Here is a 72,089-nt window from a genome sequence, read left to right as displayed (position 1 = left end):
TGTGAGAAAATAACCTAGGAGTTGCCAAGAAGTCGTCATTACTTATGCCACTGTTTGACAATTGTAACTCCATCTGCTTAATAACAAACTAGAGTCCCCTTTCAAAACTTCCATCATAGGCTAGAATTTTCACACCTCATATTGGTTATAGATACAACAGGCCAAGATTTTTCTATCCTGACATCTTTGGAATTAAACAATGTAATATGTTCTCCAAAACAAATCATCATTAGTCAGAGAGGTTGGTAACACCTGGATTCAGAAAAAAGAAATTGTGTTTTGTCCACTCTTGTGACTTAACCCTGACATTCCTGAAGGCAGAATTACCAGCCAAAGTTTGCAGGGAGTAAGTAGGATATGTGCTTCAGGTCCACAGTGATGTAAGACACTATTCCAGCTGCTTTTGATTGCTACATAAAGGTCATGCTGACACTGTCTCACACCTGCTTCTGGTGTGATTGCATTATGGGTTACAGGTTAGAAAGCATGAATGACAAAATGCGGCATAGGTAGAAAGGACCACCCAATCTAATATTTTATCACTCAAGCAATTGGAATTGCTGGCAATAACTGTTGGATTTAGTGATTTTTTTTACCTACTATGTGTTTATTAAGCGCCTACTGGGCTTGAGGCCAGAGCGAGGTCCTAGTGCGATGCCAGGTTTATTGAGACACTTCAAAGGGATCATTCCAAGGTTTAAATATTTTTTAAAGAAAAAATGTAATTAAAAGGCTAAATAATGGAACACAAGCATACATATATACATATATAAATAAGAAATTGCTACGGTAATTAAGAGGCACTTGTCTATTGGATGTTACTGTTTTGGTAATTCAGTGAATAAATAATTTCTTTAGAAAACTTTCCAGGAAAAACTCAAACTATTAAAAACAAAATTACATTTTAAAATCCATTACTAATGACACACAGCATGATTTCATTTACATGAAACTCTAGAACAGGAGAAATGAAGAGCAGAGCATAAACACTGGAGACAAACTGCTTGGGTTCAAATCCCATTCCTGCCACCATTTATTCATTGTTCCCCTTTGTCTGTTATTTGACCTCCCTCCATCTCATTTTCTTATATGTAAAACATGTTTCATAATAGTACATCAGAGGATTGCCATCAGGTTTAAATAAGCCAACATGTGTGAGCTGTTCAGCACCATGCCCAGCATTACAGATATATCATATTTAGTACATTTTAAGGAATTCCTTCTATGCTGCTTCAAGTGGTGAATAAAGGACCATAATACATGAATAAAAATTTATGGAGAGCACACACAAATAGAATTTACTATTTTAATCACAAAAAACCAGGTTAACTTGATATATAGAGAGATTATTATGCAGCACAATCACATACCATGATTACTCTCAACTGTAAGCACCTCACCTATGTTTAGAATTCCTTCGCATCCTGAACCCACTTTACAATTTTGCTCATCTAATTTCAATTAAATTCTGATACTCCATGTTTATTATCATCTTCATTACAAATATACATTTCAGCCCTGGCTGGCGTAGCTCAGTGGATTGAGTGCGGGCTGCGAACCAAAGCATCGCAGGTTCAATTCCCAGTCAGGGCACATGCCTGGGTTGCAGGCCATGGCCCCCAGCAACCGCACATTGATGTTTCTCTCTCTCTCTTTCTCCTTCCCTTCCCTCTCTCAAAATAAATAAATAAAATCTTTTAAAAAATACACATTTCAAACACCACATAGACTATAATCTAAGAGCTAGAATTCCCAAGCTTTTGATACTTTCGCCACCTTCCTCTTCGTTTAGTTGCCTTGGACCCTCTTCTGCATTCCTATCTAGTGAGTCTCATTGGACGCACTCTCCTCAGGATTCTGGAGCATTTGCCCTCTACTCTGCCTCCTCCTGACAATGTCAGTTCTGAAAATAAAAGGGCAAGGAGGTGACTGAAGTTCTTATATGCAAAATGGTCATTGCAATGCAATAGTTTTTTACTTCCATGGGCTGGAGGTGACGATTAATGTGCTCAATGCATTTTAGCTTTTACTATTGGTAAGAAAAACATTGAGATGTTGTAAATTATAGTATTGCCATACTATACTATAGTATGCTGGAGAGTGAGTGGCTGGAGTGTGAGAAAGTCAAGAATAATTAACTAGTCAATAGCTGTGGGCTAATTAACAAAAGACTGCCCACATCCTTGAATGCATGTTGGAGCTATAAATCAATCTCTAGGCTTCTATTAGTCAATCACTAGACCTACTGCATCCTGCATAGGAAGGAAGGTTCAGGACTGTTGCACCAGTCAAAAGTAGTAAATATTTATTCCTTACAGACTGTGTTCTTATCATAGAACTGCCCCCATAGAATTCTTCATTTAAAATAATTTTAGGACTCTATAAAATGTAACTACTCCTTAACTGTTAAGGAGCTGAAATTATATTCGGCCCTTTGAAGGCAACCACAAGGCTGATGTGGCCCCCCAGTTGAAATGAGTTTGACAGCCCTGCTTTATGAGCCATAAAGCAGTTTGAGATGGCTGCTACTTGTGCTGGGCTTGGACATTCCAAGCTTCACAAAGCCGTGAATCTAGGCTGGTTGCTGCTAGTGCCAGTCCTGGGGCCACTTAAAAAGGTGTACAGGAGCTGGGGGCTCACTGATGCTGGCTGTGGCTTGTTTGAAAGGGTTTAGAAAGTTGTGAAGTATGAGCCAAAACCAGCCACTCATATGGAAAAGTCACAGTTAACAGTTTGGGTGGTAAGTTTGGTGGGAAAGAGTCTCAGGGGATCTCCAGGGTGGGGAAAACAGTGTTAGCCATGTGGATAGAGTCTCAGATAAGACACTGGCCTGCTGGCTCTGTGGCTCTGTGGCTCTTTGGGGGGAGCGCCCAGAAAAGGACAATGTCCTCTGCCTTTCTGTCTGAGCCAACGCTGTTCCCCAGCTCTCACCTTGATGCCAGACACTTTAGTTCTTCCCTGTTTGCCACTGATGCCTTTCAAGCTGCTACCCAGTGCTGGACTCAGAGAGAGTGAGTCTGAGTGTGTATATGTTTGGGTTCTTTAAGGAGAACTGCTTGAGACCTCAGAAGTTTCTTCTACCAACTCAATTCCCATTGGATTTTGCAGCCAGAAGTTTTGGGGATTTACCTTCCTGGGACTGGAACCCCGGGCTAGGGAGCTGGTGTGGGGCTGGGACTCCTTGTTTCCGAGATAACCCTCCCAAATTTTTATCCACCACACGTGGATGTGGGACCAGCCCTTTCTGTGTTCACCCTCCTACCAGTCTGGGTGGATGTGGTTGTTTTAATTTTGTAGTTGTCGGGCTTCCATTCAACTCGATTTCTGACAGTTCTGAGTGATGGGTGCTCTATATTCCATTTGTAATTTTGATGTGGTTGTGTGAGGTGGCAAGCCATGTTTACCTATGCTGCCATCTTAACTAGAAGCCTAGAGCTAGGGATTTAAACATTGAACTTGAAGAAACAAATTTTATAACTTCCAACTAGCCAGTAATGTTTTCAGTAGTTGGTATATTACCAGTCCTAGGTGATCACTATATGGACTGTAACCAGCACAGACACCCAAGCAGCATAGCACACTGCCATTCACAACAGCCAGAGCCAAGCTTGGTCAGCCTCAGCTTCCCACTCAAGCAATGTAGTTGTGTCTAAGGATCTAAATGTGAAAACCACAGCCTGACCAAAGAAACCAGATGCACTCTCCTGCTGTCCAGTTAGCAGTACAGTTTAAAGTGCCCTTTTCAGGGTCTTGACTCTAAATAATCATTAAAGTGACTTCAACTTTCAAACTTAGCTATTTCTGAGAAGTAGTTACTTTTACATCTAGATTTTTATTTTATTTTGATCTTCTGTGTTTCTTATTCCCATAGACACTGTCCAAGCCATAAACCTGCAATTGCCTTTTTCCTTTTTCACCTGCCCCAGTTAACGTGACTGCTTTATTGACTTACCTCTTAGCTATTGAATCCATTCTCTTCTCCATCCTGAGTCCACTGTCATATGGGATAATAAGGGTTAAGCCCTTATTATCTCACTCCAGCCTTTAACAATCTATTTGCTTATGCCCACTTTTTCTCAAAGAATGAAAGAAATATTTTAAAGTACAGATAGTGAGCAGATTATATCTTTATCCTGCTTTAAATCTTTTAATGATCCTCAGCTGGTGGCAGGAAAAGAACCAACCCCCTAGCATGCTGTACACACTCTTTAGCATCTGGCTCTTACTCCGAATCCCAGCTTGTGCTACTGCTGTGTCCCTACCAGCTTTCAGGAGATAGGCACTGTCTTATTATTTTTGTATTTCACCACTTACCCCACTCCTGGATTTGATAAATGTTTGCATAATGAAAGAATGCCTACATGTGTAATGACAAGCATGAATTTTATTTTTAAAAAAACAGTTTTCAGTTCTAGGTTTTCTATGAATGGTTCAAATTTATTTTTGATTGTGAGAGTGAAACTTCAAAGTCCAGCCAAAGCTCAATTTGGACACTTAGAAACAGATCATATTTTATAATATATGTGTATACATATATTTGCATATACATGTGTATATATGTATACACAGAGACATTTGTAAAATATAAATACTTTTATTTTTTAAAAATGGGAATATTTTAGTACAGTAAACACATTGATGTTTGTATCTTTTTGCCAGATAAAAAATGGTGTGTTTTTATTAAATAGTGACAATTAAATTAACATTTAAAGCAGGCATATACTTTGAGATAAGGTACACTTAGGATAATTGAGAATAAAGAGGATCAAAGTAAGACCAAAAAGAAAAACAAGTAGCTGTTGTGACTGGTAGTTGAAGCAGTAGAGATCAGGCCGAAGGAAGGCACGCCTGGGCAAGGTGTGTGGCTGTGACCTGGCAGAATGTCTTGTGACCTAATGATGGGGCAATGCATTGGACATCATTTCACCCAGTTGCACTGATTTTCATAGTTAACCTAAGTACCTCTTATGTGGCAAGCTCTATACTAGGCCACAGGAAGGCTATGATGATTATGCAAGAGATCTTGACTTAAGGAGTTGACAATCTAGCAGGAGAGACAAATAAATAAACCATTCATTATTATAATATGGTGGTATACTCAAAATGTTATGAATCAGAGAAAGAGCTCCTGCTTGAGTAATGGAACCAATAGGAAGTCCAAATCAAGGGAAGTTTTTTAAGGGATGTAACATAAACTGGACCTTTAAGGAGAAATAGTAAGGAGGACCCAGTGTGAGTATCAGCAAGGAAGTTTGTGAATTGTGGCATGTGAGGTGCCAGGTGGGAATTGGAGGGTAATGAAGAAAAGGAAGCCAGACAACTAGGTTGAAGACAGATGACCCAGTGTGAACGGAAATGTAAATAAATAATGGATGACAAAGGTCACAAACCCATTATCCTAATCTGATGCTCATAAACCAGCCCACTCCAGCACTGGCTGGTGTGGCTCAGTGGATTGAGTGCTGGCCTGCGAACCAAAGGGTTGCTGATTTGATTTCCAGTTAAGGGCACATGCCTGGGTTGTGGGCCAGGTCCCCATTAGGGAGTGCTCAAGAAGCAACCACACATTGATGTTTTCTCTCCCTCTCTTTCTCCTTCCCCCTCCCCTCTCTCTAAAAATAAATAAGTAATATCTAAAAGAAAAAAGAAACCAGACAACTCCAGAGTGGGTGATTTCATTGGATGGCCATTCTCTATCCTTAAAACTATAGGTAATATTGAGCTAGGGTCATTTTGATTTGTTAAGTTTAAAAACCTAGAATCATGCTTTTTATTCAATGTTGTAGTGCTGTATTCTTATTAACTATAGTTTTCAAAATGCTAATGAAATAATATTGGGTTGGCAAAAAAGCTTGCATGTCTTTATCTATAAAATAAAAGACACATTGTTTATTTTCACCAATAACTTTGTTGCTTTGGATATTTTGAGTATGTCAGCTATCTCCTGCATGGTATAACATTGATTGTTTTCAATTAATGTCTCAATTTTATTGCTATCAACCTCAACTGCTCTACCTGACCATGGAGCATCATCCAAAGAGAAATCTCCAGCACAAAAGTTCACAAAACACTTCTGACATGTTTGATCAGCCACAGAGCCTTCTCCACACACCACACAAATCTTTTTCAGCATTTCAGTTGCATTTTTACCTTTCTTGAAATAATAAATCATAGTATGCTGAAAACATTGCTCGTTTTCTTCCATCTTCAATATTAAAATGGCTACACAAAATTTCACCATTTTGATGTGTTCTTTTAAAGATTTTATTTATTTATTTTAGAGAGATGGGGAAGGGAGGGAGAAAGAAAGGGAGTGAAACATCAATGTGTGGTTGCCTCTAGCACACCCCATACTGGGAATATGCCTGCAACCAGGCATGTGCCCTGACTGGGAATCAAACCGGTGATGCTTTGGTTCACAGGCCTGTGCTCAATCCACTGAGCTACACCAGCCAGGGCTCATTTTGATGTTTTTACAATACACTCTGATATGACAGCTGTCATAATACAATCTAACAAAACTGTTTGAATGAAGTTAATGACAACTAAGTGCCACTACAGCCATCTTACTTCCCTATCTCCCCCTTGGTGTACAACCAGATTGCCTCCAATTCCTTGCCCATAATGTGTTGTCATAAACATTACTGGATGTTACTCTGTGAATATTTACTCTGTGAATAAATACTCAGTATTTAGCTTCATAAGCCTTAACAATAGTAATTATAGTTATAAGGGAACAATTTAAATGAGAAAATCTCCTTGTAAAAGAATAATGAGCAATGATCTCCACTAAGACAAGAAGAAAGAGAAAAGAAAAATTTAGAATGGTACACCAAAACTATATAATTTTATTAACTTATGTCACCCCAATAAAGTCAATAAAAAAGTTAGATAAATTAAAGAATTTAAATTGTTGAGTTTAAAATGAAAAAAATGTTTTTAAAAAGGAAGATAATAGAAGAATCATCAATATAGATTTGAGCCCAGAGAATACAAGACAGGAAAGAGTATGGGCAAAACTGGCTGAATTATAGTAATACCCATTTTTCTTTTGGTATTTCTGAAGTATGGGTAGATGAAAGGTTGGTAACACCTATGATTGACTTATGAAATTGATTTCTTAACAAGTATAAATACTGTTTCATTTTGTCATGTACTTGGCTCACCCACACGATTGTGCATCACTTGCAATTAGGTACATCAACTGCCAAGACTCCTACTTCTGCTCTGGGAACCCAAGGCCTAGTTGCACTTCCCTTTCCTTCCCCACTCTAGCAATGATTGGCCTCAGGACATAATGCTCATACCATAATTTCTGAGTTTGGGAACATATTCCCCATCCAGGGACATCTACTGCACTAAATATGAGACAAACATAACTAAAATCTAAGCATTGTTTCCTTGGCATTTCCTGCTATACCTGGATTGCAAAAGAGGTGTGAGTGCTCCTCTGAGCAAATTTCAATAGTTTGATGAATTTGAGCAAGTCAAGAGTCCTGTGGGATTCTGGTGTTTCATTTAAGGTTAACTTAGTGGTGACGAAGGCGTTGTACATTCTTAGGTTCCTTGCTTCCACAGCTTCTCTCCCACTTATGATTTTTTAAATCATAAGGAGAAAATGTGATTTAGTGAGCAAAGCCATTTACAGATGAGGAAAATAAGATTAATTTAATTGCTGAGGTTATAGCATCTACCCTAGTGTCAAAATTGGAATAGAGACAATCCCCATTTCCCTTAGTCTTTGTTTTGGTTAATAGTTCACATTCCCAATATCATGTTGTATCTCTCGAGTAGGGCAATGTGAAATTTGGGTTGGTCTTGAAGATATTTCACATTGACATCTCCCTCTATCACTTGATCCAAATCTTAGTGTGAGCAAAAGGAAAAAAATGAGGGAATAGATGTATCCTAGTTATCAAAATCACTTTTTTGGGGATTAAAAGCTCATTTGTGTACATTAAAATGCATCGAAGACAGTAAAGCTATGGGTCAGTCTTTCTTAGAACATTTCTGGGCTTCCATTTTCTCATTTGTTACAATAAGAATATTAGTGACATAGTGTCTAAATATCTTCTACTTCGTTTTAAAAAAGATTTTGTTTATTTATTTTTAGAGAAAGGAAGGGAGGGAGGGAGAAAGAGAGGGAGAGAAATGTCAATGTGTGGTTGCTTCTCACGTGCCCCAAACTGGGGACCAGGCCCACAACCTGAGCATGTGCCCTAGACTGGGAATTGAACCAGTGACCCTTTGGTTCTCAGGCCAGCACTCAATCCACTGAGCAACACCAACCAGGGTGAAATATCAAATATCTTCTACTTCTTTACTTCTTCCACTGGCCACTGCTGACTGTCCTCTTTGTATGAATTTTTTTTTCCTCAGAAATCCCAAATAAATTCAAGAAAAATTGGATATCTAGACACATATAGATAGCTATTATACATAATGCCATTGCTTCATTTAATCTTTAAAATAATGTAGCAAGGTGTTACTACCATATTTTACATAAGAGAAAACAGAAATTGAGAGAGGTTAAGCAAGTTGCATAAAACCTGCAGTTAGTAAGTAAGCTGGCCAGCCCCCAAATTCACACTCTTTACATTAAAACATACTGCCACTCAGGCATTTGCATATAAACCAATGTGCAGTGTAAAAGGCCAAGATTGTTCTCTCTCCCTCCCCACCAGTACCACTGAGGTTTGTGTTTCTCAGGTGATGTGCAAAAAATTGGGATTGCCAAAAGTTATCATAGGATCTTGCATTTACAAAAAGAGGCGTGAAGCGACAGAGGGGGAAGGGGGTAGCGAGAAAGAGAAAGAGATGTCAAAACTGAGTGGATAAATTAGTTCAGAGGAGATGATTCTAATTTTGAGCTGGGACTTTCTGGGTAGCTTCACAGAGGTCGTAGGACTTGAAGGTATGAGGCCTAGAGAGATGTCTTTGTCTGAGCAGAATGAGGACTTGAATATTATTTAGGGTGCTTCCATCTGTGTTTAATAGATGATATACAGCTCAGTTTGGCTTAAAATTAAGGAAATTTTCATTATCTCGTATAACATAAGTTCCGGAGGTAAGATGGCTTCAGGATTAACCTTAGGCTCTAGAACATCACCAGTGACCAATGGTTAGTTCATCTCTATTGCCCACTGTCCTACCCCTAGTTTACTTCATGGTTGCAGGAAAGCTACTGCAGTTCATGATATTAAATGCAGACATAAAGACATCCAGAAGAATCGATACTACTTCTTTCCATTAATTTATATTTAAGAACAAGAATACATTTCCCAGAGACCGCCAGCAGACTTCTCTTCATGTTTCATTTGCCAGAATTAAGGATATTTGCCCAGGCCTAAACCAATCACTGGCCATAATGAGACCACCACACTGGGCTTGGGCCAGTCAGGATGGACTGTCAGAGCTGGGAATGGAGCCGCTCTTCTCTGCATCCCTAGAGGAGGGTGAACACCTGTGTAAAACCAGAGCCCTGGGTGCAGGCAGAATCTGAGAAGGGCTGCAAGCAGAGCAGGCAGTTATGGTGGTTCCAGTGCACAGACGTGTCGGGAGGCGGCGGTGCTCTGGAAACTTGACACATGGAGCATTGACGCCGGCAGGGTCGGATCAATGGGTAAATACACCGGCCTGAGGATTTTTAGAACTGCTGGGTGAAAAGGAACAAATAAAAGAATTCATCTTTGGCTAAGCAGAAAGATACTTTATCATTTCTTTTTTATACCAGGAAAATTGAGCTAATTTCAAGGGATTTTAGCATAGTTTCTATTCTCATTAAGTCATTTTTAAAATATTCTTTTAAATTTTCTCTTTTTTCACTTCCAGAATTGCTCTAACCATCTAATATAGTACCAGCACTCTTCTTGTTTCTTCACTATTGATCATTTCTTTCATGCAAAATCAATTAGCTTCTGACTATTGGGTAAAGGGCTACTCCAGCTTTAAGAAGAAGAAAGGAAAGCATGAGATGACCGACTTGGAGGTATAGGCCATTAGGTGCGAACTCTGACACAGAACTAGACAAAAAGGGAAGTCCAGCCTTGCCAAAAGGAAGGGATGTCCTCAAAGTCAGAAAAAAATCTCAAGACCAATAAATACAGACAGAAATGTGTTACTATATAAAACTAATATTCATGTTGTGCTGAGCACTGTACTAAGCACTTTTCGTGTATTACCTCACTTATTCCCCACAATAACCCTGCAAATTAGGTAGAGGGTCTTTATCTGTGATATCGGCAGAAGAGCTGAGGCATGAAATCATTAAATAACATTTCTAGGATCCCAAGGTTCAAACTTAAGTAGTTGACTGAGATACCACTCTCTTTCCATTAACTGCCCCTTTAGGAGAAGGGACAGATCAGACTACAGTTTTCCTGCAAATCAACAATAAAAATAACTCATATTCATTAAGCATTTACTAAATGTCTAGTACTGTGCTAAACACTTTGAAGCACCATTACATTAACTCTTTAGAGTGCTCATGCAGGGTATTATTGTTCCCATTGTGTGGGTAGAGAAACCGAGGCTTGGAGAGATTAAACAATTATGAACAAAGTCACACAGTGTATGGGAGAGCCAAGAGTTAAATTCAGATCTGAATAACTCCAAAGCCAATCCCCTTAACTATGCAAACAATCAAAACGCATGAACTTCCAGGCCAGGATTTGAATTACAATTCAAAGACTAGAGGAATAGGCAGGCATTAAAGGCCAGCTGCATGCCAGTTATTGAGACAGTTGCTTTCACATCATTAATTCAGTTCATCTCAGGGTTCAACATTTTTTAAGGATTAGATCTCACTTCTGAAAATTTAGGATCAAGTTAGGTATTCATTATTCTTGTCTAGGTAAAATGGAGATTCATAAGATAGAGACTCTCACAAATTAATATAATTATTTGTTTAAGAAGTTTGGATGATTGAGTCAGATGACCTAGATCCTTGTTTCTGCTCTGAAAATAAAAACAATACAAGGTTGGGCAAGGTGTTCACCTTCTGGGCTCAGTTTGTTCATCTAGAAAGTGACACAGATTGGCCTGAATGATATTCTAAACAAGACCGTTTTCTTAGGGACTCCTGGAATGTATGTTGAGGTAGAAAGCAATTCCTGCCTTCTGGTGGTTCACAAATGTGAAAATCACTCAGCTCACAGAATGAAACACAATAAAAGGAACTTAAAAAAAAATCCTCAACTGAGGACATGTCTGTTGATTTTAGAGAAAGAGATGGGGAGGGAGAAAAACAGAGAGAAACATCGATGTGAGAGAGAAACATGAATCAGTTACCTCACGTACACACCCCAGCTGGGGGATGGAACCTGCAATCAGGTATGTGCCCTGACTAGGAATGAAACCCCCAAACTTTTGGTGCATGGGACAACATTCCTACCAACTGAGCCACCTGGCCAGAGCAAGGAACTTTTATTTTATCATCACCTCCCTTTTATTCTTGCTCACATGCCCACCTTACTACTTGGAGTCTACTAACTAGCTGGCACTGGAGTTTCATGTGTCCTCCTCCCAGGAGCAGCAGGGTGTCATTTAAATCTTTCTGTCCACTTGCACAGTTTTTCTGATGTTCCCCTTGCTGGTATCTCCTGGTATCTGACCTTCATTTGCCTTCCTTGATTGTTCCTTCCCAACTCCCCCTCAGACTCAGGCATTCAGCAAGTACTTACCATGTTCTCACAGGGCATGTCTCACAGAGACTCTCCCTTTCTTGTTTGTTCTTTTTAAAAATATATTATTTATTTACTTATTTTTAGAGAGAGGGGAAGGAAAGGAGAGAGAGAAGGAGAGAAGCATCAATGTGTGGTTGCCCTTGTGTGCCCCTTACTGGGGACCTGGCCTGCAACCCAGGCATGTGCCCTGACTGGGAATTGAACCGGCGACCCTTTGTTTTGCAGGCTGGTGCTCAGTGTCTGTTTCTTTTAATCAAGCAAAATAGACAAACAAAACAAAATTAAAACGGACACAAAAGGTGAACTGGTGGTTGTCAGAGGGGAGGAGGGTTGGGGGATTGGGTGAAAGTGAAGGGATTAAGAATATTGTTAACAATATTGCAATAACCATGTATGGTGCCAGGTGGGTATGGGAAATATTGGCGGGAACACTTTGTAAAGTACGCAATTGTCTAACCACCATGCTGTACACTTGAAACCAACACAAAATAATATTGAATGTAGCTTCTATTTGGGAAATAAAAATTTAAAAAACACAATAAAAAGTCAGTTGTTTTTTTTTAAATCTATGTTTGAAGACTTATTGTTTGTAGCTACTTCCCAAACATGCTTAATAATGGAAAACACTTGGTATCCATTCAAACTGTGGGTCCTCAGGACCCTGCCCTGAAGATTCCAGTTTAGAAGGTCTACAATGGGGCTTCCAGATTCCTTTTAAAAAATTTTTTCACAAATGTAATAGATGTTCTTATTATCAGGCCAGTTTTGAACAGACTGAGTAAAGCATAAGAAATCAGGTATTGTGAATATGAAGCTAAGATAAGAGGTTTAATCTCATAAAACCTTAAGGTGGCAAACACAAGGCCCACGGGCTGAATCCGGCCCTCCACCTTGTTTTATCCGGCCCAGCACCTTGTTTCTACCCTGAGGCAGCGCAGAGCTCCTTGCCTTTAGTTAAGAAGTAGTTACATTCATACAGTCCTAAAATTACATTCGGCCTTTTGAAGGCAACCGCAAGGCTGACGCGGCCTCTGGTGAAGATGAGTTTGACAGCCCTGCCTTAAGAAGTTTATAATCTATTTGGGGAAAACTAGACCCACGTGTGTAAAATAATGTCTGTCAATACAAGGTGGGATAATAAGTGCAAAGTGAGTGCATTAGATCACGTCAGTGCCTAAGAGCAGATTAAGTTGAGGAGGAGAAAACTCTGGCTAGACTCAGGGATAACACTTGAGCTGTGCAGCTGAAGACACAAAGGATATGAGTAAGGGTGGAGAGCGTGGGGAGGGGAGTGGCATGGAATGGCAAAAACGTCAGAAAGCAGGGAGTCCAAGTGGAGCAAAGGTAATCCGAAAGAGTAGAAGTTGATAAGATCAAACTCAGTTTTGTAAGGAATGGGGAGCCATTCCAGATGTCTGAGCTGAAGAGGCAATTGGTGAAACAATGTTTTCAGCTGGTGACCCTGGTTATGACATTCATCAGAGGCTCAGAGGCTCTCACCTGGAGGGTTTGGTAAACCACAATCATGAGGACCCATCCGAAGTTTCTGGTCCAGAAGATCTGGGAAGGAGCTGGAGAATTTGCATTTCTAACAAGTTCCCAAGTGATGATGCTGGTACTGCTAGTCCAGGAACCACACTTTGAGAGGCAGTGCTGCACACGATGAGCTGGACACCATAAAGGGGGAGGTGGGAATGGCTGGGTGTTGTGGTGATGGTTTAAAACTGGGAGTCAAAGAGTAGGAAGGAATCATGAAAGTAGTTGTTATGTGGTAGGTAGGAATAGGTATGGGAAAAGAAGGAAACAGGGAGACAGAATTATTGAGGTCAAACCTGTGGACCACGGTGGCAAGGAAAGAAGGAGAATGCTGCATGTACAGCTATCTTAATTATAGGAAGATGAAAATCTCAGTCTTCATCATAATGAGTTGCTGCCTGAGTTGAATCCTTTCTGCTTCGTTCCATGTCGCCTTCAGTCATAGAAGGCTAAGCAGCAAGGACAAGCCAGTGAGGACAAAATGAATGCTGAGATTTGCATTCGTGTGAGGAAGGTGCTCTAAGCACTCACCGGATAGATGGGGCAGTGACTGACAATGTCTTCCAACCTGTTCCTGGCTGAGCCCTGTAGCTTTATTTCACATCACTCATTCATACAGACTGACACCCAAACCAGAAATGCCTGCTTAAAACTGGAACCAGAGCTATTGTCACTACCACTGTACACACACCTGGGAACAGTGAACGTTGACTCACAAGGCTACCAGCTGCCAAACTTGTGAGACAGGCAACACCCTCACCCTGTGGAGAATTTGGGCAAGCCTGAGAGTGGAGGGGAAGAAGACTCTACTCCAGGCCATGGTGGGAGAATATCTGGTTATGACAGTCAGCCCGTGGGGAATCCCCACCAGAGAAGGGAGCCAGGGATGCCTCTGGGAGACAGCAACAGCCTCCCAAAGTTGTGGGTATATGTGCTGCTTGTCCCTCCTGTCTTGCCAACACTTCCATGCATTTGCTCTGCTACACATGGTGTCAGCAAGAACTAGAAAGTCAATGCCAAGACACCTGGGCTACAGCCAAAAAAGTGAAAAAATCTCCCTCGTAACATAGGAAGAGAAGAAATGGAAATAAGCACCCGGAGGGCAGGTGCTTCGGTTTACTTCATTATTTGAGCATAGAAACACTTTACTTAGGATGTGTGGTGCCTCTTCACCTAGTATGATGTTGTGCCTCTGTAGAAAGGCAAATCCCTAATTCTGTATGTGATCCTCCCTGTCAGTTAAGGGCATGTCTGGAAAAAGGGTCTGCCTCTATGAACTTCCTTTATTCCTAAAATCCCAGTGCTGCAAGCTGGGTCACTCGGAATGGGTAAAACCCATAAAGGATGTATCATTTTTGTCTACCACTCTATCTATGGGTTACAGCAGTCTGCTGGGCTAGCAGTTTGCTGACATGGCTAACATTATTTTTCTGTAAGAAATATTTTATGATGCTTTCTTTCCAGGGGAAAAAAGTTTTTATTCATGTATTCAAGCGTCAACTATGGACCAGACATTGTATTAGGCACTGGGATAGTGAACAAGACCCATAAAAAGCTTCCCATTGTGGCAACTGGTATAGATAAACAGTTAAAAAAATTAAGTCATTATAAAGAATGTAAGAAGGATAAATCTTATAAAGAAGTAATAAAGCAAGGAAGGGGATTAAGATTTCATTTGCCTGGTTGATTGATTTTAGAGAGGAAGGGAAACATCCATTACTCGTTCCACTTATATATGCATTCATTGGCTGATTCTTGTGTGTGCCCTGACTGTAGGGGTAAAATACAAACTGTACTTGAAATACAATTAAAAAAAGGAGAAGAAAAATGAAAAAGAAAAAAAACAAGCCCACAACTTTGGCATATGGGGACAATGCTTTTACCAAGGGAGCCATGTGAACCACCTGGCCAAGGCAGATTTTAAATGTGCTATTAAAGGAAGCTAGGCTTGTTTCCTAAATGTCATTAGGAAAATGACATTTAAACAAACACAAGATGAGGAAACAAGCCTAGTGACTATCGGGAAAAAGCATTCTAAAAGAGGGAAGAGCAAGCCCAAGGGCCATAAGATAAGAGAAGGCTGTGTGCAGCTGGAAAGGCCTGTCCCACAAGGACCTAGGCACTTACTCTCCCTCAGATGGGACACAGTTGGAGGGAATTGAGCAGAGGAACAAAGTGCTCTGACCCATATTTGAACAAATCATGTTGTGTAATAAGCAGAGTACAGAGGGCCAAGGGTAGAAGTTAACAGTTAGGAAGTTACTTCAGTGATCCCAGGTGCTATAGCTGGAGTTGGTGAGGACTTTTCCAATTCTGGGTATATCTTAAAGGTGGAACCAACAGGATTCTCTGGTTAAATAGTTTAAATCTACTTATAAGGGTATTGGGTCGGCCACCACACATCAGGGATGGCTTAAAAGTAAAACCAAATTTCAATGTCCAAATCTAATACCAAATTGCTGATAATTCAAAAAGGAAAAAAACATGTTGCCATCGTGATCTTTCTTGTGAATTTATATTATTAGTTATGTTTTGCAACCAACATTAACTTCCAATTCCTAAAAACAAAATATTATAGAGGTTTATTCTGAATTATTTGACACAAAATTAAAAAAAAGGAACTATCCTTATACATTTGTAAGATAGGATATTTCCTAGGAGTCAAAAGTTATATTTATGAAGGGTTTAAATGAGTTAGGAAAATGCTTATGAGAAAGGTAAGTAGAAGAATAAGTATAAAATTATATTATCATGGTTGTCCAAATATGCCAAATGTTAAAAGTAATTAACTCAGCTTCATGGGATTAGAAGTCACCTATGTATCTTTCTACTGTATTTCTCAGGCAGATAAAGATGAGACTATTTTCTTTTTATAGTAACATTAAAAGAAAACAAACAAACTGAGCCCTGGCTGGTGTGGCCCAGTGGATTGAGTGCCAGCCTGTGAACCCAGGGGTTGCTGGTTTGATTCCCAGTTAGGGCACATGCCTGGGTTGCTGGCCAGGTTCCCCAGTAGGGAGCAAACAAGAGACAACCACACATTGATGTTTGTCTCCCTCTCTTACTCCCTCCCTTCCCCACTCTCTAAAAATAAATAAATAAAATATTAAAAAAAAACATTGAGAAATTCACAAGTAAAACCCTCCATCTATGGTTGTTTCCCATTTATCCAGAGACAAACAAGATGGAAGAGGCAATGTACCAGGTTTGTGTAGCCTGATCAGAGTCTCACCAAAGGGAAGAGAGGCAGCATGCTCAGGTACCCCGGGATATGCAGTTCCAGTGTGGCTCCTGGCCCTTCTCCAAGGGATTTCCCGTATTTCTTTTCATCGCCTCCACCCCAGCACTCCCCAAACCCCTGAGATTTTTCTCCAGGGTAAAGCCAGCTAGTCCACCATTGCTCCATGAATAATTATCATGCATATACTTTTCTAAAAAAGGATATTAAAATATCCTTAGACTAAATGGAGACTCTGAGTTTGAGCTGGATTCTCTGTTCCACATAATTGAATGCCACCTATGTTCTTGCCTCACTTCATTCTTGTGTCAGCGTAAACAACCATTCACAACCTCCTACTCCTCATCTCACCTGTGTCTACAGGGATGTTTCTGACCTTATTCTCTCAAATATACTAATTTAACATATTTCTAATAACATAGCATGCAAATTAATATACAAGGTCCAGCAGAAGTAACACCTGCTTGAGAGTGGTTGGTAGGATAATACAGGTGTAATAATTTATAGTTTTAATTTGAACATTTCACCTAAAATGTCATGATGTGTTTGAGTGTGATGTTGTTACAGAATTACATGCTTATGATTTTGTAATAAAAAGGGACGTTATTTGTGCTGGAAACTGTATGTTTCTATAAACATTCTAATGTGATAAACATTACTTATTACTTTATTAAGCAAGTCACTAATTTAATTACTAATACAGTTCCCTCTTCAATACAACATACATTCTTTCCAGAGGTAAAAGTGGAGTAAAGAAAGGAAGAAAACAGGAAGGTGGAAGAACCATGGAGAGCATCCTGAAGTTATTTGTAAGTACGTTAGGAAAGTAGCCTCAAATAACAACCCCCTCTAATGTGACACAGCAAGGAAAAAGGAGCAAATGTACTTTTACTCTTTGTGTCACTTACTACCCAGTAGTCCTAGGGGGCTTTGAACTACGGGGTAGGAACCCCCGATTGAAGTCAAGTAAGAAAGCTCTATCTTCGTACAAATTTAAATAAGGATGTTCATCATATACTTTTTAGATCTCCTCTCTAGACATAAGATCCTTACATAAAAAACATGTAACTTTACTTAACCAATGAATTGTGAGGGGTAAAGGGTGTCACTTTCAAGTGGTACTTTTAAGTGACCATATATGATTTACCATGCTTTCCCTTTGACTGCGGGGCACCCAGGTACTGGGGCACCAGACAGCCTGGCTCCAAGAGTGAGGGCAAAGCAGAGACACTGTCCTTCTCCCTCCCGCATGACACTAACAGAATTTTGTTGTTTCATCATAGAACTCTTTTAGGGTTACTTGTTACTCTGGCTGGAGTCTGGAAACAGATTTAGGGGGGGTTCCCACCATTGCCTAAATCAGTGGTTCCCTAGGCTTAAAGCGTGAGATACAACCAAGTAGCTTATACTAAACGACCTGCTTTACTTCTGGGAGCCTAAAACATCATGCTAGTCACAGCGTGAGTTCATGACCAGCCCCCACTTGCAACCTAGGGTGCCAAGTCTCTGTTGAGCTTATGGGATAGACATTTCACAGGTGTTGTTACAAGTTGTTGTTAGGAAATGAAGTGCATCTCTGTGAAGCACTGGGAAAGGAAGCCTTTGGCTTGTTTCCTGCCGTCTTTGCTCCATGCACCTCTTCCCTTTGCTGATTTTGCTTTACACCCTTTCACTATAATAGACCATACTGATGAATATGATTCTGTGCTGAATCCTTTAAATACTTCCAGCAAATCACCCCCAAAACTTGGGGGTGGTCTCGGAGATCTCCAACACAGTAAGAAGATATTATCAAAGTTAAAAGAGATGTAAAAACTTCAAATACTGAAATTGTAGATACAGAACATAAAATTGATCCGTGTAAAATTACTAAAATTATAGAATCAATCATCTAATAGAAAAAATCATCAAGAAAATTTGAAAAAGAATCGAATAGAACTTCTGAAAATGAAAAAATTTGAAGAGATAATGGTTGAAAATATTTCAAAATCAAGAAGATACGTGATTTCATAGACCTAAAAAGCATTATACCAAACAGAATTAAAAACAAAAATATGAACAACTGCAATATTTTAGTGAAACAGCAGATCACAGGTTAAAAGATCTTAAAGGCAGCTACAGGAAAATGGCAGATAGATCGTTTATATAGAAATAATAATTAGATGAATAAAAGTTTCTGATAACAATAATAAAAACCAGAAGGAGGTACAATAATAATCTTAAAGTGCAAAAGGAAAACTGTCAATTTAGAATTAAGACCCTGAAAAAACAATCCTTATGAAAACAAGGATGAATTTAAAATATTTTTAAGTAAACAGAAATAATTTACTGTTAACAGATCTTTGCTAAAAATATTTCCAAAGGGGATACTTTAAAAAGAGAGAAAATCATCCCAAGAATAGTTTGATACAATGAATATATAAAATAGTAAATATTTTCTGTGAATCTAAATAAAAATTGTCCTTATAAAATGGTAATAGTCTGTGGGGTTATAATAGGCTAAAATTAAAATATTATACCACAATGCTATGCAAGTTATGTTAACGTAGTTAAAATAGATTTAAGTCTTTGTATTGTTTGGTACAGAGGAGGATATGTTTGTCTTTGTTCAGTTAAATAAGTTTGGTTAAAATTAAGACTAATCACTGAGAGAGAGACAGACAGACAGAAAGAGCGAGAGAGAGAGAGAGAGAGGGAGGGAAGAGAGACAAGGGCTCTAAACCTTCTAAGGCATCAGAGGGGAAATTATGGAAAACTTAAAAAAAAAAAGTGCGAGGGAGAAGCCAGCAAAGATTAATGAAAGGACAGATAAAATAGATTTTATAGAAATACAGACATATGATGATAGAAAAAAATTACAACAAATATAAATAGATTACATTTCTCAGATAAAAAGAAAAATTAGCAGTGATTGGATATAAGGTAAAATTTATGTTATTTACCAGAGATATTCCTTAAAGGACACAGAAAAGTTTAAATAATACACACACACTCACACACACACACACACCAGGCAACCATTAATCAAAAGAAACCTAAAAAGCTACATTTATAAAAGACAAATACATATTTAGAAATCATGAAAATCCCTATGAAATGGTAATTATACTTATAATGAATATCAAAAATCCTGTTTGTATGCATCTAGTAATATAGCCTCAAAATATGTAAGTCAAAAATAGATATAATTTAGCAATCAGAAAGTGATATTTATAACATTATATCTTAACTTGACAGCTTTTCCCTTATCTATAGGTGTTTTACTGTTTCAGGAAAGATGCAATACATTGTAATTTTTCCACTTAACATAATAGAAAATAGGCGACTAGTTAGAAATTATTTTTGCACAGAACATCTGATTTTTCAAGAACAGATTAAGAGATAGTAGTATGTTAAGAACATATACATATGGGAAGGCAAGGACCTACATCTAAGATTACTCTATCCAGCAAAGCTGTCATTTAGAATGGAAGGGCAGATAAAGTGCATCCCAGATAAGGTCAAGTTAAAGGAGTTCATCATCACCAAGCCCTTATTATATGAAATGTTAAAGGGACTTATCTAAGAAAAAGATCAAAACTATGAATAGTAAAATGACAACAAACTCACAACTATCAACAACTGAACCTAAAAAACAAAAAGTAAACAAACAACTAGAACAGGAACAGAATCACAGAAATGGAGATCATACGGAGGGTTATCAGCAGGGAGAGGGAGGAGGGATAATGGGGGGAAAAGGTACAGGGAATAAAAAGCATAGTTGGTAGGCATAAAATAGACAGGGGGAGGTTAAGAATAGTGTAGGAAATAGAGAAGCCAACTTATATGTACGACCAGTGGACATGAACTAAGCAGGGTGGGGGGGAATGCTGGTGGAAGGGGGAGGTGCAGGGCAGAAGGGGGAGAAAAGGGAGAAAAGAAATGGGACAACTGTAATAGCATAATCAATAAAATATACTTAAAATATACATATTTGATAAAATTATTTTTAAAAAAACAAAGGTAATTTAGACCAAATTGCATTAAGAAAAAACCTTTAAAAATGTGTACAAAATAAGAAATAAATCATGAAGAAAGCTAACATGGAGTGGTAGGAAGCCCCAAAGATGCCCCATGACAATGTCTGCCCCCTGATAGTCATACCTGTTGGGATCCGCCCTGCCTGGTTTCAGGAGCTGTAACCCACCATGGCTAAGGCTGAGTGAGCAACCTTCAGATCACAAGCCACTGAGACAAAAGCTTATCTCCCTGGCAGGAGCACTGCTTCTGCTCCTTTTACTTCATCCATAACTGGCCCCCAATGCTTGATCGGTTAGCCAATGATGGGTAAGATTCCCCAAGGGGAGAACGATCTAAGGCACAATCATGTGGAGACCCCAAGGAAGGACTTGGGGGGCTACAGCAAAAGGGGGTGATGGACCCTCACCCCTCGGCTTTGACAAAGCCTGAGTCCTCATTCTGTCTGCAAGAAGTCTCCTAATCTCTTGGCTGCCTTACTTCCACTACCTGACTTAATCCTGAAACAATGACAGAGGGAGGTGCAGCCCTGTGCTGGAAAGGGCAGGTTGGCCAGGTGATCAGGCCTGAGAAAGAATATGTAAAATCCTGTGAAACCTGCTTTGCTAAGAATGTTCTCAATTAAATGATAAGGGTCTGAGCAGGAAATGAGTTTGTTTCCCAAAGTTTTGTAGTCTTTTAGCTAACAGACCCTGACTCAGAATAAGCCCTTTGTATGTAATAAGTTCTTTGTATGCTATATATTGTTTGATCCTTACTGCCTGACAGTGATTAATGAGCTTTATCTGTATTCCTGTGCAGACTAAACCCAATAAAAGCCTGTCAAGGCAAGGGCACAGGCGCTTTCCTCTTGAGAGTGGCCAGGCTGCTCAGGGACATTCTCCCTTTGAGAGGGTAGCCGTGCTGTCCCTTTTCTTCCACAGGACTCAGTAGTCCATGTGAATTTGTTTCGTACCTCATCCATAATGCTGCAGACACTGTGGGCCGGTGCATGCGCCACATACCAAAAGGAATTTAATGTATTTTGAATAAATAAAAATGAAAGCACAACTTACCAAAATTTGTGAAATGCAGCAGTGCGTAGAGAAAAAGTATAGCCCTGAATGCACATATTAGAAAATATAAAGAAATTTATAATCAGTGATCTAACTTTCTACTTTAGGAAACAAACAAAGCCAATTAAATCCTAAGTAAGCAGAAGAAAAGAAATAAGATCAAAGCAGAAATCAATAAACTCGAAAACAGGAAAGCAATAGAAAAAAAATCAATGAAACCAAAACTGATTCTTTAAAAAGATCAAAAGTGATAAACCTCTAGCTAGCTTAGGGAAAAAAAACAAAGACACAAATTGCTACTATCAGAAAAGAAAGAGGAGACATCACCAGATTCTGGGGACAGTAAAAGGATAATGTGAACAACTCTATACTTACTTACAAATTTGACAACCTAGATGAAATGGACCAAATTTTTGGAAGACACAACTTGCTGAAACTCACATAAAAAGAAATACACAGCCTTAAATAGATCCATATCTATTTAAGAAATTGAACCAATAATTAATAACCTTCCAAAAGAGAAGGCACCAGGCCAAAGTAGGTTCACTGGTGAATGCAACCAAACATTAAAGGAAAAAAATGTCTCTACAATCTCTTTCAGAAAATAGAAATACTTCTTAACTCATTTTACGTATTACCCTAATACCAAAACCACACAAAGACATTACAAAAAAACACAGACCAATAGTAATAGATGTGGAAAAAGCAATTGACAAAATCCAATTCCTATTCATGATGAAAACTTTCAGAAAACTAGGAATAGAGGGAAATTCCTACAACTTGATAAAGAACACAGGTTGGGGCAAAAGGTTTACAGTTGTTTGTATGAAAAATAATACCATAGTTAATTAATAATAACACAAAAGTAAACTCTGTGTTTTGTGTACTCACAACTATAAACCTGCTTTTGCCCCACTCAGTATATACAAAAAATATACAGATAACATCATACTTAATGGTGAGGAACTTGAAGCTTTCTCACTAAGATCAGAAACAAGGCAAGAAAATTCTATCACCAACTCTTTTCAACACCATGTGCACATACTAGCTAATGCAATAAAACAAGAATAAAAGGTATACAAGTTGAGAAGAAATAAAACTGTGTTGTTTGCAGGTGACATGACTGTTTATGTAGAAAATCCAACAGAATTTACTAAATTCCACTCTTAATCCAATTTTATTAAGCATTTTACTACAACACCAATATATTCGAAGAAAATTTTATAGCTTAAACATTTTAGTATCATGTTATGCTACCAAGTTTTATTTACATAGTTCTTCAGAATACACTTCAGTTTTTCACCCACTGTTTCAAGTGTGAAATGACAGGGAAGCATAAGTGAGAATACAATTCTATAATTTAATATATACAGTGTGTTAGTGGTTATTATTTTTAGGTTTTTTTTTTTTAGGATAATCCACTGACTTTTTCTACCCATGACATTTCAGAGTGAAGTTGTCTCCAAGAGTAGATTTCCACAGAATCAAGAGGAGAGCAGTCCAATATATTTTACAGGTGATATTTGACAGTTCCTGAGTAGCTGCAAATCATTTTTCTTCTCATCTTTTTTCAAAAGTCTTGGATGATGAAGAGGAAGTCTTGGATGATGAAAAATCTTGGATGATGTGCCCTTCATCACTACTATAGTGCTCATACAAAGTCTGAAATTAAAAACACACATCTGTTTTAGAACTTAAAATTCAATATATTATCAGATTAATAATTATATATTTTAATATGCAATAATTTTCTCTCTTGTTCTTATAATTAGGGAATTATTTTATAAATGGTTGGAAATAATTAAGGATTTTAACACCTTGCTTGGCCTAAGAATCAGCTATTATGAGTTATAGCTCAATTTTTCTACAAGAGAAATGTAACATGCTTATAATAAGCATATATACGTGTCTTCAAGGCCTTCTTGATCTCCCTTACTTTTTCTCAAAAAAAGCCAGTCTTAGATAAATTCCTGTACTGTAAAATATACTCATCAGAAAATGTACTTTCCAGTGATATTTAAACGAATGAACAGAGACATTAAAACCCATACAAATTAATTAGTAAGTATAGCTGTATTAAAATCTGTGTTTTAAAAAGGGCTTAAGGCTAAGTCAACATCTAATTTAGGAAGATGGTATCTTTGCTATCAAGGAACACATAACCTTGAATATATAAAGCAAAGTCAAAACAAATTTTGCCCAATTTTAACCCCTAAGGCCATTGATTTAGACATTAGCACTTGAGGAAATTTAACAAAAATATTTTACCTTAAATCATATAAATGCACAATAGTGAATAAATAGCTAATGCCTCCAGTAATGTGTCCAATTTCTTGACATTTTGGATTGGCTTTACTCATACCCAGAGAGGTAAAACCTCCCAAAATTTTACAATAATGTTATCATTGAAATATATAATTAGTAATAACTTGGTAACTAAATGAGTTGGTAAATAAGCACACATTAGGTTCTAGAAATGATTAGGTGTTTGATGGCAGTGAGATACAAAAATTATGGTATAGATAAAAACAGACCCAGAGAAGCTCAAAGGTTTGAGACATTTGCTTTGAGAAATGTGCTGACTGCTACATACAGCTTCACATAAGTCATTACATGTGATAAATACTTTGATTTCTCTAAAACGGTTTAAGAAAAAAATTAGGTAGAAGAAATGAATTCAAAAGCTGTGTGAAAAACGGTGTTGATTTAAAAGACTCCTCATTCAATTTATTCCAGTTGAGACTTGACAGCAATCTTTTGAATGTACTTTATACAACAATCCACTTTCAATTATGCTATATGCACAATAAGAATGTAAATCAAATGAATCTACATGTGTCAAAAGCACACATTACATAAATATTTCATAGTTGATCTGACAACCGAACCAGCTTTTCTTTCAATTATCCATTTAAGTATCTAACTCACTTAACTATAAAAAAACAATTGAAATTAATATAGACAACAGAAATATTTACTTTAGCAGCTTTCAAAATGGAGTTAGGAGAATTCAGACCAACAAGTTGGCCCAAAACATGTTTCATTTCTTCAGAGGTTCCTTTATGGTTACCTATAAAAAAAATATAATCAATGACACACTGCTACTAATAAGAAAAATATACCTTCATGTACAAATACACATTCCATTTAGCACTACAATAACTGACATTCTATTTTTTTAAAAGATTTTATTTATTTGTTTAGAAAGAGGGGAAGGCAAGGAGAAAGAGAGGGAGAGAAACATCCATGTGTTGTTGCCTCTCAAGCACCCCCTACTGGGGAACTGGCCTGCAATCCAGGCATGTGCCCTGCCTAGGAATCAAACTGGTGACACTCTGGTTCACAGGCTCAATCCACTAAGCCATACCACCCAGGGCTGACTTGTAATTTATCCCTGCTCAGGAATAACTTAGCCCCTTACTGAGGATAAATAAAAATATATGCCAGTAAATAAAGAAAGGCAGTGTCATTTATTTCAGTATTTAGCATTAAAAAAAGGGGGGGAAACTTTCTTAAGGAAGGAGGCAGTCTGGAAGAGAGCAGCCAATTCAGATTTTTTTCTTGTAATAGTCAAAAGTCTGCTTATATTAATAATCTGGTAATAAATTGACTTTTTAAAATGTACCTGGATGAGTTTGAATATGAACATATGGGTGTGCCAGAAGCTCAGCAATGGATATCCTTCGTTTAGGGTCCCTTATTAAACAACACTACAAAAATAAAGATCATTATTTTTAAAAAAACAAAACAAGTTTTCTTACTGTATCATGTTATAGAAGTTGCTTTCTAGATAGCCTACTCAGAAATGAGATTATTTCATGCCGTATTTTGCAAAATACCCAAGTATTCATTTTAAAACTAACACATTCAAAGTGAACTTAACATGCCTTAAAAAACTAGTCCAGTCAGCCATTTCTTTCAATGGACCACTTAGTTAAGTAGCTAACCCACTTAGTTAATTCCAATAACTTCTGTAAACAAATACAGTTGACCCTTGAACAGCACAGGTTTGAAATGCATGGTCCAGTTTTTCAATAAAAATTCTAAATGTATTTTCTGTTCCTTACAATTTTCTTAATAAAGTTTTCTTTTCTCTAGCTTACTTTACTGTAAGAATGTAGCATTAATATGGGGTCTGTCTGGAAAAACTCCAGCCATTGTTAAAATAATGAGAACAGTTTGAGTGACATCAATGTAACCTGGCAGCCAAGGAAAGTGGACTGGAATGTGCATGTGTGAACAATGATGACTTCACTGTACTAGTCAGTGGAGGCAGTAGATACCGTTGAGTGAGCATGTGTACTGTGTGGCTGTTGGATTCAAAATGACTGAGTAAGTACAGCAATGAATCTGCATCAAATTTTCCGTTAAGCTTGAACATTCCTCCACGGAAACTATTTGGATGATTAAGCCCACAGCTATGGACAACTGGTGATTGGCAGCTCCATCACAACAACATGCCCACTCATGCATCACATCTCATGCAGAGTATTTTGGTGAAATAGCATATCACCCAGGTGACTCAGCCCCCCCTACAGCTTGAATTTGGTACCCTGAGACTTTTGGGTCTTCCCAAAACTAAAATCACCTTTGAAAGGGAAAAGATTTCAGCCTATTGATGAGATTCAAGAAAATATGTCAATGAGATTCAGGAAAATATGATGGCAATTGGGAGAACTGTGTGAGGTCCCAAGGTAGCTACTTTGAAGAAGACTGGGGAATCACTGCCCTATGTACAATGTTTCTTGTATCTTCTTCAATAAATGTCTCTATTTTTCATATTACATGGCTATATAACTTCTGGATAGACCTTGTATGTATAACATAGAAAACATGTTAACTGTTTATATTAGGGTTCAGGGTTCTGGTCAAGAGTAGGTTATTACTTGTTAAGATTTGGGAAGTCAAAACTGATATGCAGATTTTGGACTAGGAGGAGGATGGGTACTCCTAACCTCCAAGTTGTTTAAGGGTCAACTGTATATAATACATTATTCTATATTAACTATTAACGTTACCTTTAACACATCTTGAAGATCCTTCTCTGGAATATCAGGAAATTCGATTTCATGATTAGGATCAATTATGGCGTGTAATTTAGAAATCTGATTAATTATGTGCTGAAATGGTGTTTTCCCATAAGTCATATAGTACAAAATGCATCCTAAGGACCAAACATCACTTTTGGGACTTATCTAAGTAAAACAAACAAACAAAAACATAGGAATAAGTTGCCATTATTTTCATATAAAATTAAATGTAAGAATATTATACACATACACATACATATATACCCTAATATTTAATATAAGTAAACCTCGATTATTATGTAAGTACTACATTATATTTACATGAGAAAACATCTTCTAGTTTTTATTGTATTTTATCAAAAAATACATTTCACTGCAAATCTTTCAATGAATTCATAATTAAAATATTTCTGCTAAAACAAAATATTACCTTCTTGTCAGCTTATGAAATACAAAACTAAAAAATAAAATTGTAAATTTTAAATGTACTTGTTTTCCCTAAGGTTATTGGATTATAACAAATTTTATATAAATTTATAATATATAAATATGTATATTTTAAGTTATTTACATTGAGCTATCCTAAACCTGAGAACAGAAACTATACAGCCAGGATGAGTTGGGCTTGAATCCTGGCCCAAACAGCCAAGAGACATTCACTGGAAAGCAATGTGAGACAGAGTTAGACTGGGAGGAGTTTTGAGCTCTTTAATAGCAAGAATGAATTCACATGTTGGGATAAAAAATTTATCTTCCACACAGAATCACTAAGGCCATTGGATGGCAGCAGGTGATTCAACTGAATTGAGATTTTCCAATATACATTAAAGCACTGAGTTGACAACTGTGAAATTCTAAATTTTGAATGTAATTTAAAATAAATTTTACTCTAAAGTAAAAAAGAATAAAACAATTTTAAAACTGAAATGACAAATTTTAGGAATTAATGAAAATAAGAAACAGTATAGTAAAAGCTATAAATACATGCTAAAGTAAAACTCAGTAAAATTCACTTTTAATATATTAATTATAAGCAAGCATACTAAAATTAAATTAGCAATTATTTAAATCCAGAAGCTAGAAAAAATAAACTCAAAGTTATACAAATAAAGACAAAAGCAGAAATTAGTGAGCACATGAAAACAGAATTAATAAATGAATTCAAGACCTGTTTCTTTAAAAATAGCAAAACCATGGCTAGTCTAATTAAAAACAGAGAGAAAGACAACAAATCTAAGTATAAGAAAAAGAGAGCTAAATAGACATAAAATGGCATACTTTTATGCCAATTATTTGAAAAGATATTAAGAAGCCACAATTTTCTAGGAAGGAAAATGTAATTAGTAAATAAAAGCTCATTTATTGCTCAGTTATTTTGAACTGGACAATGTGCTAAGTGTTTCACATTCTTTCTCATATAATCCTCCCCCTTTTTAAAAAACAGGCACTGTTTGTGAGCCTAAGTTACAGATGAAATAACTAGTCAGGTTACGTCACGAATTCAGTTAATGATGAGATAGATCTGTGACTCGAACGCAGGCCCTGGACCACATGTGCTGCCACCCAGCTGGTCACACTGTCACAGAGAGAGGATCGCCTTGGGAGCAGGAGGCACCATGATAGGCAAAACGGGCGGACAAGGAGCAGCAATGAAGCTAACACAGAGCTCAATGAAGTGGTCAAATAAGAGAAGGGAGAAAGTAGCCTGTGGCAGGCCAGCTAAAATTATATACTAGAGTCGTATTTGAAAATGCAGAATTCACAAATGAATAATTGGTAAGAAATAAAATATAAGAATCAGAGAGGAAACAAAGAACACTTCCAAGGTTATCAATTCAATGTTGTTTATGGTGTCCAAACAGAGCTAATTTAGTGTTAATTTTTTTCTTTAATTTTAAAATTTAAAAATACCCTTGGTGCATTGCTTGTAGGAACACACTGTGAGACATCACCATATTAAAAGCACAATATTTCAGAACAATCTCAAATCAATAAAGGAGGACAAAATTAAATCCCATGACAGTCTACTTAAGAAGGCAAGGTCTCTCTCTGTAAAGGCCTAAAAAGTTTCACTTTCAGTCATCTGGTAAGTTTATTCAGAGAACAGACTATTCCCTATTAATGACAGATAAATGACTGATAACCTTTATAGTACCTTTGATTTGGATTTCCCATTCTCTCTTGAGGAAGACATATCTTTGATTGCTTCTGGTGGCATATAATTAACTGTACCAACCTATTTGTCAAATCACAGAAAACACAAATCAATGAAAACATTAAATTCTGCTTTAGATTTTTTAAAAACATGAATGCCAGATTCGTGGAAAGTTGGATCATTACAGATTTCAGTAATATATCTGAAAAATGCAAACACCTGACAACAATATTAAGACACACGTTTCTCCACTATTTCAGCAAAATAAATTAAGTTCATAATCAGAAAATTGACTCCTTTCAGAATGCTGAGCAAATTTTTCTATGATCATAGTGGAAAACTACCATAAAACTGTGCAGGCTAAAATTATTTTAATGTCCATAAACTTTGAAGAAATTGATCAATCACTTATTTTCTGTCTTGGGATAGACTCAGAATATTCCCCCCCCCCCCCTTTTAAATAAACCAATAAACCAACCAAGCAACCAACCAGCAATCGAACTTTTCTCTAAGAACTCCCTGGGCCCATGTCCAAACTGACATGGGACGAGCATCTAAATAATGCAGGAGCTTTCACAGTAAAATTATGCCAACCTTTTAAGACATTCATTTTTATCCTAAAATAAACAGTTCTGCTTTCAAACATGGAATACTTTACTTTGAGGGTGTTGGTATAGAAGATATCTTCAAGGCAATTTACAAATAAATATTGTTATATTTTTAATGTAAAGAGAAGTGTTACATAAAATTGTTTGAAGGGTACTCTGCTCATCTACTTGTCCTATAAAAGTCTAGTTTTCTTCCTAGAATTAAAGCAGACCCACATCAGAAATCTGTGCACACAGAACACATCGTCTTGGCTTTAAGCAGGATTGTTTTTAGTTATTCTTTGGTGTCAGCCCCTCAGTTTTTATGGGGACAACTTGATTAAGTTTGCTATTGCATATCCTGTTATAAAAATGCAGTCAAGTACAATAACTATGGTGTTTTCAAAATAAAGGTCCCCTGAAGAATTTTCTTTTTCAAACGTAAATGGTAAGGAAAGCTTTACTTCTCTGGAAGAATGAAATTATTTTCCCTCATGGGCAATAAAAAACCCCATGTAACTGCAATCCCTCTTTGGTTACTACCAGGAAATTCTGAGACCAAGTTTTGGGTGAATTTTAGAGCATGGCCAAGATGATTTCCAAGACAGGCATTACTGCTTCTCTACCTCGACTATTGGAAAACCACTCAAAATCGACGGATATATTATATTTCTATCAGATCTTGACTTTCTATACAAATTGTATTAATCATGGCTTTGATGTTTTTGTAGTTCTATTCTTATAAAAAAGCTCTGAATTCCTTGAAGAATGTGGCAGGTAAAAAGAAAATCCCCATTAGGAAAATAATAATACTTCACAAGTAAAAAGGAACTGACTCTATTGGGTAGTAACCAACTAACTATTCATTAAGTCTCACCTGGGAATCCTTAATAATACTTGTTGTATCTGGTTGCAGTTGGTTTGCAATCCCAAAATCAATTAGCTTTAGCATTCCATCAACTATCAGAAAATTAGCGGGTTTCAGATCACTGTGAACGATGCCTTCAAAATAAAAATCCTTTGTAATATTACACAGTGTAAGACATTTTAAGTACAAAAATTTTCACAATCTACAGGCTGGGTTGATTCCTTTAATTAGTCAATCAAATTAAATATTTATTTAATTATATGCTACAAACATATAGTATCTGCCATGTGCCAGGACTATTCTAAGTTTGTTGCTTATAATGAACCATTTAATCCATCAGTGCTGAGGCAATTATTATTATCCCCATTTTCAGGTAAGGAAACTAAGGCAAAGAGTTTAAATAATCTGTTCAATGTCACAGGGCCTCAGGGACCTTACCATGAGTGAACCCAGGCAGTCTGGCATTAGCATTTAGCTTAACCACTGTAATTCACCACCCCTTAGAGAGCACTTCAAATTACACTGCAGTCAGCAAGACCCTAATGCTCCCAGTGCCTCCATCCTTATAGCCTGATCTTCATCAGTGGTGAATTCTTCTTAATTTATAGGAGGAAGATGTGAGGAGACAAATTACAATTATCCAGGATAACAGTTTTTTTAAAAAATAAGGTAAAGGCAAAAAGCCCTCACAACAACCAAGTCCAAGTAAAGTAAAAAATGAACCAGAAGGTAGGGCTAACAGTTAAAAACCAAAACAACATAAAAAAACTCCTGTACAAGGCACAGGAGGCACATAATACAAAAGGACTAGAATAAATGAAATAAGCATCTCAGATTTTTAGGCTGTCTGAATGTCAAATTCACAGATCTGCTGTAATCCAGATATTTGGAGACCTAGGATTATGACTATGTTAATTCTGATAAAGATACATTTTGCATTTATTTATGTATCATGGATGTGGGACTTGAAATGAGTTCATGCCCTACTGTTTGGTTGACAGTGTTTTAAAGGAATGGTTTTGTCCCTTTAAATAGACTTCCAAATATTTAGTTTAGTCTAAAATTGCCAATAACCAATAACTTAAAATTATGAGTATATCTCTAAAGTGACATTATTAATGGATATTTAAATATTACATAGCAAGAGATTTTAAATACCATGTTGATGAATCGTGTGAACTGCCTCCAACATATTTTTCCAGTAACTCTTGCGTTCCCATGGATCAATGGATTTTTTCTTTTTAAGCCAACTATTAAGATCAATATTTCCACACTCCATTACCATGTAGATATACTGGTCTGTGATTTCACTGCCATTAAGAATTAACAAATAAAACAACAAAATAATAAATGCTTAGGTTATACTCTTAAGATCTACTGGATATTTATCTCAAGAATTACAGTAAAGAAACTTTCCAAGTTAAAAAAATTCTTACTAATCATAGAGTCGAATGATCTTATCACTGTGTTGTTGTAGTTTATTCAAATAAGCAATTTCATTCCGGTAACTCTCAACTGTCTGGCTATCTGCTTCTTCTAAGTTAACATACTTTATAGCATGTATCTGTTTCTTTTCATTCAATACTTGAAACACCTATATAGTAGAAAAAAAGGAAGAATTTAGAATGCACTAATCCAACACTGAATTTATTACACAGTTAAGGAATACTTATATAAATAATTTAAAATGTCTGGGCTGCCCTGGCTAGTGTGGCTCAGTGGATTGAGTGTTGGCCTGCAAACCCAAGAGTCACTAGTTTGATTCCCAGTTGGGGCACAAGCCTGGGTTGTGGGCCAGGTCTCCAGTTAGGAGTGTGCAAGAGGCAATCATTGATGTATCTCTCACACACTGATGTTTCTGTCCCTTTCTCCTTTCCTTCCCTTATCTCTAAAAATAAATAAATAAAATCTTTTAAAAATGTCTGGCTTATTCTGAGAATAGAAAAAAAAATGTTAGGAGAGTAATAGTCCACTCTCAATTACCTATGACAAAAGGCACTCAGTAACTCAGAGACATAAACCCTAAAAGTTTCCATACAGACATATAAGAAAGGTAATTTAAATTTCATTTTAAATTTAATGCTTAACTAGGGATATAACCTAAAAAAGGAGATATTGAGAAATGTGAAGACTAAGGTCTATAATAAAGAGTCAATTCATTTCACATATGGTGTTTTTACCATTGTACCTGGAGTTGACAATTTCATTCACGTGGTAGAAAATACTTAAAGTTATGAGAACAAAGGAAATGCATACAGAAAAAGAAACTAATATCACTCAAGAATTGCTATTTATGGTACTAATAGTAAGCTATCAGTATATTCAGTTGAAAAAGTGTATCAGTTCTAATTTTCAAAGTCAAGTTTACAGAAACAAGATGCTATAAACATGTTGTCAGGATCTCTGAGGTCCAGGTGCTCTGGCTGGACAGTCAATTTCTAAGCAATGTTGGTAGCGCAGATAACACATTTGAAAAATTAGCACTAGTCGGGTAGCTCAGTTGGTTAGAGAGTTGTCCAGATATGCCAAGGTTGCAGGTTCAATAGCTGGTCAAGGCCCATACACCAAACAACCAATGAATGAAAAATAAGTGGAAAACAAATCAATGATTCTCTCTCTCTCTAAAAATGAATACATAAAACTTTTTTTAGTAGAAAACACTGCTATCGTGTTGAACCTTTGGCAAACATGCAACAAGAATGGGGCCTCTAAAAGGCAATAGTTCAAAATACAAAGCACCAGTGTAAGCAAGGAAACTTAAATTCATTTACTCCTTTTGACACAATGAAGTAAACATCACTTATTTAAAGCCATTTAAGCTTGACTATCCAGCAGGAAATGGCAAGATAAAAAGCCAAAGTGTATGATCAGGCTGGCAAGTACAGCTTAGTTACTTAATAAAATTTAACCGCAAATTCTAACAAAGTATCCTGGGTTTACTTGCACATACAGCGAATCAGAGGATGAGGGGCATAAAAATATGATATGGCAAGAGGCAGCCAAAATAGCAAGGAAAAGATAAAGGAATTTTAAAATAGTATAAAGCTATTTTGTATAAAGTAAACAGCCTTACAAATCTCAAAGAACTAAGTTATCTACTATTCTAACACAATAAATGTTTTAGTAGCACTACTCCTAGTCAATGTTAATGTATTTAGAGAAGGAATCGGGGAAGAGCAGGGAATTGGAACTGGGTCTAAAGAGACTGTCATTTGTTGGGAGGAGGAAATGGAGCCAGGGGTGAGGAGGATTGTTGTCTCAAGGGCAATGTGGGCCCCTACAAATAAGGAAACAGAGAGATCAAAATTGTTAAAAGCCAAAGAAGAAAAGCTTAAATATTTTTGTTTCCTAACATGTAAGATACATATAACTTTGCAAATAGATGTTTTCAAATTTGGGGGGTACTTACCTTACTTGAACCTCCACTTCCTATTTGCTTCAAAATGGAGTAAATTCTTCCTTTAACTAAAATGCATTCATTTGTTGAAGAGGATGCTGAAATCTAAATTTAAATATGTAAAGATTCAAAGGTTCAAAGAATATTCCTGAGAAAATAGCTTACATTTAATGTAGTAAATGCTGCCCAATTTTGAAATTGTCTTAAATCTTACTTAGGTAATTAGATATTAGTCACGATTATTTGAAAGAGGGAATTTAGATACTTTAGTCCAGGAAATGAACTTATTAAATTGATATACAAAATTCTAAGTTCTTCCCCTCTAACTTATCTTTTCTTTTAAATACATAAAAATAAGATTTAAAGGGGAGGATCAGGGGAACCACTTAATGTTCAGCCTACAAGCTTATAAGTTATTATTTACATCTTATCCATCATTTTTTTTCCTATACAAACTTCTTGGCTTACACACATATGTACATACATATATAAATACACAGATTTTTTCATTTAGCATTATGCTGTAAAGGAAGCAGTGTGCTAAGGTGCTAGGAGCTCCAAAGCCAATCTGACAATGCAAATTTCAGCAATGCCATCTTCTTGCTGATAAGTTTCAAGGTACTCAATTTGAACTTCAGCACCCTCCTGAGCAAACTTTCAATTGATGTACTCTACATACCCCTGCTTCCCTTCCCTTGTGCCAGAGCTCTCTGGGAACCTACAAAAGCTTTGAACAGATGGAGTGATGTGAGAGGATTATTCTGAGCTGACAAGGAAGCTGAAGACACAAGCTGAAGAGTACCTGACTAGCTGATTAATCAGTCAAAACAAGATCTAAATAAATCTCAATTAACTAAGCCCTGCTTTAGATCCCAAGTGGTAGGATCTCTTATGTAATCTCCTTCCACATTAATATAAAAGAATTCTAATTTCTTTAACCTGTAGGATTGAAAGAAACCTTTGAGTCATGGTAATTTGTTTTCTATAAGAAAGCATTTGCTTTTGAAATATATACCTGTCATCTTTCATTAGATTGTTATTTTTATCAAAATTCTTCACTATCCTCTTTACCCTACTTCTTTTTGGAGCTTCCTCTCATACTTAGACTGACAATTTCTCAGAGGGAAGAAAATGGTTCACTTTTATTTCCTCCTAGCTGCTAAATTTTTTGTTTTGTTTTTTAAAGAATAAAGTAATTCTGACTTGTTTCTAATTCAAAATACTAATGTGAAGTTCAGTTTCCCATACAGATAACATTCCACTTTCCCTTTGGTCGTCCATCGCCCTCATTGTCACCAGTGTAATTGTTTCAAAATACAAATAACTTCCCTTCCTTGCTCCAGCCAGTTGCAACACTTCCCATCCCTCTGGTGGTAAAACAGCAGGACCCTAAGGATCCACCGCCCCTCCCCACCCCCTATCCCTTCCTAAGCTCCAGGCACACTCGGGCTTCTTTTCAGTTTCCTCCTGACACTGACCTCTTCTAGAAGCCTCCTAGCCCATTCACTTGGTCATGTTTGACTTGACTTCTATATTGCAACTCAAACAGGGCCTGACATAAGTAATAACTCAATAAATGTGATTTGATTCAATATAAAGCAAACCTGGTCATCTTTCTTTCTCCTTTGTAATTTATTATACAATTTATAAATTTGTAATTATTATACAATTTAGTATAATCTATGTCAGCTAATTTTTTGTTACATTATTTTCTAAAACTGTGGTAAAATATACACAAAACTACCATTTTAACCATTTTTAAGTATATAATTCAGTGACGTTAAGTACATTCACATTGTTATACAACCATTACCACCACCCATCTCCAACTTTTCATCATCTCATACTGAAACTCAATATCCATTAAACAATAACTCCCCTTTCCTCCCTTCCATTAGCCTCTGCTAACCGTTGTTCCACTTTCCATTGCTAATTTTCTTATCTCTTGATTTGTATAATTAATTATTTGTGTTTTATTTTTGCTGTTTTATTTAACAAAAAAAAGCAACTGCTAACTTTTCTATATTTAATAAATACCAGGCTCTGTTGTAAGTTACATATATTAACTGATTTAATATTCACAACCATCCTATGGCATAGATAGCTTTATTATCCCCATTTTACAGATGATGAAACAGGCACAGAAAGTTTAAGTAACTTGCAAAAGGTCACATAGCTGGTAAGTAGTGCAGCCAAGATTCAGGGCCAGACCATCTTCCTTCAAAGCCCATACTTTCTACCAGTATTAAGTTGCTTCTGAGCCAGTTACTAGAAACTAGTTTTGGTACTGATGTCAGTAGAGTGTCTAAATTAATTTTTCTGTAGATGGCAATAAAATTGTTTCACCAGCAAAATTTTTTTTCTTACTTTATAATCATTACTATATTTTGTGGCATATAATGAGCATTTTCCCCCCTAAATTTTTGAGGGAAAAATAAGGATGTGTGTATATTATACAGGGGTAGTACCTGAAATACCTTGTATCTGTTCTTCTGTATTGTAATTATTTGTTACATAAAATTTATTATACAATATATTCAAATATTAATGCTAAAATTTCTTTATAATACAAAAACCAAGCATCTAAATATAAATACATAAAGAATGGCATTAAAAAATTAAAATGAAAGATCCCCCCCCAAAAGTTTGGGCCAAAAACGTGGATGTGCATTATACAGGGGAGTGCATTATACATGGCAAAATACAGTACTTTATAATATATTCTAGTAATATATCATATTGCTATTCTCATGCTCTTGAAATTTACTTGTATAGTAAGTAGCCAATGAAATCAAGTTGCTCACAAACAACTGGCTTAATTAGTTAAATGAAATAAAAAGTAACCTAGACTACAGGAGAAATATTATCTAGCAATTCAAACTGGACCCTTTGGCCTAGGTAATGAAAAACAAACAAACAAACAAACAAACAAACAAAAAACCCACCCCCAAAACTTCATTAGCTTCTTCATGATCTAACTTCTTGAGCTCAGGAGGTTATCCAAAATGAATTTTGCTTAATGAGACTAAGAATCGACAAGTCCTTAAGACTTTTCCTAACAACTAGATGCTGTAAAAATAAAATCTTTGAAACTGATCATATAGTAGCATATACCATCATAGACAAAGCTTATCAAACCTGTAAGTTCTGAAGTGGAGTAATGGGTATTTGCGGTTGCTGTTGCTGCTGGAAGTAGGCAGGCTGGCTATAAGGTGTTGACAACTGACAAGCAGGTGGAAAGTCATTCTTCATAACTGGAGTCCTAAAGCTAAGAAAGATATTTTAAAAATTTAATACATTAAAATTTTAAAAACAAAATTCTAACTCAGTTTTTTTTGTGTGATTTTAAAAGGTGAATATAAACTTTGAATGTGTTATATCCAACAGAATCAAAGTTGGTTTTCATAATATAGCTGAATTAAGTATTCCAGATACACCATGACAGTTTTATTTGGGGGCAATTCTTCCTGAAAGTAATTTTTGTCCTCAGACAAAAAAAAATCCTTATTGTAAAGTAAATAAATAATATGGCACTGAAAATATTAGGTTGGGTTATTTTATAGGAATTTAGCCAAGGTAAAGTTCAGCCTTTGGCTGATCATAGATGTTATGAGTGCTTTTTAACAATAATGTTCTACAACAGCCTACTATAAATATCTGAAAGCCAATTACATCAGAGAAGCTTGGCCTTTAAGCTTAAAGTCATTCAGTTCACATTTGTGCTTTGCTTGCCTTATTCTCACTATTTTTCTTTTCAGTACCTAGGCATCATGGACTTAAATTGTCCTGTAAAATACTAAAAAAAAATATTAAGACAGAGCCACTAATTTAAGAATAAGATGTGTTGCATTCATTTATTTTCTTTCTTTGAATATCACTAATTTGCCTTTGTAATAGCCCTTGTGTTTCCTCAAGTCAGCACTGACCATCCAATTTCTTCATTCATCCTTCATTCCCATCCAGCAAGTCCTATATCTTTGAACACCCCCAGAACTATGTGAACTGCACAACCCACCTCATTCAGAAACAATCATATTCCAATTAATTAACACCTCCTTTGCTATAAAATGCATCCACCCTTTATCTGCTCTAAGAATGTAACCTTCAAATCTCTCAATTAGAGAAGTATCCATGTGGCAATGTGTAATTATCAAGTTTTGCATACTTAGAGTAGTTATAGGTTGTAGGTACAGACCACAATATTACAGAGACTTTCACAACATCCTTAAAAATATAATGTAGCCACCTTCCCCTCCCCTTTTACAGATGAAAAAACTGATGGTGAAAAAAATAATATGAATTTAAAAAATCTTTAAAGTAAGAGATCAAGATTCAACTCCAGATCTATTTGGCCCCAACACCCATGTTATTTTTACTGTACCAAGCTAACAGCCAAAAGTAATTACCAGCTCATGTAATCTTCTAAGGCCCTGCTGCTGGGTGTCTGACAAACAGATTTTTGGTCAATCCATTTTGGTACTGACAAAGGTGGTGACTGCTTAGAAACTCTTAAAGTGGCAGGTTGCTCAAAGGTGGTTTGTTTCTGCTAAACCAAAATGAAAAGAAAAAAAAAAATCACTTCTAAAATAAAATAATAAAAACATGAAATACCAAAAAAACCCCCCCACATGAGTAAATAAACACATGTATTCCAGGCTTTCAATAACTTTTTAATATTGATCTTTCACTCTAAATTCTGAAGCCTGATAAATTTTGCTCAAAGGGATCACAAGTAGAGGGAAGTCACAGAGTATTGTTTTAACAAAACAGGATCTAATATCCTCTCCCAACAAGTCTACTGTAAGCAGTATTGAAATTTTACAATCTAATTAAGTACCCTGCTACTCTTCCCAAAACCAGTCTTTCTCTAATCAATAAAATCACACTATCTACTTTATGTGTGAGGGCAAAAAGGCCAAATACTAATTATTTAGCAAATTTGACACAGCAAATACTTATCTAGTGTTCTCCCTAGTATGACACATGTAGAATTTATCTCATATCAATCTCGAAGCAATGATAAATGAACATCCTCTACAGAAGAGATCATGGGCAAATTACAGCCTGAAGGCTGAATCTGGCCTGCCACCTGTTTTTGTAAAGTTTTAATGGAACACAGCTATGCCCACTTGGTTAAATATTGTCTAAGGCTGTTTTCATGCTATAGTAGCAGAGTTGGGTAATAACAACAGTGACCACCTGGTCTGCAAAACCTATTGACTTTTTAAGATTTCCAACCCCTGTTCTACAGCATCTCAACTAAATAGAGAATCACATTTTGTTTCAACATTATTACTAACTGCACACTCACTACTGTCTAAGGAGGTCCACTCCAATCTGGAGACAGCTTTCATAATTAGAAAGGCTTCACAGAAGTTTAGATTAAATCAGTTTCTGTATTATAATTTTTAACCTACTTGCCCACATTATGCTCTTGAGACCCACAATGCATAAATCTCTTTTACTTTCTACATTTCTGTCCTTTAAGTTTTCAAGTTAGCAAGCATGGCCGCCACTGTATCTCTTTTCCTGGATAAATTTTCCATTTCATTAAGATTTCCTCACATATATATTTGGATAAACAGTCAGGATGGTACTGAGAAACTGTTGTAAGATTATTAGGCAGGGAAAATGTAAATATTATTGTCACGGAGTGGGATGTTTGCATTTGGGACTTTTGGAGATTAGAATTAAGGATACAGGAATGAATAGCTAAAATGAAATTAAGAGAATGGTCACAAGGGAGAAAGAAGTTATAAATTTGGGAGCCAGGTATAAGACTAGTGATAGATAAGGCTATGAAACCAACAACAAAAAAGATGGTAGTTGTTGGTTTGAAGTAGATAGAGGTGATCCACAGCCTAATATCTTCAATGAATTAATGGGGAGTCCTCGGTATGTTCAAATATGACAGCAATGAGCAGGACAAGAGAAGAAACAATCTGGACACTGTAATAGGGACCTTTTAGCTCTAAGGTGAGATGAGAGGCAAAAACAACCTCTACTTGAGAAGGCTGTTGGAGAAACAGTGACCTAAGAAAACTGCCTAGTTTCTTTTTTTCTAAGTGGTTCAGTGGATTTTAATATTTATGAGAGTGTGCAATCGTCACCATTATTTAGTTACAGACCACTTTCACTATCTTAGAAAGAAACTCTAGCCCTGAGTGGTGCGGCTCAGTGGGTTAGGCATTGGCTCACGAAGCAATAGGTTGCGGGTTCAGTTCCTGGTCACATAGCACAAGCCTGGGTGGCAGGCCAGGTCCCAGGCTGGGGGCATGCAAGAGGCAATCTATCAGTGTTTCTCTCCCTCTCATTCTCCCACCCTTCCCTTTTCTCTAAAAATGAACAACAAAATCTTAAAAAAAGGAAAGAGAAAAAAAAAGAAACTCCATATTCATTAGCATTCATGCCCATTCTCTACTCTTTCCAGTCTTTGTGGCGACCACTAATCTACCTTTTATGTGGATTTGTGCCTATTCTGAACATGCTTCTTACACTTAATATGTATTCAAGGTTCATCTGTGTTATAGTATTTATCATTACTTCATTATTTTTTATTGTTGAAAAATAAAAAATAAAATTAGAATACCACAACTTGTTTATTCACTCTCTACTTGATGGATATTTGGGTTATTTCCACCTTTAGGGAATTATTAATAAAGCTGCTATGAACATTCATGTACAAATTTATATCTGTATTCTGTTTCCTTGAGTATATACCTAAGAGTGGAACTCTGGATCATATGGTAATTCTGTGTTTAACCTCTTGAGGAACTGCCATACCATTTTCCAAGTGACTGCATCACTTTACATTTTTCCAATAGTATATAAGGGTTCCACATCTTCATCGACACTTGTTATTATCTCTTTTTAATGATAATCATGTTAGTGGGTATAAAATAGTATCTCAATGTGGTTTTGATGTGCATTTCCCTAATGACAATTAAATTGTTTTAAGTTCCTTTATCATACTATTGACTTACAGGTTTAAGAAAAAAAGATGCTATTTAATACGATCCATGATTCAACCTGTTAGGATCCTTTTCATCTAACATTGACTATCCACGTCATCACTTATGTATGTTGATGGTTCTCCAAGAGTAATCCAGGAGAAGCAAAAACAAAACAAAACAAAACAAAACAGTGGTCCCAAGACCTTCTCAGGAAGTCTCAGAGGTTAAAACGATCTTCCTCAATATACTAAGACATTATTTGCCTTTTACACTTTCATTCTTTCATGAGTATATACTGGAGTTTACTCAATGCTATTGAACATATACTAAGAAAAGATTAATGCAAAAGCAGATACAAGAAATCCAGTTTTCTGTTAAGTCAACCATTAAATTAATTGTAAAACAATGTCACTCTTCTCACTATAATTTTGTTTCAAAAAATACTTATTTTTCAGAGGTAATGTAACTCAACATAATAAAGGCCATATATGACCAGCCCATAGATAACATCTTACTTGATTGTGAAAAGCTGAAAGCTTTTCTTTTAAGATCAGTAATAAGATAAGCATGTACACTCTTGCTACTTTTATTCAAAACAACATTGGAAGTCCTAGCCAGAGCAATTAGGAAAGGAATAAAGTGCATCATATTTGAAAGGAAAAAGTAAAACAGTCACTATTTGGATATGACATGGTATTATATATAGAAAACCCCCAAAACTCCAAAAGATTGTCAGAACTAACAAAGTCAGTAAACTTTCAAAACACAAAATCAATATGCAAAAATCTGTTGCATTTCTTAAAAATTGATAATGATCAGGAAAAAAATTAAAAAACAATCCCATTTATGATTAAATAAAAAAGAATACCATACCTAGGAATAAATTTAACCAAGGAGGTGAGAGAAGTGTATACTAAAAATTACAAGACACTGATGAAAAAATTGAAAAAGACACAAATAAAGATAGTGCATGCTGATGAAGTTGAAAAATCAATACTGTTAGAATGTCCATAATACCCAAACCAATCTATATTCAATGCAATCCATATCAAAATTCTGGTGACATTTGTATAAAACTATAAAAAACCCAAACACCAAAACAATCTTAAGAACAAAGCTGGAGGCATCACAACCCTGATGTCAAACTATATTACAAAGCTATAGTAATCAAAAAAGTATGGTAATGGCATATACACACACACACACACACACACACACCACAGGAACACAACAGAGTACAGAAATAAACTCAGAAATACACGGTCAATTAATTTACAACAAAAGGGGCCAAAAATGTACTGAACATAACAGGGAAGGAAGAGTCTCTTCAGTAAATGAACTTGGGAAAACTAGACAGTCACATGAAAAACAAGAAAACGAACCACTATCATAAACCATACACAAAAATTAACTCAAAATGCGCTAAACACTTGCATGTAGGATCTGAAACCATAAAACTTTTAAAAGAAAACATAGGCAATAAGTTCTCTGACATGGGTCTTGGTTATGATTTTTTTGATCTGACACCAAAAGCAGACAACAGAAACAAAAATAAGTGAGACTACATCAAACTAAAAAGCTTCTGCACAGAAAAGAAAACCAGCAACAAAATGAAATGGCAATCTAAAGAATGGGGAAAAATAGTTGCAAATCATATATTGATTAAGGGTAAACACCCAAAATATATATTAAAAACTCATATAAACTCAAGAGCAAAATCATCATCATCATCATCATCATCATCATCTGGTTAAAAAAATGGGCAAAGATCTGAACAAACTTTTTCCCAAAGGAGATATACAGATGACCAATGGACATATGAAAAGATGCTCAATATCAATAATCATCAGGGGAAAACAATAAAAACCACATTGAGGTATCTCCTCACACCTATTAGAATGACTATTATCAAAAAGACAAGAAATATGAGTGTTTTGTAGAAAAAAGGTAACCCTTGTGCACTCTTAGTGGGAATATAAACTGGTACAGCCACTATGAAAAATAATATAGAAAAATTAAAAACATAACTACTATATGACCCAGCAATTCCACTTCTGTGTATTTATCTGAAGAAAATGAAAACACCTAAAAAGATAATATGCACACTCATGTTCATGTTCACTGCAGCATTATTTACAATGATCAAGATATGGAAAAAACACAAGTATCCACTGATGGATAAATGAATAAAAAAATATGATATAGGAGTACATACACAATGGAGTATTATTCAGCCTAAAGAATGAAATCTTGCTATTTGTGAACACATGGATGGACCTGAGGACATTGTGATAAGTGAAATATGTCAGACACAGAAAGATAAATACTACATAGTTTCACTTATATGTAAAATCTTAGCCCTGGCTGATGTGGCTCAATTACTTGGACCATTGTCCTGTAAATTAAAAGGTCAGGGGTTGGATTCCCAATCACAGCACATACCTAGGTTGTGGGTTTGGTCCCCTATCAGGGTGCAGATGAGAGGCAAACAAATGATGTTCTCTCCCTCCCTCTTTCTTCCTCCCTACCCCTCGCTCTCAAATCAATAATCAATAAGCATGTCCTCAGGTGAGGATTTTTAAAAAAATCTTTAAAAATTAAGTCATGGGGATATAATAGACATCATGGAGACAATAGTTAATAATACTGTATTACATACTTGAAAGTTGTTAAGCAAGTAGATCTTAAAGTTCTCATTGCCAGACAGAAAAATTTTGCAGCTATGTATGGTGGCAGACATTAATGAGATTTGTTATGGTGATCAATTCATGATATCCACAAATATAAAATCATTATGTTGTATACCTGTGACTAATATGTTATATATCAATTATACCTCAGTAATACAAAATACTTGTTTTTCATAGAAGTGCATCTATATTCACATGTAATGGGTATATTGTTTTTAATATATTAATAAATATTTTTAAAATTCTTGGTTTTACTTTCTAATACAGTCAATACAGATAAACATAACCTATGTAAACAAAAGCTCTTTGGGTGTCTTGATAATTAAGTGGGTAAAAGAAGGTCCCAAGGCCCAAATATTTGAGAACTACGGAGTTAGAATATAACTGAAAACAAACAGTGATAAAAAGTAGAGCCAAGGACTAAAATAGGTATGGCTTTCCAGTAGTCTACCAGACCATTCCGTCTGAAATGGCGTCTAGCCACTGTTACAAATTCACATGCATTGTCTAGTGTTATGTTTTCTATTCCATCCATGAGGACGACAATAGGAAATTGTCAAATGCTTTGATGTGCACTGCACTAGAGCAAGGATCAGCATACTGTTTTCTGTAAAGGGCAATACAGTAAACATTTTAAGACTAGATCATCTCTGTTGCAACTACTCAACTCTGCTGTTTCAGTTTGAAAGTAGCCATAGATATAAGTAAATGAACCGGCATGTTTGTGTTCCAATAAAACATCATTTGCACACACACAGGCTGGGAAACAGATTTGACCCACAGCCTGTAGCTTGCTGATCCCTATAGCAGTCCAACAGTAATCTAGAAACACTACTGAAAATAGAACAGAATAAAATAAATAGAAAAGACTTCAACTTGGCATACACTCTTACTGAAACTGTTACTGAACATTGTTTTGTAAATAATAAAAACATTAAGTAAACTATTCCACTAAATATGGTGCATAAGAAGTTAATAAAGAAAATAACATGATCATCACATTTGGAACAATGGCATGTTACATGAGAGGAAAAGAAAGTTACCTCTGTATCAACTTTTCGGGTTATCTCTGGAATCTGCCATTGATTTGAAGAAGCAGCATGATTCTGGTTTACACATTTTGACCTTTTTTTAGATTGCCATTGTTTCTGGTTACTTTCTGGAACTTTTGGTTCTTGATCTTCTTTAGGTTCTGAAATTGTTTTGTTGTTATTGTCATTAAAATGCAAGAATATTTTATAACAACAAAATTACACCTAAACACTAGAACATGCTGCAAATGATTAGCATTTTGCTTTTAAAAACGAAGAGTGGAATCAAAAACGTTAAGCCAGTTGTTGACAATTTGCTTATAGCAAACCAATTTCACAAACCTGCAACACAGCCATCTTAAGTGCTTAGGGTTTTATTATCAGAGGGCATTCTGAATTTAAATTTTTCTGGTCTTTACCAGAAACTAAGTAAATAAGTAAAAATTAAAAAACACATGTTATAAAGTCTTACTAATAAAGATAAGCTAAGTCACCATTTTTACAGACTCCTACTTTTTAACAAAAAGTTTACCTTAAACTGGCTTGCGATTTACTTTAAGGGTCTCTGAACAAAAGTGCCTCAACAGGCCCAATAGCCTGTGTACCCAGGGGACAGCTTCGCACCACGTTGGAGCACAACCATCCCACCACCTCTACAAATGACATAGTCAAAGGTGAACTTAGCGGGCACCAGAGCCCTGCTGAAGTAAGTCCTGCTGTGTGGCATGGGCCCCTGCACAGCTGATCTTCCACAGGGGTCAGAGGTTGGTGGTCAGTGGTCACAGCTAGTCCTTACAGCTGACTGGCCTGGGTAAGTCACTCCCATTGATCTGCCAATAGCAATCAAGGCTCAACTACAAGAGGAGAGTATGCATAGCCCACACGGTGGGCACTCCCCAGCTTGGGAGGTAAGGGAGGCTGGACCCTACAGGACACTTACTACATTAGGCCACTCTTCCAAGCTAGGTAGTCACAGCAGTTCTATTTCATACATAGAAACAAACACAGAGAGGTTGCCAAAATGAGGAATCAAGATGTATAGTTCAAAACCTAGGTTATAAGAATGCTCAGTGAACTCAGTGAGAACTTCAACAGTATAAAAAAGGGCATGAAAACCATAAAAAAGAACCGGTCAGAAATGAAGTGTACACTAACTGAAATGAAAAACAATTTACAAAGAATCAATAGTAAGAGTGGATGAAGCCAAGAATCAAATAAGCGATTTAGAATATAAGGAAGAAAAAACGCCTAATCAGAAAAACAAGAAAAAGGAATCCAAAAAAATGAGAATAGTGCAAGGAGCCTCTGGAACAACTTCAAGTATACCAACCTGAGGGTGCTGGAAGGAGAAGAGAGAAAGAAATTGAAAAACTACTTGAAAAAAATAATGGCAGAAAACTTCCCTAACTTGGTGAAAGTAACAGACATACAAGTCCAGGAAGCTCAGAGTCCCGAACACAATGGATGCAAAGAGGCCCAACCAAGGCACATCATAATTAAAATGCAAAAGGTTAAAGACAAAGAATTTTAAAAGAAGTAAGAAAAAAGAAATTAGTTACCTATAAGGGAGCTCCCATAAGGCTGATTTCTCAAAAGAAATTTTGCAGGCTAGAAGGAATTCATAATATTCAAAGTGAAGAAAAGCAAGGACCTGCAACCAAGATTACTCTCCCAGCAAAACTATCATTTAGAATCGAAGGACAGATAAAGAGCTTCCAGACAAGAAAAAACTAAAAGAGCTCAGCATCACCAAAACAATATTATATAAAATATAAAGGATCTCCTTTAAGAAGACCAAAATATGAACAATAAAATAGCAACAAATATGTATCTATCAACAATTGAATCTAAAAAACAATATAAACAAACAGAACAGAAACAGAATCATAGATATAAAGGGAGGGGAGCTGGGCAGATGGGAGAAAAAGGTGAAGGGATTAAGAAGTACAAGTTGGTTGTTACAGAATGGTCATGGGGATGTAAAATAAAGTACGGCATAGGGACTATAGTAGCCAAAGAATATATATGCATGACCCATGGACAATGGTACGGGATGCTTACGGGGGGGGGGGGCGGGGGGGGTGCTCTGGGTGGACGAGGGGAAAGGAGGGGAAATTGGAACAACTGTAACAGCATAAGCAATAAAATATAATTTAAATTAAAAAAGAAAAAAACAAGAGCCTCAACAATATATTTACTATTCTATGAATATCAATATTCCATTCCTATCACAATAGATGCAAAAATCTTAAAATATTTTCAATTCATATACAAAAGAATATAAATTATGATCATTTTGTGTATATTCCTAAATGTTAAGTTTGCTTACTATTTGAAAATCAATTTGTCATAATAGAATAGAGAAGAAAAAATATGACAAACTCAGTCCTGGCTGGTGTGGCTCAGTGGGCTGAGCAGCAGCCTGCAAAACAAAAGGTTATGGGTTCAGTTCCCAGTCAGGGCACATGCCAGGGTTGCAGGCCAGGTCCCTAGTTGAGGGCATGGAGGAGAAAACTGATTGATGTGTGAACATCAATGTTTCTCTTCCTCTCTTCCTCCCTCCTTTACACTCTCTAAAAAATAAATAAAATTTAAAAAAAGGGAAAAAATATGATCAACTCAATAAACACTGAAGAATTTTATAAATTTCAACACCCAGGCGCTTACAAAAAAACTAATGATCTAGGTATAAAGCAAAACTCACTCTTTTGATACTTGATAAAGAGCAGCTACAAAAATCTACAGCAATTATCATACAAGGATAATATACTGAAAACTCCCCTCTAAAATATGGAATGAAAAAAGACTGCCACATATCATCCCTTCTATTCACCACTATACTGAAGATGTTAAGTGCACTACAGCAAAGAAAGGAAGTGAAAATTAAAAGACTTAGAAGGAAAAAAAAGTTATATTATTTTCAAATGACATGAAAGAATCTATAATAAAATATTAAAATTATTCAATGAATTTAGCAATGTCAATGCATCTAAGATCAATAACTAAAATCAGTTGTATTTTTATATATCAGCAACAAAGAAAAAACAGGATATAATTTTTTTTAAAGATCCCATTCATTAGAGCATCAAAAGCTGTCAAATATTTAGGAATAACTCTAGCAAAAGATAACCAAAATCTCTATGGAGAAAATGATGCTCTCAATATTTTAAAGACTACTTAAATGAATGTTAGGTTAGTATAGTATAAAATTTGTTAAGATGTGAGCTTGTCCCATTAGGTCTCAATCAAAATCCCATTTTAAAAAAATGTAGTCTGGTCCTGGCTGATGCAGCTCAGTGGATTGAGTGCTGGCCTGAGAACCAAAGGGTCCATGGTCTATTCCCAGTCAGGGCACATGCCTGGGTTGTGGGCCAGGTCCGCAGTATAGGGCATGTAAGAGGCAACCACACATTGATACTTCTCTCCCTCTCTCTCCCTCCCCATCTGTCTAAAAATAAATAAAAAAAATCTTTTTAAAAAATGTAATCTGATAGACTGTAATATTTATATGGAAATCCAAAAGGCTCAGAATAGCTAACATAGTCTTGAAGAACAAAGTTGGGAGATTTACACTGATATGAAGAAATGAAACTGGAAGTATTTCTGACAGATATGAAGACTTACTGCACTAATTAGAACGGTACAGTATTAGCACAAAGATAGACAAAAAGAACTATGGAACAGAGAAGAATCCAAATCCACACATCACACACAGAATAACCTAATTTACAACAATTCAGTGAGGGAAAAGAGGGTCTTTTCAACAAACACCAATGGATCAACTGGATATACACATCGGAAAAAAGGATCTTGTCATTTGATCTTACATAAAATTTATGATCTTAGAGTAGGAAAAGATTTGTTTAAAGACACAGAAAACACTCACCCCAAAAGAAAAAATTAATAAATTAAAATGCATGATAATTATGAACTTCTTTTCATCAAAAGTCTTCACCACATAATGGGAGAAGTCACTTGTAATACATATATCCAACAAAAGGATCTGTATCTAGATGATATAACATCTCCTAAAAATCAATAAGAAAAAAAACCCAACAGAAAAATTGGCAAGAGACTCCAACACGTGCTTCACAAGAGGATATCCAAATAACCAATAAACAATCAGAAAGATGTTCAACATCATTAGACATCAAGGAAATGCAAATTAAAACCACAAAGAGATAATACTTAGTAGCATCAAAACATCTAAAACTAAAACCCAACAATAAAATGACTGAGAAGAATATGGAGCAAGTGCAATACAACTGCTGTTCAACAGTACACCCACTCTGGAAAACTGTTGGGCACTGTCTACTAAAGGTGAGCGTATACACATCTGGTGACCCAGCAACATCGTCCTTTGAATACACTACATAGCAATAAGTATGAATGAAACATTGCATTGCCTATACTCTTATGATCTGGGCAGTTTTTATAATTAGAAGTTTTACTATATAATAAGTATTATTGGTATGTCTTCATTTTAAAACATTAAATTAGGTATCACATTAGTCCTTAATCACACGAGTTTATAGTAGATGCCATGAAAGTATAAAATCTAACAGTCTTCCCCAAATACTAGGATTAATGATCTATTCCCAATCAAAATAATAGCAAGAAGACTATTCTAGGATGACTAACCACCTCAGTTTGCTGGGGACTGAGGGCTTTCCTGAGACATGGGACTTTCAGGGCTAAATCAGGCAAATCCAGAATAAACCCAAATGAGTCCAGAGCAAGCCTAGTTTTGTCCCAGTACCTCTCCTCAGTCCAATCAAAAGAAAAAAATCATACATCCAATCTAACAACCTTTGTTTGGACAATGATCATCCATTTAATGACCCTGCTCAAAAATCTTTAATGGTACTCTGACATCTAAAAGAATAAAAAATTTAAGGCAGCCATTTGAGGTTTACCAAGTCTTACCTTGCCTTTCTATACTACCTGTGTTAAAGTTTTCAGCATAACTAGACTGTCTTTAGTTCCTAAAATGTTTTATTCTTCTGCATATGCTATTCCCTTCATCTGAAATAGTCACTAGTATTCCTTCCTATTTATTAACCCCTAATAGTTTTTCTCGTTTCTTCTCTTCCACGAAGTATTAACCTTATTTCCCCTAAATTAGTTTTTCAAATTTCTCCTCCGAGTTCTCATAGCATTTCATTTATGTGGTTCTCATGACACACTCTACATTCTACCCAGTACTATATTTAGCAGTATATCTCCCACATTGGATGGCAGCCTCCTTGGGACTCTGAGTCATTCATTTGCATATCCTTAGAGCATTCATCATAGTAGTCACATAGTGGAAAACTAAATGTTTGATTAAAGAGGAAAAGGAGAAGTGTCATATAAACACAGCTTCTGTGTCCTTTCCAGAAAGTATTTCTCAAACCAACTGAGAAAAATAACTCAGCTCCATGGTACTTTCCATACACTCTTTCTTTTATGCATTTTTTAGGTGAATAAAACTTCCTTTGCTACAGAATTCAATGTCTTTTATACACTCTTTATAATTCAACTGAAATATAAGGTAGAAAAAGGGACAAAGTCTTACTTATATTACAGATCTTAGGTGGCTGGTTAGCATTCTCTACCAACAAAATGATTTTCTTAAGGAAGTCTTACCTTCTAATTTTCTTAGAAAACTTGATTCAACTTTATTCTTCAGGGTTATTGAATCAGTAATAAGTTCTGAACTTTTCTCATCTGATACCAGAGGTTCCTTGGAGTGGACATTTTGAACAGACTACATGAAAATAAGATATCAATAATAAAAGTTTCATAAACAGTAGTACTAATTTGCCTTAGTGTTCAATATACTAAAGTCTCATGTATGTGAAAACACTGCTAGAAAAATTATCAATTTTAAGCACATGAAGACTCACAAGCTCCAAGAAACGATTAACTTCTTGAATTACTGACTAGAGTAATAGTAATAACCATAACCATAAACTTGGCCAACTTGCTTTTAATGGGCATATTAATCAACTGCTAGAATATATTCACTTAAAAAGTGAGGTTAGAAAGTCTGAATCCAACATAAAACACGCCTCATTATTTTATTACTATGATATTTTATCACCAAAAATAAGATCATTATTCAAAATTAAGATTTGTGTGAGACTAAGACAATAGTTATTCTAAATCCAGAAAGTAAAATTTTAGCAAACCTATGAATTTTTCTCTAAGATAGCTGTGATTGGCTAAAATTATTATTTTAAAGCATAGACCATGAAAGAGGAATTACAAAGAATATACAATTGAAGAGACCCTCACTATGATGCCAGGGGGTCTTACTCAAATACAGTAAGAATAGTATAACACCTAAAAATCAGTGTATCAGAGACTAAAACTTTCCTGGTCTTTAAAGTTCACACAAAGTTGCTCTGCCATATCAACACACCAGACTAAGTCCTCACCTCTGTAAATCACAATTTATTCTCTAATTTTTGTCTAAGATGTCCTGCCAGATCATTTGATTAAACATACCAAGAAACTAAAGCTGGGAGAAATGACTCCCCCAGCTATTACCAAACCCAGGCCACTGAGTCTACTTAAGCATATGCATAAGACGTGTTACTTCATTTGTCCCAGGAGATGATTGATCTCTACCACCTCAGCCTTGGAGAAAGAGTTTAGGACTTCTGTACCACTTCCCATTAGTGGTCCTACATCTCTTGGGGCTTCAGGGGCACTGTTAAAGATATTGTACAAACTATGGGTTGCCTTTCACAGAAAAAGCTCCATGAACCCTGACTCAAAAACCTTTGCTCCATATAAAAATTCAAAAATAGAGCCCTGGCTGGTGTAGCTCAGTGGACTGAATGTGGGCTGTGAACCAAAGGGTTGATTCCCAGTTAGGGCATATGCCTAGGTTGCGGGCCAGGTCCCCTGTGAGGGGGCAACCACACATTGATGTTTCTCCCCCTCTCTTTCTCCCTCTCTTCCCCCCTCTCTAAAAATAAATAAATAAAAATAAAACCTTTTAAAAATTTCAAAAATAGAAATACCTTTAAATTTCTCAATTCACAGGAATCATTTCCACTTGATTTAGATTCAGGCATAACCACTTCTCGGCATTCTGTTCTAGAGGTCCGCCTATTACCCACAAAACAAAGTAATTTTAACATTTAATTTGAATTCAATCTTTTCAGTATATTTTTCTATTTTAAAGTTGACTTTTTAACTATACTTTTTTTAAATGGAAGAAAATCTCTTGAAAAGGTATTTTAAAAAATAACATGATTCTAGCACAAATGTGATTTTAGGTGCTCAGCAATAACAAAAATGATAGAGATTAGTAGGTGACTATGTACTTCATTATGTAGTAAGTAACGATTGCAATTAGGGTGTGATCATGGGAAAAGAGAAAGGAACAGCAATGTGTAAGTGAAGCTACACTTCAGATTGCAAATAGTTTAAGGATAAGAACTAGACTATAAACCCTTCTGTGGGCCTCCATAGTGCCTAGCATAGTCTATCATAATAAGAAAAAAATGCCCAGTATGTTTTTATTTGTATTTTCTTAGAGTGTGAGAAACTTCTTTATTCTTTAGTTAGGTATTTGAAATGAAGATGATAAGATAATAATCATAACATTCCATAGCTTAACCTGATAACCAAAATACTCTTTTAATATTATACACAGTCCAGCCTATATATAACAGGAATTGAAGTGTAGAAGATGCCAACTAATAACAATTCTTTCTTTCTTGCTTGCTTGCTTGCTTGGAGTTTATTTACTTATTTTTAGATAGAAGGGAAGGGACGGAGAGAGAGAAACATCAGTGTGGTTGCCTCTTGTGCGTCCCCTATTGTGGACCTGTCCTGCAACCCAGGCATGTGTCCTGATTGGGAATTGAACCAGCAACCCCTTGGTTAGCAGGCTGACAAATGGTCCACTGAACCACACCAGCCAGGGCTCATTTGTGTTTCTAAAGTTTATTTGCCGAATGGTTCTCTAGAATCCAAGGAAACTATTCCAATGGAAATAATTTTATGAAGTGATCAGAGTTAGCAGTAGACCAGAAAAATACCATTAGCTAAGCTGGAACACTATATTCCCATTTGTTTTATGGGAATAAACACTTAAGCTGAAGGAAGGAGACACATTGGATGTAATAAACAACACTGTATCTCTACCTACTCGGCCTCACTTCTTGATGTCCTAGCCTCTGAAACAAATGAGTGGATTCATCAAACTTTCCACTGATAGCTGCCCTGCTTCTTGAGCTAGTTGGAAAAGAAATCATGCCCAGACCTCCTTCACCCTTGCTATGGGGACTTCTATATATGCACCAGAAAGGAACTTTTAACAGAGAGGCTACCAATTGAAGTGAGAAATGTTCAAACAACAGGAGTTTGGGTATGTCTGCAGTCTTTTAAGTTTCAGGTTGTCTTAATGTTTTTCCTCCATGTTTCCTATTTTTTAATAGTTCCTTTAGTGAATATTTTTAATGAGTGAAAAAGCACAACAAAGTCAAATCCCTTACTTATTTTTTATCCCTGTCATTTAAAGACTTGGTAACATTTAATACTAAATAAAGATTTAATTGTAATTACTATAAGACCATTCTGCTATCAATATGCAAATATTGAAAACATGTTAAAAAATTAAAACCCAAACATACCTTTTTGTAAAACTTGGTACAACTGGGCCATCAGTCTCCTCATGACAATCTGGGCTATTTAGAAGGTTAACGGGGACTCTTCCAAATGGGCATGACTGAAAATGTTTTGAAAGATTTAGTGACCAAGTAGGAAATGAAAACCTCATCACTACCACCTTAATCAAAATAGATTAAAAAACTAACTTACGCGTTTAGCTTTGTTTGTTTGTTTTAAGGGATTTCGATGACTTATATCTGCATCTTGAGGGGGCACATTCTCTCTAAACAGAAGAAAATACCCTCAATTTTTAAAAGAATAATATTAACATATGTATTTCCATTACTTGCTAAATACTGTTATCACTCTTACATGAAAATATGTATGTTATCGTATACAGGCTCAATTTCCTCACCCAGAGAGAAACCTGGCTTTCGCAGTCTGTCCTCTGGAATCACAGCTGATGTTCCTACTCTGTCCAAGGGAATTGGGGAACGATTCCTGGGCACTTAAAACTGTAGCTGTTGTAAAAATTTTGAAATTGTGATTAAATTTGTAAAGATATAAGGAATACATAAGTAATTTCATAAATAAGAACACTTATGGTCAATTTGTAGACCTGCTCCTAAATAAGATATGCAGACTTAAAGATGTTCTCAAGATAATTGTCTAACTACATTTAATAACTATTTCATAATTACATAATTGTTTCCCCAGATTAAAGGCACATGCCCCATTTTTAAAAGCAAAAAGTGATTGCCCTGCTTAGATCAAGTTGCTTTTTATGTGTTACCAGTGAAAGTGTGATCAACAACAACCAAGTATCCAACATAATAATAAAGACTTTACTTCTAAGTGCCTCACCTCCTTTAAATATGAAATTTAAACTTAGATTGTGCCCATTCTACATAAATGATGTTTTTCTATAAAATATTACCCTTAATCTCTTTTCACAGATAATCAACCACAGAAAAGTATTAGCACACACTAGTATATTTACCTGATAAACTCTTCTTTTCCTCCTCTGAAAGAAGCTGCTTTTTTTGGAGGTTTAAATTCTGAATGGCAATTTCCAGCATTTGTAGTGGTACCGCTCCACATTCCACAGCTTTTTGAAGAAGTTGTTTGCTTTTTTTGAAATTACCTAACAAAGTAGAAATGGATAATTATTTTAATGTAGCCATCTTCACTCTCCAGATTCTTATTCTTTAGGACCTTGAAAAAAATTTAAAAGCTTTAGGCAAAAATACTCATTCCAAGGCTCTTGAGCTTTATTTCATAAGCAAATTAACAGCCTCAGTTCTGATAAACAACTCACCTCTAATAGTTTACTTGTGTAATATGTAACTGATGTATTTGTGCATTAGTGTATTACCACTGTCCATTTTCAGATGTAAAAGAAGTATAACAAAGCAGTTACAAAGTGGAGACACCAAAGGCCAATGAAAACACTTAGGACCCTCAAGGAAATTAGTAAAAGGAAAAGGTAAGCCCTAGATGCTGTCTGTGATAGACCCAAGAGCATCAATCTGTTACACTGCAATATAATAATTATCATTCATAATGACATTCAGTCATTAAGAAAAGGTTGACATCTTTTGCTAAAGGGAATCCTCCATCAAAAGGATTCTTGTAAGAAAAATAGCAATGATAGATTAATCTTTACCTATCAGACTTAGCTACACCACCCTTGAAATGTAAAAATAATTACCATAATTACCTTTCCAAACACAGATAAATTAGCCCTGGCTGGCGTAACTCAGTGGATTGAGCACGGGCTGAGAACCAAAGTGTCGCAGGTTTGATTCCCAGTCAGGGCACATGCCGGGGTTGCAGGCCATGACCCCCAGCAACTGCACATTGATGTTTCTCTCTCTCTATCTCCCTCCCTTCCCTCTCTAAAATAAATAAATAAAATCTTTAAATAAGTAAATAAATAAATAAATAAATAAACCACACAGATAAACTACCAAACAAATTTTACTTCAATTGCAAACTTACCCAATCTATTTAAGTCTATTTTGTTATAAATGGTAAAATACATATATCATGTATCTTATAGAATGTTATCAACATTTATAGGAGCAATGCTATGAACTTGGTACTTAGGGTATAAAGATGATTAAGAGATGTCCTCTAGCTTCAGACAATTTACAAGTTTTAAGAATATAAATATATTTGATGGTGGTTACTACATCTACATTTATTGACAGCAGTGACAGAATTTCATATATTGAACATTTTAGCACAGCAAACAAAAAAGGCTTAGATAACTAGTAATTAGGCAGCTTACAGACTTCAATGACAATTTGATGAAAACCACGGAATGTCCTCTACCCCTACAAACATACACACCAAACTACACATAAGATTTCAAAGATGTTGTATATTTCCTAAAAGCCCATTCATCAACCTTGTTCAAAATAATTTTTGAACATGATTTTGATCTTGAGGTTAATATTACAATGCAGCAGTACAGATAAAGTGCATTTCTTTTTCACATATCACTATTTGTGATTTTCAATATCTGTGTGTTCTAAAGATGTAAAGTTTATAGTTGCTATTGATAGGCCACAATACCTCAAAAAAAATTTAGGTAGAATGAAGAAAAGACAAAAGGTCTTAAAGGCCCAGCCAAACTTATTTTAATAAGCAAGGAGTTGGTACAATGCTTTTCTCCAACCTCAACCCTAGAGAATACTCTCCAATTACTGAGCCCCAATTTGAGTACCATCATGGGGTGCTAGCCGAGCCAAACCAAGAGTGATAATGTGTGTATCTGGTGGCAAATGGGATCCGAAATACAGCAGAAAGAAGTCTGAGGGAAAACAGGAACATGTGACCAAGAGGACAGACTGAGGGTAGATCCAGAGGCCCCAGAAAATGAGAAAGAGAGAAGACTATGAATGGCCAGGCTAAAAATCTCTGAGGAAGAGATTGCCCTGGTCCTGTCCAAAAAGTACAGAATAAGAACCACCAGGTGAGCAAGAAATAAAAGCTTCTACAGCAGTTTACTTATTTTTCTTCAGAGGGGAACCACCAACTAGTGCTAAATTATATTTTGATGTTCATTTCAGTGCTATGAAATCAGAGCATAAAAAAGCTTGTCTTAAGCTCTAGCTTAAATATCTTATCTCCTTCATCTCACAAATACTCAGTGAAAAGCCGCTTTCCTTAGACTGTTTCTGAATCTAACTAAGCACAGACGTGATGTTCATGCTTATTTCCCTGCATTCCTTTTTACAAGTGGAAGAGTTAGTATAACAAGTATTCTCTGCATTTGCACTCAGGTGGGATTCTTACCCATAATATTATCTCATCAACTTTCCTGTCTTCTCTTGTCTCAAATTACCACTTCACATATTGTTTAATATTAGCATATGAGTTACAAAGGAAGTTATCTTTTACATAAAATTGGGACTTGATATTTCAAGTTACCTTGTGATAGTTCAAACTGTGCAAAAGATATATGCACAAAAGCAAATTTCTTGCAGTTTGCTCTGGCCATTTGAAAGTAGTCACGTGCATCATCCGGCTCTTGAATACTGCAAAAAAGATTTCAGAGTCAAAGTTTAAGTAAAAGGGCACAGCTACCTAAGTTTTATAATTTTTCATTTTATTTTCTAAAAGACATGGGGTATTGTTTTTTGTGTGTGTATAAAATCAAGTCCTATCAGGGTTATTTAAAAAAATCTTTCAAGACAGACCCAAGCATAGGGAAGTTGGGGAGATATGTACATAGAAAACAGAGTTTACATTATTTCCTTGCTGATTATAAACAAAAGAATTTGGTAAAAAATATTAATATTCTTACAAATAATCCTGACTTGTTTTCATTTTACCTTTTTGTAATGTAGTTATGTAATGCAGTTAAAATATTAACACTTACGCTTTTAATTCAGCAAATCTCACTTGAATTCGAGCAAAACTCTCATTTTGGCCATATTTATCTGGAGGAAGTGCTTCAATTGCTTGACTGTAACGACCAATCAATTTATTTAAAAGGGCATCATTTAGGGGGACACTGTTTTTCTCTAGTTTGAGCAACAAATTCAACCAGTCCTCTGGGTTGTTCGCCATCATCATAATTTGGTTAACAGTTCCCGAATTATCTGAATAAAGTAAACAAAATATGCCATAATAACAGTAAGACATAAAAATTAATGCCATATTGCACTTTTCTGTCAAATTATAGTTATACTTTCAATGTCAATGTACATAACTTTCTTAAAATACTTTCTAAAAAATTTAAAATTTGTGTAAATATAAGCAACTTACTGCATAGGTATCTTTTATCAAGCTATATTTTACTATAAAGAGTTATATATTTTGAAGGAAAAGATTTAGAGATAACAAAGCTACTTTGTTTATATAAGTAGCTTTTAAAAACCATATGTAGTCTAAAAATATTTTATGCTGTAACAGCATAATTCTATTTCAGCATCCTAACTATTCAAAGAAACCTAAGGTTTTCTCACTACCACTTGTACCAACTTTCTTAGAAAATTCATTAATGACCTATTCATTAAAAACTTAGATACTTATTACTCCAATCCTATTGTAAACTTTTTTACCCAACATTATCTCCACATAACTCAAACTTACTTTTAAACCAATCTAACAAAAGCAGTTTACAAAAGATAAGCAACTAATATGGTTATTTTCTTCTCCCTCCAAGTTACTCATATTTATCCATAACTTTCTTTTCTTTTTAATTAATTAATTAATTTATTTATTTATTTATTCTTTTTAGAGAAGGCAAGAGAGAGAGAGAACCATCAACGTGTGCTTGCCTCCCACATGCAGTAGGGTACTGCGGCCTGGCCCACAATCCAGGCACGTGCCCTCGACTGGGAACTGGCAACCCCTCGGCTGGCATGCCAGCACTCAATCCACTGAGCCACACCAGGCAGGGCTGATTAAATTGCCAGAGAAACTATTCTCAGAGAAACTATCATTCCTTCCGCCAGTTTCAGTTACCTTCTCCTATTTATGATATTTTAGTCATTACTAAATATGATTAAGTTCTTATTTCTCAGAGAAACTATCATTCCTGCCATCAGTTTCAGTTATCTTCGACAAGGGCTAAATCTTTACTTTTGCAAGCAAAAGTACTGTTTCTGCATCCTACTAAAACATAGTACATTCATAACCTTGCTTTTTTATCTTAAATTTAATCTAGTCTGACCTTAACTTCATTTCCAGTTTTACCGCCCATTGCTTTCCTAACAAATTACTCTGTAAGATGTCTAAAAAAGTGTCTTTGCAGATGTATTCTTCATGCCTCTGAATACCCCATTCTCCTTCCACTCAGCATTTGAAGCACTGTATTTATAGTGTTTGTATTCGTTGTTGACAAACATATATTACATGTAGCATAATGATTTCATAAGTTCTCTCATCCAGAAACCATGGTTTTAAGCATTTTTGAGTCTTCCTCAATACTTAATTTAATGTTGCACATCCCAGTTATCAATAGATATTGAGTACTTAGAGGCTTGAGTGAGCTAAGGATTTTAAATAAGGACTCATCTACCTTGGTGTACAAGCTTTGATAGTGCTTTTTAAATACACATAACAAAGTATGGTGGTATACTACTAAGAATTTAACACCAAAATGATAAGTTTCAAGCTTGTTTCAAGTAAATATAATCTGTCACCATGACTAGATTACAGGTTCTTCCATTTATTTTCAATCCTTCATCCACTTAATGGTTAGTATAGATATGACAAACTTTTCTAAAGGTCACTTTTCAAATGATGTCAATAATCTGAAATGTAGTAAATTAGGCTTCTGAGCTAATTTGTGGCATAAAGGTTGAGTATTAAAATTTCGGCATTTTCACTCATTCATCACTCAACAAATAATTTAAGTGCCCAATATGTGCCAGACACCATTCCAAGTTGTGCAGACATAACAAAACAAATAAAAACCATGCCCTCATAGAGCCCCCTTTCTAGTGGAAGAGAACAATAAATAAACACATGAATAAATCAGATGTAAAGTGATTAGTGCTATGAAGAAAAAAAATAACAGGAAAGGGAGTGAGGGGACACACTCCCACCTCAACAGGTTACTATTTTAAATTGGTGACTTAGGGAAGGCCTCCTTGAGATGACATTTGAATAAAGACCTAAAGGGGTAAGAATGAGCAGGTATCTGGGGAGTGGTGTTCACTTCACTGCAGAGGGCAAGAGAAAAGACAGTGGGGTAAGAGTTGGTCTAGTGTATAGGACAGACAGCAGGAAAGCCACAGTGGCTGGAACAGAGTGAGCAAGAGAATAGAAAAAACAGGTCAAGGGAGTAATAGAAAGACTCCCTAAATAAAAAATTGGGTTTCTGACTTTAATCTTGTACATAATTTTATTAAGGTTGGTAAGGCTTTCCATTTTGAAGCAAAAACAGCAATCTACTGATAGCAAGCATATCAGCAGAAAGAACAGCTGACAATTACAGAAGAGTTAAGAAAACTACCTCTGAGTACACTGTAATAAATGATGTTTTTTTCATAAAGCATCAATTACTGAAACTTACATTAATGTGAACATACAGTGGTTAACATTTTATTCCTTTGCTTAGTAGTCACTCAAAAAAAAAAAAAAAAAAGAAACTCACCTGTGGTATCAGAAGGGACTTTATTCAAGCTTAGCTCATCAGTAAGGTCTTCATTTTTAAATTTATTTTTAAAATCTCTCACTTTGTTGATTATTGAATCAATTGTCAATTCTTTGCCACTTAAATCCTCAGCCTCCATTTCTAAAGAAAAAAAAACTGAACTAATCAAAATTCCTGTACATTACTAGCATTAAAGAGAAAAAAACACTGCAACTAGAGTTTTAGAACCCAGAAGACTAAAGCATTACTTATGTAAACACATCTTAACACAGATGTATTAAAGTATTTGTGAAGCTATGTTCATAAAAACAACTGCATATATTTGAAGTTTGTTCATCAAGGTTCCCAATAGGCCAGTTATATTTTCTTCCTAACAGAACTTCCATTGCGTAACATAGAAATTGCTGCCCCTCCCTCCTTCAAACTTTCCAATTTTTCTTCTACACACTGAATGCCTTTCACTCTTTCTCCAGAATTATTTTCTCTGGGTCATTTGCAAGTTCTGGCCTTCGAGGAAATGTGATGGACTGTTAGTTTGGATTCTGGTAGAAACATAGAAAGAATCCTTTCGGTGATGTGAACGGCCATTCCTTTAGTCACCTGCTTTATGAGAGCAAGCCCGCACACTGCAAGGGCTCTACCATCCCAGCCCTTTACTGATAAATGGGATATCTGCAGGCTTGTTCTTGTGCATTTCTCTCAGAATCCTGACTTGCTAACTTAATCACTCTAACATCAAGAATCTACTGTATCCTTATACCAAGCACTTGCTCATCTGCATGGTGGTGATAATTGGTCAACAAAGCGTCTGCAGCCTTCCTGTCAATCTCACCTCTGTAATTCTCAAACATCAACCCAGTAAGGCAGGATCATTGATATCAATGCCGCCAATGACCTCTGGTATTTAATAACTAAAAGGGGAGGTAAAGTAAGCAGCTAGATACCACCTTTTTAAGTCAGGTTCGAAAGGTAACTGTCAGAAAAGAGCCTCCATCTCCTGTCCCAGTTTTAAAACACCAGACAAGAGAGGAAGTGACTTTTAGGAGAGGATCTTAGGTCCCAAAGTCTCCCCAGGTGCCCCTCCAGGCCCTCTACCCAGAGGGACCCACAACTACCTCTCGCTTCCGCGATCCTGAACAAAAACTCAGGCAACGCCCTGTGGCCTAGCGGAGGCAGCAAGGCCTCCCCTCCCCCTCCAGCTGCTGTAGCCGCGCCCTACGTGGTATACTCCGCTGAGCCGCCTCCGCCTCGCCCCCACCACTTACCGACCCGTGCGGCTAAAGAGCCTGTACACACGCTGCCGCTGCACTTCTGCCGTGCACTTCCGAGGCCGAACTCACCGCCAGAAAGCCAAAAAGAGAAGAAAAGATGGAATCCAAGCCACACTCCGCAAACACGTTTGAAATTCCCCGCTGCTATTGCCCCGGCCTTCTATTGGCCGATGCTGGTCACGTGGAAGTGTCTGCCTGGTTTGTGTGCGCCGGCACCGCCCCTTCCTCTGCGGCCCCGCAGTTCCGCTGTGGGAGGGTCTTAGCTAGATCCCACCGGTGCAGCGGCAGCCTCAAGCTAGCTCTCTGTTTTCCCGGCTCTCGGAGGTCGGCTTTCCTGCACCTTCCAGTTTAACCAGGACAGATTTTTGTCAGAGGTGGAGCCACTCCCGGGCAGAGTTACCGGGTGAGAGGAAAACGGGGGCGGAGACGCTGCTCCTAACATTTGGACCTAAAAGATGCATTGAGAGTAGGTCCTTCCCTCTGGCCCCACGACCACCACCTCCAAAGCTTAGTACGCCATGCTCTTCAGTGCCGGGCTTAGGAGCATACGTCTACAAAGGATGGTTAACTACCTTACCTTCCAGCCCTGCTGCCAGCTCAAGAATCTCAGTGCTTTTTGTCCCTGTGCTTTTACTTGTGCCCTTCCATTATCCATAAGGTATTGCACGCTTGTCTTCAAGCCAAGGCTCTCTCCTTTGTCAGAATTCTGCGCAGAACTCACCTGCCTAACACCATTGCTTATCAGCCACCTCCCCTCTGAGCCTGTCCCTCTTCAGGGCTCAAGTATCCTCATAGGAAGGTCACTTGCCCAGTAATCTTCCCAGGTGCGGGAAGATTACTGCTAAGTGTGGCTTTGTGATCCTAGGCAACGAGTGGTCGATTGTAGCAGCATCAACACGTGCGTAGGACATTTGGTTTTTGGGTTTGTTTAGGAAACTACCTGTAGCTGTCCCTTAGAAACTCCAAAGCTGCTAGAACCCTCGCATTCCCATCTCCGGCTAGCGATCCGGCCGGCCAGGACAAAAAGCCCTTCGTTACATAATACATCTTTCCGTACGGGCTGGGTGTGTATTTTTGCTGCATCTGAGCAATAGGATTGGTTAATCACCACCTTTGCACACTTGCGTCTAACATTGCCTTTAGTTGGAAGGAATTTACTAGTTCACAACTTCTTGTTGATCTCTTTGGGGCCTGATCTCAAAGCTTGCATCTTACTGAAAATATCGTCACAGAATAACTTCACCCTAACCCTTTTTTTTTTTTCTACATTCACTCCTTTGGTGATCTCCACCTGTTAACTCCCAAGTTTATGTCTGTAGCTGAGTTCTTTCTGTTGAATTCCAGACACATACCCACTGCCTACTTAACATCTCCACTTAAATGTCTCATTTCTATCTTAAACTCTTCTTACAAAATCTCTGTAAAAGACTATTTCATTTTTCCATTTTTAAGCCAAACACCTTGGTGACATTCCTGACCCCACATCTAATCCATAAGAACATTGTGTCAGGTCTAAAGAGGTATTCCTAAATTTGTACCATCTCCCCTGATACCACCCTAGTTCCAGGCACCTTTGTCACTCACCTGGATTCCTGCCATAGCCTCCTGCCTGGTCTCCTTGCTTCTGCAGTTCCCTCACCTCAATTTATTCTTCAGCACAGCAGAGTAATCTTAAAGCACCATGCCACTCCTTCCCACAAAACCCTTCAGAGCTGCCTGTCTCATTCATAAAAAAAAGCCCAAATTCCTTACAATCGTCTAGAGGTGCAATATTCACCAACGTAGCCATTGAACACTTGAAATGTGATTAGTGCACCCAAGGAACTGAATTAATTTGTTTAATTAAAATTAAAAACATAGTGCAATTATTGGAAGACTTTTAAGTATATTTGCAAAGACCCAGATATATGAGCCTACTTTTTTAAAATGTAAATTTTGTAAATGCAGATTAAGTACTTCCTACAAAAATGTCTCAGTTTGCTAATATAAGTAAAATGCACATTGGATTTTGAAGACTTAGTATGAAAAATAGGGTATATTATTGGTAATTTTACAAATATTGATTACAGTTTAAAATTATATATTTGGTATATTGTATTAAATATATTAAATTCAATAATATATTTTACCAGTATATTGTATTTATATTCTTAAAATTAATAATATATTTTAATACAATATATCAAAAATATAACATGGGTTCTACCTATAAGTGTAACCTAATCAACAAAAGAAACAAGCAAGCAAAATATAACCAGAGACATGGAAAAAAAGAACAAACTGACAGTGACCAGAGGGGAGGGGGGAGGAGATTAGGGGGAAGGGTAGTCAAGGAACATATATAAAGGACACATAGACAAAGCCAAAGTGGGGTAGGATCAAGGGTGGGAGGTGTGGACGGCTGGGGTACGGGGAAGTAGAGGTGGGGGAAATGACAAAAAAAAGTATTAGTTATGGAAAAAAAATATGGACTTTCTGTCAAAATTCTGGGAAAGACCTATATATATATTGAGTAAAATCAGCATTCTTCTTTAATTCACCTCAAGTTATTTAAAACATGGATGAATAAAACTCTTTAGTTCTGTATTTTGCACTTTAAATAAAATGCTCATGAATGAACAAAAAATATTATTAAAATTAATATCTCCCGTCACAGATCAGATCATGGCTTTAATCCTGAAACAGAAAGAGGACATTAATAAAAAAGATGAAATCTAAACAATAATAGATTTCATTAACAGTAATGAACCTGTGTAGATTTCTTTGATGCTACCAACTAAGCTATTGAAGAGTGCACCAGTGTAGGTTTCTTAACTTTGACAAATGACTCACAGCAACTTAAGATCTTAACAGCAGGGAAATTGAGTGAAGGGTATATGCTGTCTGTACTACCATGGCAACTTTTCTGTAAATCAAAAATTATCCCAATTCTGAAATAAATCATAAAATTGTTTGAAAGCAGAGATCTCCAGATACCAACATGACTCATTAAAAACAACCCATATAGAATATACTAAATTTCATTTTTGAGTTTTCTCTAAATTAGGGAAGGCCATAAATAACTTTAGCAAAGAAAGTGAAAAATAGTTCTACTGTTTTTGTGGAATAGAGAAGCAGTGTAAGCTCTCTACTGCTAATGTGGGATGATGATCTGCAATTCTACAGAGCATTGCTCTCAAAGAACATTGCTTAATGGTTTGAGGGAAACTTCACGTTGATCCCTAGTGGGAGGCCTCAGAACTCTGTCCTTGGTCTATGTACTTTAAACTACATATTTTATTTGTGTGACAAACATATAGAGATAATGCTTGTTAATTCTGAACATACAAATTAAAGGAAGAAAGACAAAATGCTAGAAGAGGATTAAGCCCCAAATTGACAATATGAAATTTATAAGGACAAATGTAAAAGCACACAGGTTTATAAAAATAAAATTCTCAAATATAACACACAATTATGGTTCAGACAACTGGAGAAACATAGTCCAGAATACTGTGGAAATATACTGTGGAAATAACAACAAAAACTGCACAAAAGAAAACAAGCATTTTTAAGCATTAGCCATCAGGCAGCACAGGACAGTGGTCCCTGGGAGTAGACGAACAAACAAGGGAGCCCTGAGATTGTCCCTAGATTACTTCCTGGAGTTTTTAAGCTGCAGTGTAAGAAGGGGAAACCCAAGCATTGCATGGCATTCTCCCTAAGTTAAGGGGTAGAGCTTGGAATTGGAATGCCCTACACAGCTAAGGTTCACTGGGCAGAGTACCAGAGAAAAGATAGTGCAGAGAGAACTCTGGAAATCTACAGAGAAGCCCCTTGAGGCTCCAACTGAACAATGATGATGTACATGTGTCCAAGGAAACTACCCCACCACCAGGGGAAAATAACAGCTGAAAGGATCAAAGGGAATAATCCCTGGAGATCATAAAGGGAAAGAAATATTTCATGTTCTTCAGTAGAGCAACAGACAAAAGACACGTGATATTTCCTCAGTACTGGGGCAAAATTAGACCTAGACTAAGGAATGCACTAGTCCAGCCTAATAAGGTTTAAGAGCAAGCCTTATAAGAATCAGACTGTGCCCACACAATTTCCCTGCACCCCAGAACAAAGCTCAAAACTTTTTATAGTAATACAAAAAAATTTGACCAGGTCAAATTCACAGTGTCTGGCATCTACTTGAAAACATTATTGGATGTTCTAAGAAGCAGGAAAATGTAACTCAGAAAAGTGAAAGAAAATGTCAACTGAAACATTAAAAAATGGCACTGAAGACAGAATGAGTAAATATGGACACTGAACAGTAATTTTAACTGTGTTCTATATGGTCTAGAAGTAAGGAAAATGTGGACATGCCAAGGAGAGATGTGGAATATATGAGAAGACCCAAAATGAACATCTAGAGATAAAAATACAATGTTAGCAATAAAAAGGACACCAGATAAGATTAACATCAGATTAGACAATGGAGAACAAAGTTCAAAAACTTGAAAACAGCAATAAAAACCACAAATTTAAACAAAATAAAAAGGTACACAAGCCCTGACTACTGTGGCTCTGTTGGTTGGGCATCCTTTTGCACAAAGCAAAAGGTTGCTGGTTCAATACCCAGCCAGGGCACATGCCTGGGTTTCAGATTCAGCCTCCTGTAGGAGCATGTATGAGAAGCAACCAATTGATGTTTCTCTTGCATCAATGTTTCTCTTCCTCTCTCCCTCCTTTCCCCTCTCTCTAAAATAAATAAATGAATAAATAAATAAATAAAATCTTACACACATACACGCAAAGTAAACAAAACGTCTATGAGCTATAGGACAACTTAAAGTGGACTAAGGTAGATGTAACTAGAGTTTTCAAAGGAAAGGAGGGAGACCTGAAGAATATATTTGTAGGAAAAAAATGGCCAAAAATTGTACATTTTGATGAAAATTATAAGTGAACATATTAAAGAAAAATAACAAATTCCAAACATAAAAAAACTTAATAAAATTAATACCTAGGTGCATAATTAAATTGCTTAAAACTAGTAATAAGAAAATCTTGAAAAGCACCCAGAGAAAAAAAGACATGTTACATAAAAAAGAGCCAACATAAGGATGCCAGCAGAAACAATGTAAGCTCAGAAATGATGGAGGAATATCTTTAAAGCACTGAAAAAAAAAACGTGATCAACCTATATTTGTATACCCTGTGAAAATATCGGTTACTATGAAAGGAAAACAAGGATGTTTTCAGACATACAAAAACTGAAAGAATTCATTACTAAGAGAATTGCTCTATGAGAAATATTAAAGGAAGTTCTCAGGCAGAAAAATTCTGAACTTACATGAAAGAGTAAAGCACACTAAAAATGGTAAATATGTAGGTACATAGAAAAAACATTTTTAATTTTAAAAATCTTTAAAAATATAACTGATTAAAGTAAAAACAATAACAACAATATATTGTTGGATTTATAACACTCACAGAAGTAAAACATATGAAAATAATAGTACCAAGACTAGGAGGAAGGAACTGCAAGTTTGTTGCTTTAGGTTTTCCTACTATATGTAAAGTGGTGTATTACTTGTGTTAAGTTAAAAATGCATTCTGTAAACTCCCAGTGTCTGTTATTATAACCGATATGTATAAGTACATCTCAGGCACTGTAAATATTACTATTCCAAAAGGGAATGTGCTGTAAGTATAAAATACACATCAGATTACAAAGACATAGTATGAAAAATAACATTAAATTAATCATTAATATTTTAATACTGTTACAGTTTAAAATAATAATCCAGATATATAGAATTAAATAAAAAATTATATCAAAATTCATTTCACCTGCTCCTTTTACCTTATTTTTAATGTGGCTGTTAGAAAAATTATAAATTACATATGTGGCTCACCTTTTATGTCTTGGAGAGTGTTGTTAGAAACTGTAAAGTAACCATTAAAAAGAAAAATAACAAAAAACATAAAAACAAAGGTTATAGGTAATTATTGAAAAGAGGAATAATTAAAATAGTCACTTAATCCAAATTGAAACAGAAAATCACAAACAAGGAAAAACGAACAGATGAGGAACATAGAAAATGATTTATTTATAAGTCCAACTATATCAACAATCACATTAATTGCACATGTTCAAAATACCCCCTGTAAAGGATAGAGATTTTAATATTGAATAAAAATACAAGTACCGACTACCTGCTTCCTACAATAAACCCATTGTAAATATGAAGACAAATAGGATAAAAGTAAAAGAATATAAAAAGATACACCATGTTAATGCTACTAAATACAGAATGAGAAAGACCTAACTTGTCAGAGGTTTATGAAAACAGACTTAAGAGTTTTGATCATTTAAGTAAATGATCTTTCATCTCTGATCTAGGATGTTTTTTGAATATCAGACATGAATCCAGATAAAAACCTGTCAGAAGTAAGTGCATCTGCTGGAAAGCTAGATCAAATGCTTTAAAGTCCAGTCCCAGATTTTAAATCACAAGCATTTAGATAGCTGTGAAAATAGGCACTGTTTCTCTCTGATGATCAAGAGTTTTTGATACATTACATAGCAATGGGTGGAGAACAAAAATCTATTGCACCAGGCTTAGATAGTTCCAAGACCCCAGTGGATTCCTGAAACCATGGATAATAATAAACCCTATATATACAATGTTTTTTCCTATGCATACATACCTATGATAATTTAATTTACAAATTAGGCATGGTAAGAGATTGATGACAATAACTAATAATAAAATATAATATATATAGTAAAAGTTATTCATATTATAATAAAAGTTATATGAACATGGTCTCCCTCTCTCAAAATATCTTATTATACTGTACTCATCCTTCTTCTTGTGATGATTTGAGATGATAAAGTGCCTATGTAATAATAAGTGAGGGGATGACATGTGCACTGTGACTTAGTGTTAGGCTGCTATGGCCTGATAATATGTTACAAGGAAGATCATCTACTTGGAGTGATCCTGGATCATTGAACAATGACAACGTCAATGGTTGAATGTCAGGAGCAGATGATGTCCATGGTTGAACTTGTCAATGGTCAATAATTGGGGAAATTTAATATTTTCAGTCCTTGGCTTACTGTAGTTAGCTAAAACTGTGGAAAGTGAAATCACAGATAATGGTGGACTACTGTAGTTAACTAACTACAGCAGCACCCTTCATCTGTGGGTATGGGAACCTCCACCTAGTTCTGAAGGGCCTACGAAAATACTAGTGGTATACAAGGTTTACCTTTCAAGGGTTTACCCAAGACCTTATGAACATGTAGGTGCATTCAGAGTCACCTGAATACTACTAAGATTTCAGGATGCATACCCCTCATCTGCATAATGCTGGTCCTCAGCCCCTGAGTTGTTCCCTTTAGTATTTTGAGGGATCCCTGGGGGATTCTTACCTGTGATTAGAAACAAAACTAGCCTCAGTGGATACCACATTTTCCTCCAAGGAACACCACTGCTCTCCCAAGACCTTGTTCCTCCAACCATCTGATTCTTCTACAAACCCTGTTGTTACTTCACTGAGCACAAAGGACTTTACAACACTCTCCATGGTCCTTAAAAGTTTGCAGTTGTAAATCTTGGTTATCTGTGGCAAATTAGGTTTACCTCTCTCCTTTATAGATCTCAATCTGAGAAGTCAGAAACAATGCATTATGTGTTTGTGCCTTAATGTTTTATGGTGTGTTCAGTAAATGTCCTTTCAGTTTTATGCTTATAGCCCTCACTTGACTTAAGACCCAGGCATGAATGTATGGCACCAGACTATGAGCAGAGCTATATGCAAAATCTCTTTTCTCCTCTGATGAGTAAGGGTTTGTTACTAGAGAGCTCGTTGCACCTCCCTCCTTCCTCACTTAGAATGAGTTCTCTCCCAGGAGACTCTATAGCTCCCTTTCAACCTGACTTCTGTCAGAGTATGCCATAATTTACCTTGGTTGCCTAGTAAAACCAAGCAGGAGACAAAGCTCAAGTTCTTTCTCAAAGATTCTTCAGGCCTCAGGAAAATAGGATGTCTTCGCAAATTCCCAGATAGGCCTGAACCTGCAGGAATTGCAGCCAGATTCAAGCTGAAACTTTTCTATCCTGATGCACAAGAAAATCTTCAAATTAACTCAGCAGTGACAAGTCTCCAAATCACATAAAGCCACTCCACACCCTTAGCAACCAAGGCAGTCAGCAGTGATAGAGGCTATGAGGTGGCAGAAAAAAACAATGGAAAAGCCACCAAAGGAAACACAGAAGCCAATCACCACACAGCATATTATGCCAAGGGCAGGAAGGAATCTGGACTCCATTTCTCCATTCTATTGAAATTCCTCCATGATACTCCTCAAACTAGGGACACAAGTTATTTGTTAATATATAGATACATAGACTGTAAGAATATAAATAGCATTAAAATACTTGCTATTTTCAGATCCAAGATGGCTATGGAGTAGCTGGAAGCTCTGTATACTTGCCCCCAGACCCAGACCGGTCTTGCGGCTAACCACAGAGCAACCAACTTGAAAATCCAGTGAAGAGTAAGTGAGAGCATGTGTGAGTGAGTGCATATACAGATGAGACTGCCGGGAGTATGCATAAGTGGAAAAGAGCCTGCCCATCTGCAGACACTTAGGAGCAGGTGGTCTGGTCTCTCCAGTGGAACAGCTGCCACCATTGCTCCCTAGTCTGGCACTTCTGACTGCATAGATTTAGGATGGCTGAAGATGGGCTCAGGAGCCTCAAGCCCCAGAGGTGGAGAGAGATGGCTAGGAAGGTGCTGGCTGCAGAAACTGTAGCAGGCCCACCTGAGGCTGAGAATGACTGGAGGGGGCAGCTAGAGCACCCTGCTACTTCCCTGTATTATAGTATCACTTCAGGACTCTTCCCAGTGCCATCCAGGAGAAATCCAGAGAGAAACTTTATCAAAAACTGTCAGAGGCTCTGACAGGCTGTGGCCAACCCTGACCAAGAGAAACAGTTATTTGGGGGGATGGAGAGTACATGGAGAACAGGCAACCCAAGGCTCAGTGCTACAGCATGGGGGCTACACAGAAACTCCTTTAAAAGAGGAGCTGAGGTAAGCAGGGATCTGGTGCTCACATGCATGTGTGCACATGTGTGCATGTGCAAAAGCTTTGCAAATGAAAAACTCAGAGGGATAGAATCATGCTGAAGGGACTGTGAGACCCAACCCAGCATGGCTGGTGAGCATGGAACTGTACAGAGTGGAGAGTTTGAGTTGAGACTCCATTGAGAGAGTGGCAGGCTGGCTACTGGATGGCCAGGAGCTGAACATCTAAGATTTTCTGCAGCCAGACAGGTCCCCTCACAAACTGGTGAGCCCAGTTCCCACTGGCTGGATTATAGGCCCTGCAGATCAGTAAGGTCAAGCTAGAAGACCCCTGCTGAGCACATTTCTACAGGGGAAAGAAGAAACTCTCTGAAAGGGCCCTTTACCAGACACTGAGAGCTACACTGTTTCTGAGGCCCAGATCCTCTGAAACCTTAAGATAACTAGACTTTCTTATACTTAAAAGAATACATCTCCACCAAACCAACAATGCAAGAGATGCTAAATGGACTGCTTTAAGAAGAGGGAGAGAGAGAGAGAGAGAGAGAGAGAGAGAGAGAGAGAGAGAGAGAGAGAGGGAGAGAGAGAGAGAGAGAGAAACACAGGTGCAAAGCAGAAAAAAAATCACAATGAATAAGCACCTATCATCAACAACCTTTAAAGTAAATGGATTAGAAGCTCCAATTAAAAGACATAGGGTAGCTGAATGGATAAGAAAACAGGACCCACATATATGTGTCTACAAGAGACCCACCTCACATAAAAAGATATACACAGACTGGAAGGGGTAAAAAAATATTCCAAGCAAATGAACATGAAAAAAAAGCTGGAGTAGCAGTACTTATGTCAGAAAAAAATAGACTTTAAAGCAAAGGCCACAAAAAGAGACAAGGAAGGACATTACATAATACTTAAGGGACTAGTCCATTAAGAAGGTATAACCCTTGCAAATATATGTGCACCCAACCTAAGAGCACTTAAAACACCTAAGGAAATTTTGAGACTTAAGAAGGATATCAACAGCAACACACTCATTGTAGGGAATTTTAACACCTAACAGTGAACAATAGATAGATTTTTCAAGCAAAAAAATCAAAAAGGATATTGTGGCATTGAACGACACTCTAGATCAAATGGACATAATTGATATACACATAAACTGTCACCTCAAAGAAGCAAACTATACATTATTTTCAAATGAATATGGAACATTATCAAAGATAGACCACATGGTAGGACACTAAACAAGCCTCAACAAATTCAAGAAAGTTGAAATCATAACAGGCATCTTCTCAGATCACAATGGCTTGAAACTAGAAACTAACCACAAGGAAAAGACTCAGAAACATTCAAATACATGGAAACTGAATAACATGCTATTAAATAATGAATGGGTTAACCATGAGATCAAGGATGAAATAAAAAGTTTTCTGGAAACAAAAGAAATTGAACACATGAAAACCCAAAACCCTTGGAATCCAGTGAAAGCAACACTGAGAAGTTCATGTCAATACAGGCCTACATAAAAAAGATAGACAAATCTCAAATGAACAACCTAACCCTACAAGAATTATAGAAACAACAACAAACAAAGCCCAGAGCTTTTTGAGTAGAAAGAAGGAAATAATCAACATCAGGGCATAATTAAATGATATAGAGACTAAAAATTTTTTTTAAAGATCAATAAATCCAGAATCTGGTTCTTTGAAAAGATAAACAAAATTGGCAAGACTTTAACCAGATTCATCAAGAAAAATAGAGAGAGGGCCCAAATAAATTAAATAAAAAATGAAAGAGAAGTTACAACTGATATTACAGAAATACAAAGAATTGTAAGAAATTACTGTGAACAACTATATGCCAAGAAATTGGACAGCCTGGGCGAAATGGACATATTTCTAGAAACATACAAGTGCCAACACTGAGTCAAGAAGAAGCAGAAAGCTTGAGTAGACTGGTAACAACTAGTGAAATGGAAGCAGTTAAAAAACTGCCAGCACGCAATAGGTCTGGACCAGATGGCTTTGATGGCAAATTTTACCAACATTTAAAGAAGAACTAAAAATTGTATCCTTCTCAAAATATTCCAAAAAATTCAAGAATTGGCAATGAATAAGCCTCACCCTGGGAAAATCACCTTCATGCTCAAGGTATCTCCTCTGCCAGCTAAGTATTATCTTCTAACTAAAACTATCTTTTACTTGTGTCTCCCATGAGGGGCCTGAACTAGCTTGTTATGTGAGTATATAAAGTAGCTCAGGACCTTTCTTCAG

General features: G+C 36.4%; 1 protein-coding gene across 4 annotated transcripts; it reads right to left on the bottom strand.

The window, feature by feature from the left end:
- Positions 1–22,688: 22,688 nt before the first annotated feature.
- On the bottom strand, positions 22,689–60,905 carry TTK (TTK protein kinase). Of its 4 annotated transcripts, none has more exons than XM_028509142.2 (22): positions 60,733–60,905; positions 59,468–59,608; positions 56,741–56,963; positions 56,290–56,396; positions 53,852–53,995; positions 53,267–53,372; positions 53,062–53,134; positions 52,875–52,969; positions 51,255–51,342; positions 49,870–49,990; positions 44,254–44,402; positions 37,974–38,113; positions 36,706–36,835; positions 33,580–33,672; positions 31,607–31,764; positions 31,329–31,480; positions 30,180–30,304; positions 28,716–28,796; positions 26,549–26,725; positions 25,156–25,240; positions 24,509–24,600; positions 22,689–23,192 (listed from the first exon to the last, which is right to left on the bottom strand). In XM_028509142.2, the coding sequence occupies exons 2-22, from the start codon at positions 59,604–59,606 to the stop codon at positions 23,091–23,093; spliced, it is 2,580 nt and encodes an 859-aa protein (XP_028364943.1). In that variant the 5' UTR covers positions 59,607–59,608; positions 60,733–60,905; the 3' UTR covers positions 22,689–23,090. The 4 variants fall into 4 exon arrangements, with proteins under 4 accessions (XP_028364943.1, XP_035880278.1, XP_035880279.1 ...); XM_036024385.1 differs by having other exon boundaries at positions 30,180–30,322; positions 59,468–59,609; positions 60,735–60,902; XM_036024386.1 differs by having other exon boundaries at positions 44,254–44,405; positions 59,468–59,609; positions 60,735–60,900.
- Between the last annotated feature and the right edge of the window lie 11,184 nt (positions 60,906–72,089).

Source organism: Phyllostomus discolor, chromosome 4 (assembly GCF_004126475.2).
Source record: "Phyllostomus discolor isolate MPI-MPIP mPhyDis1 chromosome 4, mPhyDis1.pri.v3, whole genome shotgun sequence".
In the NCBI taxonomy this organism is placed as follows: domain Eukaryota; kingdom Metazoa; phylum Chordata; class Mammalia; order Chiroptera; family Phyllostomidae; genus Phyllostomus; species Phyllostomus discolor.
Note: the sequence above shows the minus strand (reverse complement) of the source record. Positions and strands in the feature narration are given on the sequence as shown.

Bases quoted from the DNA above. Each gene is read 5' to 3' on its own strand.
- TTK (XM_036024385.1), bottom strand. From the start codon at position 59,606: ATGGAGGCTGAGGATTTAAGTGGCAAAGAATTGACAATTGATTCAATA. The intron at 30,323-31,328 runs GTATTTAAAATC...GTAATATTACAA, and splicing joins TCACACGATTCATCAACATG to AGGATTTTTATTTTGAAGGC. The intron at 26,726-28,715 runs GTACTATAAAGG...TGTTTTACTTAG, and splicing joins ATGGGAAATCCAAATCAAAG to ATAAGTCCCAAAAGTGATGT.